Source organism: Podarcis tiliguerta (assembly GCF_965153285.1).
Source record: "Podarcis tiliguerta genome assembly, chromosome: 2".
NCBI lineage: Eukaryota > Metazoa > Chordata > Lepidosauria > Squamata > Lacertidae > Podarcis > Podarcis tiliguerta.
Window position 1 is genome coordinate 29337253 of NC_139535.1, and position 72089 is coordinate 29409341.

A 72089-nucleotide genomic window follows, 5' to 3' on the forward strand; every position below is an offset into this window, starting at 1 on the left:
AACAGGACTGCTGAATGGCCATTGTTTCCCCCATCTGCTGCTGAGAAACCCCCCCCCCCCGCTCCGCCGGCAAGCAGGCGCCGATGCCTCTGAGCGCTTTCGCTGGTCCTTAGAGGGAGAGGCAGAGGAGCGGCAGCTGCCGTCGCCTGCGGCTTGCCTCTGCCTCTGCGCTTCCCTCCACCTCTCCTTCCCCGCCCCTCCCTCTCTCTGCCTTCCTCTTTGCGCAGGCTCAGCCTGCGCCCCCTACTACCCCACCCCACCCCTGAACCTGATCTCCGGCAGCAGCAGCAGCAGCCGCAGCCGCCTCCCCGCCGGAAGCGCGGCCCCAGCCAATACCTGCCCTCGATCGCGAGCCGCGGCCCCCTGCGCGCGTCGTGGCGGCGCGCTCGCCCTTCCCCTCGGCGCTGCCGCTGGCTGGGAAGACGGCGGCGGCGGTGATGGCGCGGAGGAGAAAGTGGCCGAGGGAAGCCCGGCCTCCGCTGCGAAAGCCGTGCGGTAGGAGTCGGTAGAGAGCGAGCGAGCGAGAGACGAGGAAGCAGACAATAGGAGAAGGGCGGCGGGCAACAAAAGGCGCGATGCTGGCAGGGCGGCAGCGGCAGCGCGCCCCAGGCCGGGGAAAGGGGACCCTCGTCGGTGCCAGCCTTTCCTCCTCCTCCTGCTGCTGCTGCTTCCTGCCGGGGTCGCCCGCTGCATCCCTCCCGGGAGCCTTTTAAAGTTGGATGGCGACGGCGATGGCCGCCCCCTAACGAGCCAGGAGCCGATCGCGATGCTGGCGGAGACGGAGGCGGCGTCGGCTCGGCGGAGCTGAGCGCAGCGGCGCGCGGGAATGGGCTGCGCCCGGCGGCGCCCGCACAGCTCGAGGTGGCCGCTGCTGGGGGGCGAGGCGCGGGGGAGCGAGCGGGGAGGAGGAGGACGATGCCGCCCTCGCGGAGAGGAGCAGATCGGGCGGCGGTAGGCGAAGAAGGCAGCTGGTCTCGGAGGCGGGAGAGCCCGGCGGGGCGAGGCGCCGCTGCCGCTAGCTGCTGTTGAGGAGAAGCCCCGTCTGCTCGCTCCTTCCGCAGCGTTTGTGCCTCAGGGTCGGCGGGGAGGTGGGCGATCCTCAGCCTCGCTCCATGGCGAACGCCAGCGAGTTTGCAAGCAGCAGCAGCAGCAGCCCGCACTTGCCCGGCCCCGGCGGCCTACTCAGCGCCTCGGGCCTCAAGCTGACCACGCTGGGCTTGATCCTGTGCCTCAGCCTGGCCGGCAACGGGCTCTTCGCGTGGCTCATCCTCAAGGAGCGGCCCCTGCACCGCGCGCCCTACTACCTGCTGCTGGACCTGTGCCTGGCCGACGGGCTGCGCTCGCTGGCCTGCTTCCCCTTCGTCATGCTGTCGGTGCACAGCGGCGCGGGCGCCTGGCCTCATGGCGCGCTCAGCTGCAAGGTGCTGGCCTTCCTGGCCGTGCTCTTCTGCTTCCACGCCGCCTTCCTGCTCTTCTGCGTGGGCGTGACGCGCTACATGGCCATCGCGCACCACCGCTTCTACGCCAAGCGCATGACGGGCTGGACCTGCCTGGCGGTGGTGTGCATGGTGTGGACCCTTTCCATGGCCATGGCCTTCCCGCCCGTCTTTGACGTGGGCACCTACAAGTTCATCCGCGAAGAAGAGCAGTGCATCTTCGAGCACCGCTACGTCAAGGCCAACGACACGCTGGGCTTCATGCTCATGCTCGCCACCGTCGTCGCCGCCACCCACCTGGTGTACGTCAAGCTCCTCTTCTTCATCCACAGCCACCGCAAGATGAAGCCCGCTCAGTTGGTGCCAGCCATTAGCCAGAACTGGACTTTCCACGGGCCCGGGGCCACTGGCCAGGCGGCCGCGAACTGGACCGCTGGCTTTGGCCGGGGTCCCACTCCTCCCACTTTGGTGGGCATCCGGCAGAACACCACCCATAGCCAGATCAAGAGGCTGCTGGTCTTGGAGGAGTTCAAAACGGAGAAGAGGATCTGCAAGATGTTCTACATGATCACCCTTCTCTTCCTGCTTCTCTGGTCCCCCTACATTGTGGCCTGTTACCTGCGGGTCTTCATCAAGGCTAGCGCCATCCCCCAAGTCTACTTGACCACTTCTGTCTGGATGACCTTTGCCCAGGCAGGGGTCAACCCCATCCTGTGCTTCATTTTCAACAAGGAGCTCAGAGTCTGTTTCAGAGCTCATTTCCTCTGCTGCCAAAGCATACAAAATACTCAAGGCACCATTCTGTGTGATCTGAAGAATTTTGGGATGTAGTTTTATCTTTCCAGTTGAAAATAGTACTCTATGCGCTTTTTTTTTTTTGGTATATGCACTTGAGAAATTGTTATCTAAGGAGACACCTTGACTTTCCCCCACACCCTTAGGTTTTAAGATATTTATTTATTTATGTGTTAGGGGGATTTGGGGGAGGGGAGGGGAGGGGAGGGGAGGAAATTGGGGAAGTAACACAGGGCTCCAACTTTCTTGGCTGCTTCTAACATTTCTACAAATGATTCTGACATGGATAAAAAGGCCATAATTTTGTGTTGTTTTTTTTAAGACCCTACTGGTTTTGATAAAGGCTAAGCGATTTTATTCATGTAAGATTTGATAAAAGGCCAAGATGAAATTTTATACTAAAGTGTTATTTTTGATGACCTCAAAATATTGTATTACAGTGTTTGTTTTTAAAGGGTGACCAAGAAGGAGAAACTGTACTGTGTTTAGAAGTCGTTTCTTGCTGGGGAGCTTTTGGATTAATTTTTATTTCCGTACTTAAAGCAGTGAATTTCTAACTTTGCCTGAAATAGAGAAACGTGAGATGCTACCCTAACGTACATCTTAACCTTACTCAAGTTATTAGGTCGTTTCCTATTGACCTGAAGAGAATTAGGTTCACTTGCTTTGACGTAGACTAACTTACATTTTCTTGTTGCACTGTTCCTTTCATAGTATTTCAGAACCCCTTTGGTGGGGCGGGGGGAGAGGAAATGATAATTTTAAAAAGCAAATTGATTACATATCAACTTTAAAAATACTGTCAATATCAGGTTTTTAAAATCACACTGACTTTCATACTTTATTGGCTTTTTAAAATGTTATCTACAAATACTGGACAATACTTGTACATCTTGACTGTTTTAATAAAAACACTGTTCAATTCTCGTACAGCAAATGTTTATGCTTTGCTTTCTACTCTTGTTTTGGCATGGCTTGCCTACAACCTATGCTGCAGGAAGAAAATAATAATTATATGTGGGTGCATTCCTGTGGTTCCTGGCAGGGTTGTCCCAGGACTATAGGACAGGTTGGATCAATTACTCTGATTCGGAAGACAACATGGAAGAGGGAGGTCTGCTGTGGTGCATCCCTCTCCCTCAACTGAAGCTCTGACTTAACTGAGGTTGGCGTTGTGGCACTAGTATGTCCAGTGAGGGAAAATTTCAGGGCCATTCTGCACAGCAGTTTGGCTCCAAAGCCCTTCCGGATCCTCAGCATCCCCAAGTGTGTGTGGGGGGATTTGAGCATTTTTCTGTGTGTGTAAATTTCTCTGTCCATTGTTTCCAATGGGAACAAAAACCTGGGAAATGGGCAGGTTTTTTTAATAAGGCGGCAGAAGCAGATCCCTACCCTCGACTTTGCACTGTGATTTGTTCTTAGAGCCTGGTTTCGCGGGTAGCGCTGTGGTCTAAACCACTGAGCCTTGGGCTTGCCAATCGGAAGGTTGGCGGTTCGAATCCCCACAACGGGGTGAGCTCCTGTTGTTCGGTCCCTGCTCCTGCCAACCTAGCAGTTCGAAAGCACATCAAAGTGCAAGTAGATAAATAGGTACCGCTCCGGCGGGAAGGTAAATGACGTTTCCGTGTGTTGCTCTGGTTTCACTGGAAGCGGCTTAGTCATGCTGGCCACGTGAACTGGAAAAACGGCTCCCTTGGCCAATAAAGCGAGATGAGCGCCACAACCCCAGAGTTGTTTGTGACTGGGCTTAATTGTCAGGGGTCCTTTACCTTTTACCTACTTTCAATCCAGAGGAAGTTCACATCCTTGGGAACACGGTAGGACTTGCTTACGCGTAAAGTCATATTGCATCCCAGTTCTATGCATCCTAAAAAAGGACTGCACATTTCTAAGTAATAATAATAATAATAATTCCAAGTTCATGCTAATTTATAGGCCTAAATAGAACAACTCTTCCCCTCCCCCACGTCTGTTAAAACAAATGTCTATTTCTAAATGGCTCCTCATCTGTTAATGTCAGAAGAGTCTCTAGATAATTTGTGTACCACTAATTTTAGTAGACAAAGCAGTTCCTGCACATAATTGCTTATCTGCCTTGCACGGTAATACCAGATATCATTTTTAAATTATTAATGTTCTAGGGTTTTTTTAAAACTGCAGATTATGTGGTAAACAGTTTCTAAAAATATCACTAAGCTAACTGTTAACTACTGTAACTACTTTTGCTGAGCTTACTTTTTGGAAATACAGGAACAGTGTGCACCATCAGATTCGTTTTTTAAAAAAACAAATGAGCTTTAGTGGTATAGCAGAAGTTAACATTTTAATGTACTTCAATAAGAAGGCGAGCGAAGAAGAACTGAATGCTATCTAAGCAGCCGTCGTATTAATTGTAGAGAAAGAACTTGACATGAAGGTGTGGAAAGTTCACTCTCTTCAGGGCAACCCATCAGAGAGGGAAAGATGCTTTGGTCAGATTTTGACAGTTGTGGGAAAGAGGAACTTTGGGAGGTGTGGATATCTAGGCAGCTTGTGGGGCCCTAGTCATCTGACCCTGTGGGGAGAGAGGGGAAGGAAAGTACACTAGTGGCCAAAATTGTGGAAAGCTGCATATCAACCTAAGCAAGTTGTGTTTCCTTTTTCTGGTTATTTGGCTATAACTCTTGATAGAATACAGATAATTGAACAAACTTCATTGCAATACATTCTTCACTAAATTATCTTTCCATTGATATATAATTTTATGGTATTATTCCAAAAAAAGGTGATGTTATGAGCCATCAAACCTCAGAAATACACTTTCCCCAAAAGGTTTCCACAATTTTGGCCACTAGTGTATACACCCAGAAGATAAAGAGGAACATAGACATCCAGAAGGAGCTGACAGGAGAGAGAGAGAAAGAGAAGGAGTGGAACAGCGATTTATTGTTCTAGCAATCTGTTTTGATGTATTGGGTTGTCTGCATATTTGTATCTACAGTACTATTATACAGTTGTGTTATTGAACTGGTTTACAGCCTCGTGGGAAATCTACTGCCTCATGAAATGATTAAAAGGTGGGATATTATTATTTATTAAATTCCTACACTGCCTTTCATCTGAAAAATACAGTCATACCCCGGGTTGAATATGCTTCATGTTGAGCGTGTTCTAGTTGCGCTCTGCGGCAACCTGGAAGTAACGGAGCGTGTTACTTACGGGTTTCACCACTCGCGCATGCACACACGCTCAAAATGACGTCATGCGCAGAAGTGGTGAAAAGCGATGCGCGCGCAGATGTGCCATCACTAGTTATGTTGGCTTCTGGATGTGAAAGGGGTTCCGGAACGGATCCCGTTCGCATCCCGAGGTACCACTGTACAGGATAGTTCCCCACATAGAAATCAAAATGATAACACAAAATACATGATAAAAACCAATAATATCCCCCAAAACATATTTAAAAGCCCATAGATTGATTGTTTAATCAGCCAAAGGCTTGATTATAGAGAAATAGGGATGCGGGAGGCGCTGTGGGTTAAACCACAGAGCCTAGGGCCTGCCGATCAGAAGGTCAGTGGCTTGAATCCCCGCGACGGGGTTAACCCCCCTTTGCTTGGTCCCAGCTCCTGCCAACCTAGCAGTTCGAAAGCACAAAAGCGCAAGTAGATAAATAGGTACTGCTCCGGTGGGAAGGTAAACTTTGTTTCCGTGTGCTGCTTTGGTTTGCCAGAAGCTGCTTAGTCATGCTGGCCACATGACCCGGAAGCTGTATGCCGGCTCCCTTGGCCAATAAACGAGATGAGCGCCGCAACCCCAGAGTCGGCCACGACTGGACCTAATGGTCAGGGGTCCCTTTACCTTTTTAAAGATATGTAAGGAAGGTGCCAGGTGGGTGCCCCTGGGGAGAGGATTCCACAAATGGGTAGCTGCTGCAGAAAAGGCCTGTTCCTGTGTTGCCTCCAGACTTCTTGTGGAAGGGGCACATGAAGAAGGGCCTCAGATAACGATTGCAGCATCCGGGATGATTCATCTAGGGAGCGGTATAGCCGCCCTTAGCCAATACAAATAAAACTGTCTTTTGTTTAGTTATGACCTTCAATATTTGGGATTTGGTTGTGGGATTTGCAATTTTGTTTCCTCCTCACCTTGCAACTGTGTGCACTACATTTGATGCTGAACTTCTAATTTTTGGGAAAGGGTACCTCTTCCTTGGACAATATTAACCGTGGCCACAGAAAAGAGGGTTTGTCACTTCAGCAAAAGCTTATCATTTGTGAGAGAAAGGGTGGAAATCACGATCCTTCCTAGCTAGAAAAAGAAAGAAAGATTTGAGGCTTGGAGGCATGATTCTTTGTGACAGTCAGAGAAAGTGGAGTGATTTAGTAGAGTATTACTTCGCTCCATCAAAATGTTGAGTTTGTTCCTGCCTGTCACCCAAGCTCTAGAAGAAGGATGATGGGAAGGAAGTTGCTGAGCAGTACCATTGGCGCAAGTAAATCAAAGGAACAGTTTGCTGGTATTAGGTTTTGCAGTCTACTACAATAGTTTCCAAGCTAGGTGTGGTGGTTGCCGTTCTTATAGCCCCCTTGTAAGCAATTAGTTGTTGTGTTGTTGTTTTTTTTTTGGGGGGGTCATTTTTAAGCAGGCGTGAGGGAAGATGTGCCAGCACTTCTTCCTTGTGAACATGGTCTTGGCAGATGATGTCGCCTCCACTTTCTGGTCCCCCTTATCTGCACCTCTGTTATAGATTGCAACCTATGGCCAACAAATCCAGTATTGTCTATAGGCAGCAGCTGTTCAGGGTCTTTGGCTCAGGTTTTCCATCACCTGCTATCTGACAGCACTTTTAATTAGGGCAGGTTGGCCAAGGGGCCTCCAGGTAAATCAGGTTTGTTTCCCTTACTCCCTCTCAGACTGTGAGTAGGTGGGCATTGTTAAAATAGAAAAAAAGGAATGCAGAATAATGAAGTACTTGCTTCCATTAAAACAATGTTTCTGCCAATACATCCATGAAATGTAAATTGCTCCATAAAGAACGTCCTGTCACACCTCCTAAACAGATCACCTGCATACATCCATACAAAATATAGTCCCTGTGTGTGCTTTCATAGGTTGAAGTTGAACCTTTGCTTCTTGTCAACCCAGCCAGATAGGTGGGGTATTATTATTATTATTATTATTATTATTATTATTATTATTATTATTATTTATTACAAGCGAAACAACTTCTCAAAAACAGACACCGCTAGCTGCTGGCCTCTGTAGTTCATAAGAATCAGAATATAGAATATAAAATCTTCTCATGTCCTTTTCATTGTCCTGCCAATTTTTGTGATACTAACAACACCTCCTGGGAAACATGTTCCTTTTTGTCAAGGCCGCTTACTTTATACTAGAGACGTCTTGTTTAAAAGATAGTTTAAGTGAAGGTATTCTTGGCTGTTACTTCTGGGGTTTCCCCCCAAAGCACTCACCTGTGCAGCATGCACATATTTAAAAATGTGCATACAGTAGTACCTTGGGTTACATACGCTTCAGGTTACATAAGCTTCAGGTTACAGACTCTGCTAACCCAGAAATAGTGCTTCAGGTTAAGCACTTTGCTTCAGGATGAGAACAGCAGTAGGAGGCCCCATTAGCTAAAGTGGTGCTTCAGGTTAAGAACAGTTTCAGGTTAAGAACGGACCTCCGGAACGAATTAAGTACTTAACCTGAGGTACCACTGTATGTGTGTGTGTGCAAGAAAGCAAGCTACAGGCATTTGAATGTGGTCCTATTTGGAACAATATACACATCACTATGTCTTACTATGCTGAGACGGCTAATTAGTCAGCTGTCCCTTGATGAGGCACACTGGGGACGTATCCTACAATGAAGAATTCCATCTTTCTAGCCAAGCTGAGAGGATGATTGAATAGCCAAACCTGATTGTTATATACCTGCTGCTTCTGTAAGGACACACTCCGGTGAAAACATTGGTAAGCTAGAAAGGTATGTCAGCTGAGCATTTGTCACAGCAGGTGCAAGATTTAAAAGGAATTAATGGGGCCGCTTCCTATGTGCAACTTCATTCCGTCGAAGCCCCATTTTAAAGCTCATGTATGTGATAGGAAATAAACAAGGAAAGTTACCAAGACAAATGCCTTACATTATTCAGCCATCAAAGTTGCAAAAGATGGAAATTTAAAATAAACACTAACCCAGTTCACATTTGATAACTCTGGGGTTCTCAACATGGTGCCCATGGGCTCTACAGTGTCCTCAGTTACCCCCTTGGCTCCTTGCCAAGGGCCCTACCTAATCCACCTCTCCCATATGAGGGTTTGGGGCTTTTAGGGGGATGGTTCAGTTACAGAGTTCGCTTGGGTTTTCGGGCGGGAAAAAGTGCCTACTTTTTTGTCTGCTTTGGTTTTGGGGGAGATGTTCTGCCTGTTTTTGGAGGTGGGGTTTGACTGTGAAATTGGTTTTTGTGGGGCCCACAGCAGTTTCTTAGATTTCCAGATGTGTCACCAGGCAACAAAATGGTTGAGGACCGCTACGTAAACTATTTAGCTGCAAGGAGAAAAGGAAAATGTTTCAAAATGGCATTGTAGTATGAATCAAAACATCATGGCTTTAAAATGGGAAAATGCAGTCCACGTTCTTTCCAAGCATCCTATACAGTGGTACCTCGGGTTACAGATGCTTCAGGTTACAGACTCTGCTAACCCAGAAATAGTACCTCGGGTTAAGAACTTTGCTTCAAGATGAGAACAGAAATTGCGTGCTGGTGGCACGGTGGCAGCGGGAGGACCCATTAGCTAAAGTGGTACCTCAGGTTAAGAATGGTTTCAGGTTAAGAATGGACCTCCAGAACGAATTAAGTTCTTAACCCGAGGTACCACTGTATAATGAATATATGCCCACATTATGGACTGTGCTTGATTCATTAGCAAATCTCACTGCCACCCATTGTTTGAACGATTTACCTTGAGCTAGGGGCAGAGAGAAAAGCCTAGCTATTGTGTATCTTCTGCTAATGCTGGGCGTTACTCAAAAGGGACAAAGGCTAATACACCCTTGTGAAGGTAATGGAGGTGTAAAGATGTCATGGAAGAATTCTAATTAGTGGTGATTCCCCACACTGATGCATCTTTGAGCAGATTTCTAGACAGCAGATCTAGGTTTCCTAAAGTTATAGGAGAGCAAAGATTAGGATTGCAGCTTTGATGTTTTGTTGGCCCCAACTATAGAATTTAATGAAGATTGGGAGTTCTTCTTTCTTCTAGATCTGGCTCGCCATAAGTATATACTGCTGTAAAGGTTGTTTCATTATTATTTTTTAATGTTGTCTGGGTTTATGTTTTACGTGAACTTACATACGTGTGTGCAGCAAATGTATGTTTTTAATTGTGAGTCTGCAAATGTGTTTTCCACAGCTGAGGAGCCACACATGAAGCGGCCTCATTTTGTGATGCTGTTTTCTCATTTGCTCCTAATTAGCAGGGAGTTCTGGCAGCAAGGTCAATACATTCTTTTTGATACTTTCAGTTGATGAGTTCTATGGGTCAATGAAGACCTGATAGTCAAGTGCCAATGGCTGTGTGAAAAATAGCTTGCTGGTTAATGAAAGGCAGCTTTAGTTCTGACAAAATTTGATCCATGTGAAATAATGCACATGGCTAAACTCTTCTCATAGCTCCATGAATCGAAAACAAATTTATTGCTGTTCCACTTTAGAAGGTTTATTGTAGACTGGTGCTTCTGGGTTTCTTCACATAATATTGAAAACAACATACATCTCAGAAGCTGAAGAAAGACCTCACTGGGTTGCATTACATTATTACATAACTCTACACATTTTGGCGAGGGGAGGGGGAAGTTAAGCAGAGAACTAAATAAGGATCTACTAAATGGGTATATTTGGGGAACACATTTCCAGGGTGACTCATATAGACAATACATGGGAACATGAACAATTGATCTTGATGTGCTATAGCAAAATTACTTTGGGAGTGTTTCCTAATGGAAGAAAAAGCTATGGAGTGCAAGGTTATGAGTCGCCACCCAACACAACTATGGTTGGTTATCCTGCACAGCTTCTGGAATCATCAGTCTTTCTACTATACTTGGTCTAAAGCTGACTTCTGATACCCAAGGATTTTCAAACATTCTTTTATTAGAAATACACCGAAGATGCATGACATGTTGTGCTTCGTCTACCTTCAAAAATACTGGGATGAGAAGTCAGAGCCAAGTTGTGATGAATTTCCTACTCATCTCAGTCAGTTTATGCAGTCAGCAGAATCTAATGTTAAAACTTTTATGGACTTTTCTCACAACGAATGCAGTCCTACACAAAGAAAGGTATCTTGGAAAAGCTCAATCTAGACTTTTCTCATGTGTTTCTCACTCTACATACCAGTTTTGTTTTTCAAAGGAAGCATTTAAATATGCAGCCATCCACCAGCAGCATAACATGGTGTATAGCTCAGGGAATGCTGCTTCCCTTCATGGTTATGCTGATGGTATAAACTGGTCCTTACTGACATCAGCTAAAGAGAATGTGCTTGATGTGATTGGCCTTAGCTACTTAACACTGTGGACTCGGGAAAATAAATGCATGTCAATTGTCTAGATACACTTGGCACCAGCTTTCCACACATAGAATCGCTATGAATATAGGAAATGTATAATACTATACTGCAGTCCTATGCACATGAAGATAAGCCTCAATTCACTAAATGGGGCTTACTTCATAATAAACATGCATAGGATTACTTTGTTACTTTTTTGTGTGCGTTATATTTACCAAGGATAAGTAAAAAGAAAAGTAAGACTGAAGACAGCTTCTATGGCATTTTATAATTTTTCATGGAACACTGAATTGTATAGGAGGTTCTTATGTCAAATTTAATGGTAACGTTCACAGAAATCTTGAGTGATGCATACTTTCGTACATAAGTTCTCAATTTAGTGTTGATAGATAACAATAACTCACTGGAAAAAATCAAAGACCAGAGTGCAAAAGTAAATATATAATTTTAAATAAATAAATATACTGCCATTATTCTGATACAGAATTATTACATAGTGGTATTGTTATATTTACATAACAAGTCATGTACTTTAATTAAATAGACTTTTCCAATTTTTAAAAAATGTATAAAGTACACTTCAAATATCTGACAAGCTGCTAGTTTATGCCAAATAAAACGAAAATAATTCTTTCTCTTCTCATACTCAGAGTGTATTAATTTTAAACAGTATTTTTACTACTTAAATGCTTTGGTGCTGGTTGTCATTTTTAAATAACATAAAGAACACAGTTGAAGTGTTTAAAATAATGTTATTTCTAATCTAAAATAGTATAATTATTACAATAAATATGTACCTGGATTATCATAGTATAACAAATTGTCTTGTTCTTAGCCCTATATTGCAATGCAAAATACTTTAATTCAATCTTAGTAGATTCAGAAAAATCTTGAGCAAATTTATGTAAACTGACTTGGTAATTATGGGCATCCGTTTTCTAGATGGCTAACCTGATCATCCTTAAGCAGGCCAGATTTTAGGAGAGAGGAGCTATCTGTACTAATCCTTCAGTATAAGTCTGCACAGTTTGTGATCTAAGCCAAATGCAACACAGCAATGATGCATTGGGGCCTGCCAGTTTCTTCTTGTTACCTGTTTGTGTAGCCTCAGGTAGTCTGCCACACATGACTGATGTGCTATGTTTGAACTGGCAAGTCTCAAGTTGTACAGGTCTACTTCAGCACATATTAGCTTGTTAAGAATATGAAGAACTCCCTGAAATTGTCCAGCTGAAAACATCTTGGCTGCCATGAACTATGGTATCATAAAAATGATAATGGTTACAATGCAAGAAAGTATATTGGAAAATCTCCAGTGACAAATGACTTCATCACAATAACAAGTAAGGATCTTAATACACGGAATACAGTAATGGCACAGAATCCTTCCCCATGCTTTCGCTAGAAAAAGATATCTTCGTTTTTGAACTCCGGTAAACATTTGTATTTGCTAGGAGAAATCCAGACACAAGCCAAATTAGGTAGGCATGGACAGCTGTGATGAATTCTCTTCCCCCAAAATGGAATCTGAAAACAAATAGTTAATGTTAAAGAAATGAAGGCAAGAAGACAACTCAGCAGTAGGTGCCTGCCATTAACACTAAAGTTTCCACACTAGTATATTAAACTAGTTCAAAGGGATCCCCAAAAACATATCCCATCTTCCTTACAGGTGTACTGACCTGTCTTCCTCTCTTGGTGTTTATTCTTAACTATATAATGTGAAACTGATCCTCTGTGTACACAACCATCATTTCAAAAGAGCAGTAAGTCTGGTGTAGATTATTATGGTGTACCAATGGGAGTATCACTTTTGGCAAAGACCTAATCCAAAATTTTACAGCGTTGGTATTTGCTATCCCACATATGCTACCTTGCTTCAGATTGGGCCTTCCAATAGGATCATCCAACAACATATACCTATGTCGTACCTGTGGGAGAATAAATATTTCTAGTGCTTTCCTGGAAACAGCACTCAATATTTGCCTGTAAAAAAAGGAAATGGGTTCAACAGGAGCAGCATAGGACTTGTAATAGGGCATGAGACTTGTAAGATTGCACAGAGCCTCAAAAATCTTCTTACCTACCAGCTGCACAGGCAGGTTTCACTTTATTTTTGCCCAATGTTTCTGTTAAGCACCTCAGAATTTTTTTCTCAATGGCGCAGATAAATCTGTTCATCTTTAGAATACCTTGCTTTTACAAAATGGAACCAAATGGATTCCTTTCAGTCAGAAGTTTAGGAGTTGATTATGTGCAGATCAGTGCAATGCCACACTTTCAGCCAATGAGAAACACAAGTCAAAATCAAATTTTATTATGATGTAAGCAGGACAAATACATATGAAGACACTTGAGCTAACACTTCAAAAATTATTTCAGAATTACTCAGAATCTGCTTCATATTGATGAGACTGGGAAGGGAATGGAAGCAGGCAGTTGAACTGTATATGCAGTATATACAATTTATCTGTATATATAGTAGCCAAAATATTTTGCATGTGACAAAATAGGATGGTGCTATTTACTGCAGCGTACCCCTTCCCAATGCCTTATTATTGTTTCTCCTCTTGTACAACTGAGCTGGGAAGCAGTACAGTTTTGGAGGAGCGTATAACTGTAAATGCCAAAATCTATGCCTTGTCAGGTGTGTGAACTCCCTTACTCTCCTGTTCCTGTTTGCTTTGCTATAAACCTCTACAGTCTGTTTGATATCTGTGGCAGGGATAGGAGTAGCCAATGTGGTGCCCACAAAATGTTGTGGACTACAACTCTCATTATCTCTGACCACTGACAATGTTGTCTGAGGCTGACGGGAGTTGTAGTCCAACAATGTTTGAAGGGTGCCATGTTAGCTACATGGTTTACAAGTATGGTTTACCTACTTTTTGCTAAAAACCATGGGCTTGGAGGTATTATGCATTTCTTCAAATCATACACCCACAGCAAAATTTTCCTCTAAAAACAAAACTGTTGCCAATAATGCTGTTTCATAGTGTTACTGCAAATAATTGGTTGGGATTAATTATGTATCTAGTCCCATCAGAATAACACAATTCACTGGGGTCAACAAGACCTTTTTTTGTGTCAGATTTTCTTCTCAAAGACCAATGCATTTTGTTCTTGCATTACAGTATTATTGTCAAAGCATCAGGTTGTGTATTTTTTTCTTTATAAAATGTTGCACAAATAATATTTTATTCACCTTAATCGAAAGGAAAAAAATCTATAGAAGTGGTAGCAGGGCTAAATGAATTGCAACTCAATCTTATCTGAAAGACTAACATTTAATCTGTGTTCTGATTTAAGCAGTATGCCTTTACTGATCTCTGATCAGCTTATATCAGTTGGTGGTCCACTTTACAAGCTCTCCATGTGTGATTTAACAAAGGGCACTCAAGGCTAATCTAGTATGAAGACAAAATTGCCTTTCAATTTAGGCTTGTCCTTGCAGATCAAGTTTAAACTCAGTGGTGTGGTAGTGAGGGAAAATAGAAATTGAATATGTCTGCTTTGTACCTGACCAGCAGACAAATGGGGAATGTCAGTATTTTGACACTTTGAATGGTCTTCTGTAACCCCTATGGATAATATGAGCTTTTTTGCAAATAAATTGGATGATTTTGAGCTATTTCTGAGGAACATGGGCTGCAGTATTCTGGATATGACGTATGGCAGCCCTAGCTTCAAGGCTAAATTGCAAGGACTAATTTTACTGAACAGTAAATACTTTGAGAACCAGTGCTAGAAACAATACAAAACAAGACCAAGATTTTCAAGAATATGCAGTCAGTGACATTCTTCCCTGCTTCTTCTTTAACAGCAGACCAAGAAAAAAATGGGAAGAAAGGTCATGGCTCCACCCCTCATTGCATGGAATGAGCATGAATGTATTTAGGGAAGAAAAAGGATGGCAGTGCCTTCTTGCAGCTTTATGGACTATCCCGTCCATTGTCTGCCCAGATACAACAATATGAAGAAAAACCAATGATTTGTACATAGGGTACTAGCAAGCAACTGAGTGTCAGACTGTCAGTTTGGTCTTGCCAATGCTACTTAAAGGTTGAAGAGAGCTCCATTGTTAGGTTACAAGCTGAGACTGAGCTATATCCTTAACAAGAAAAAGCAATGGTAAGAGATACAACCATAAGCTATGAACCTTAATATTTTCAAAACATTTTGGACTATATTCTCAGACTCCTATCAAAAGGGGGGGGGGGCGGGGGGCGGCGGGCAGACCAGGCATAATTTCCAAAAGAAGAGGTGGTTCAAAATGCAGCAGCCAGATTACTGGCTGGAGTTCCATTTAGATCTCACATAACTGCTCTTTTAAAACAGCTGCACTGGTTGCCTGTTTGTTTCTGGGCCCAATTTAAGATGCTCATGTTAGTGTTTAAAGGGCTAAACAACACAGGCCCCAAATACCTGAACAGCAGTGCCAGCTCCTGGGGCTGAGCACTTTTGGCCTCCCTGAATATTTCTGGGGTGTTTGGCCACCTTGAATATTTTTGGGGTGTTCAAAAAGCATGAAGGCAAAGCATGGAGCCCAGCATAGTGTGGCTCCAGTGGCCAGCTCCTTCTTCTCCTGCCGCTGAGGGGAAGGAAGTTTGAAGCAACTTCCTGCAGGTGGCAGCACCAGGAGGTGGTGGAGGAGGAGCAACCGGCCATTGATGCCACGACTGCCATGTTCGGATCTGCCCCAGGCTCCTTCTGACTCCTGCTGTAAGGTTACCAGATGTCCCTGTTTCCCAGGGATAGTCCCCAGATTTACAGCTTTCTCAGCATTCACATGTATGTAGCGAACAATAAGTGCCCCCAGATTCATTGAAAAACATCTGGTAACCTTATCCTGACATCACATGTGCAATGCCCCACCCCAAATTGCCCTTGTGTACCCTTAAAATCTACCCTAGAGGGTTGAGGAGAGCTGCAGAGGAGATGAGAGAAAGGCACGTGATCAGAAGACTACTCAAAACAATGTTGGATTCCAACCTCTGGAAGGAAGCAATGAGGTACTTTGATTACCTGAACAATTTGCCTACTCAAATGATTAATAGCTCTGGAAATCAGCAGGGTTTGAATGATCACTTATAAGAAACAAAAGTATAAGGATAGTTTTAAGATGCTTATATTCTGTAATGTGAAAGAAAAGCATTGGACTTTATTTTTTTTACCTTAAGACCTCTTACAGAATAACACTGACAGTAATATATTTATTTGCGTATGTTCTTATGATGCTGTTTCCATAAAAAGAAAACTTCCTCTGTAAAGTATATGTTCTTGCACTTTTGCAATGGATAATATTTTATGCAATTTGACTCACAACAAAATATATTCATATTTCCTTCTACCCTGTCAGTTACGGTATCACACAAGGTACCAGAAAAAAATACTAACTTTATGACTCAAAGGATGACAGTCTTCTCCCAAGGTTCCCATTGGTGTGCACATCCGCAGGCTCCGAATCCAGAGGCTAACAGCACAACACATGCCTCCACCACACTGTAGATCTCTGTCACAAGCCTTAAACATAATAAACAGACACACAGTATTAGATAAGTAAAATTACTAAAAACAAACTGGACTACTACCCCATTATCTTATTGTACATCTAAAAGCCTATATTTTCAAGAGGCTTTGCTAACACAAGGAAATTGTGGGGTTCGGGATTCACATGGTCATATAGCCCATTAGAAGCTGAAGCAAGTTTGTTTGTTTCTTTAAATTAAAAATCCTTAGATTTAGTAATTGGAAATCTTTTAATCTTAACAGGTGGAACCTACATATCAAATGTCACATGCTGTTTTTCCTCCAACCACCATCGTCAGTTCAAGTAAAGATAACCCGGGGTGTGGATCCATCAGCTAAAGTCAGCCACAAAGGCCCCACTGAAACCAGTGGGGATTATTTAGTCGGATCCAGGCCACTAAATTATTTTATACCATGAATGGTGCCAGACAGAATGAGATGATGGGTTAAATGATTATTTGTTGCCAAAAGAAACATGCGTAGCAAGAGGTTCTATATTAGCTTTTATGCCACAGAATAGCAGAGCAAATATTTGGGATATTTAACAATACAAATGTCTCAATGTTCAGGCAGAGGTAAGATCTGTCTCCATCAGATGCCTACAATCACTTCTGAAACACAAAAACAATATTAATCTGGTCCAACAAAAGCAGAAGCCCTCTTTTCTTTCTATTAGAATACTTTTAATGTTTTGATTTATTTATAGCAGGCATAACTCTGTGGCTAAAAATGGAACAAGTCATTGGAGCTTGTTTCTCTGGATATTAACTGAAGCTCTTCTAAATCAAGCTTGCTCACGCAAGTATATAGTGGTTTACTCATGCAAGTATATAGTGGTTTACAAAAATCTAAGAATGCTACGAACAAAATTACACAAAACCACAAGAAATTTAAGAAAATAAATTACAACTTCCATAAAAACAACATGTGCAACACTATCCCAGTCATTCCTGTTCAGAAGTACCATTGAATTTAATGGATTTCACTCTCATGTAAGTGACAATAGGATTGCAGCCTAAAGCTTTTCTGTTATTGATTGTCTATCTTATAATTTCTGGTAAAAGTCGATTTGAAAAGAAGATTCTTAGAGTATTTATTCATTTGTGACACACATAGGCCACAATTTATCAGGGAATAATCTGAGGCATTCATGCTGACCATAGTTATACTAAATACCATGACATGTCAGCTATAAAAGACTGGCAGGCATCAAATGTTAAATATATTGAACATCCTATCCCAAAATATTTGGTTAACACTTTATATAAAAATTTATTCAGGAGAACCTTCAGACAAAATGAGGATTCATTCAAGCTCTAAAGTATCCTGCGTGTTCATTTCCCACCCTTGCCTCTTCCATACTGAACAGGCCAAAACTCCTTGCCCATCAAGTCAGTTTCCTTTTAATTTGTAAATAAAAAGTCTTTGTACTGTTTTATTATGTTAAAATCAGCAGGAATCCTAGACTGGTAGAATGAATGGTTGCTTAAGGACTGGTGATTTAATGCCTGTTAGACAAATCCATGCTAATGTGTGGCAGGTGAGTTGTAGTATACTACTCCTGTGCTGCTTGATTACAGACACCTTGTTCTCCTCAGAGGTCACTTTCCCTGGACAAATCCTCATACATAGTTGTGCATGAGCAGCCAGTTTCTGTATACAAAGATCCGTGAAGTTGGAGAGCATGACAACGAAACCAAAAAGGAGAACGTGATATTGCTAGCCACCTACAGATACCACGTGCCACCTAAAACCACCATAAGAATGAACTTCGGAGTCTTAAAAGGGCCAGCACTTCTTCTGCATCCCACAGCTTCCCTCCAAGTGTTCTTCCTGTACTGCAGGATCAGTTAAGTGCAGTGATAGGCATCAGGTTCTTCAGGGAAGGCACTTGTGAGGGTCCTGACTTGAGTCCTACAGCTATGGGAGTTCCTTCTGTGGGTTTCTGACAGGTGCCATGGCCTTCTGAAAATGAGAAGGAAGCTTGGAACCCTCAACTCGGCTCCTTAGCTGATGCATCTGCGGCCTCCAGCTCTGTATCTGGAGTGCTGATGAACTCCGTGGTCATGACAATAGCATGAAAGTACTACAGCTGAGACAAGGCACCTGCTTCTGTATCTGTAAGATGCTGACAGGCTGAGTATAGACTGTCTATATTTTTTATCTTATATTATTTTAAAATAAAAAACAACTTCATAGTAGAAACTTCACTTGAAAACAAAGGTGATGAGTCAGCTAAGACTGGACCAAAGGTAAAGGGACCCCTGACCATTAGGTCCAGTTGTGGCCGACTCTGGGGTTGTGGCGCTCATCTCGCTTTATTGGCCAAGGGAGCCGGCGTACAGCTTCCGGGTCATGTGGCCAGCATGACTAAGCCGCTTCTGGCGAACCAGAGCAGTGCAAGGAAACGCCGTTTACCTTCCCGCTGGAGCGGTACCTATTTATCTACTTGCACTTTTGTGCTTTCAAACTGCTAGGTTGGCAGGAGCAGGGACTGAGCAACGGGAGCTCACCCCGTCAAGGTGATTCGAATCGCCGACCTTCTTATTGGCAAGCCCTAGGCTCTGTGGTTTAACCCACAGCGCCACCCGTGTCCCCAAGATTGGACTAAGATCAGTTTAATGCCAAAGTGGATTTGAAAATGCCCTAAGTGCAGATGTGGGGAACCGTTGGCTCTTTACATGATGAGGAACTACAATTCCGATCAGCCACAGCAAACATGTCCAATGGTTAGCAATGGTGCATGTTGGAGGTCAGCTACATCTGAAGGACCAAAGGTTTCCCACACCCGCCTTAGTGAAATCATGGAATACATTCTGGCTTTAATTCTAACCCCATTTACCTGGCAGCAAATCCCACTGAATTTAGTTGGTCATGTTTCTGAGAAGACATGGTTAGGACTGCACTGCAAAAATAACTTTGCTTTTATTTCATTTCAAATACTTGGACTGTGAAGCTCTATAAGATTCTGCTGAGCAATGGCATCATAAATAAGCAGATTCACAGGAAAGTGTTTATGAACAGATAATGGCTCTGAGGGAAACATTACTGTCCACTGAAACAAATGCTCACTTTAGAATATTTCATTATGGATATAATTATACTCTACTCTACTGCATAAATATTATGTAATTTTAATAAGAAAATTGATATCAGAGCACATATTTACATAATAGATGGTAGCTTAAAAAAACTGGTTGTATGGTAATATTCAAAGTCATTACTACAATTTTATTTTGAATTCAGAGATGAGGCACAAGGTTATGTTAGTTTACATGTCAATAGGGAAGGAAATGCAAAACCAATTCCTAAGATATGTATAAAATATTAATTGCTAAATACTGAAATATTAACTGGATTTTAGCTGGTATCATTCTATTTTCATATTTTAATGTTTCATATATATTCTTAACATTGTAGAAATTTCAGTTCTATTCACTAGTTCATTTTGTAGGGAAGAGTTAAATCCTAGATACGTTCCTATGTGTGCAAGAATTGCTGCACTTTTACTTTATTTTTTGTTTTTTTAAAAACACTCAATATAAACTACCAGACAGAGCTCTTCACTGTAGATTGCTGCCACAGAAATTCTCTGCTTTCAGATAGAGACCAGGCGGGTAATTTGAAAAGGCTAAAAGCAGTAGATGAAAAGTCCTTTTTTTGACCTTGTCACTTTTTCATCTTGCTCTTTCTACTTAGTCCAGGCAGGGCTTTTATTCAGCCAGAACTTGGCAGAACTCATTTCTAGCACCTCTCAGTTGGCTACCAGCACCTCTCAGGTGGATGCCATTGCCATTTTAAGAGGAGGTTGGCATTCATGGTGGGTTCTGGCATCTCTTTTTCTAGAAGAATAGCTCTAACTCCAGGTGTCTCTTCCTTTCCTAGGATGCCTTGGGTAGGTTGCTCTGTTTACTTTCTCCCCTCCCTCAGTCTCAAGGCCACTGAGGAGCCTCCTCACACATCTTAAGATGTTCTCAGAGGTCTGGTCCCTACACACCTCCTCTCAGGATAATTCCCAGGGTGTGGAGGGCTTATGCTACCTAAGTGCTTCGAGTTGAAGGACAAGAAGGTAAGCTTCAAATAATTTCATTATGAAAAATAACAGATTTAAAAGAGGGGCTTTCTTTGGAATTTATTTATTTATTTACCCCTGAAGTACCAGTGTCTCTAAGCAGCATGTAGGCTGCAGGCTGAATGAGTAAGCATTAAGAACATGATAGGTGCAGAAATCAGCATATCTGTATTGACTGCCCTCAAGCATTAAGCAGATTGTGTATATTTAACAGGGAGAAAGAAAAGAGATTTATCCCAAACACAAATATTACTCTAAATTACAGTTGTTCCTTTTATTATTTCATTAATACAAATGGAGAAGTCAGGGGGACCTGACTTCTAGGATACAATTCAGTTTCTTGTCAAATTATTCCTGCACACGCTGCTGTCATATGCAAGATTCGCTCTCTGCTTCTACCACTGGATTACCTCGTTCACAAGCCAGCATAGGCTGGATCATATGCCACCCGAATATAGAAGTGGTTATTTAGCTAATTTCTTTGAAATTGTATTTACACCTGTAAAAATAAAGTATCATGCAATGGTAAAATAAAATAGAAAGTATTAGAGGAACTGGACATGAGGTTGTTCCTGTACTCCTTTACTGAGTTCCAGCCAAGTGCCAAATTGCAGAGGAGAATAAAAATGCCACATTAAGCGCCTTTGAAGAGACCCGCTATTAAGTGTAGTATTTTGTACTGAATGAAGGAATCTGTGCAGCATTTAGTTTAAGAGCCTAATTTCCTTCATGGTGCTAGAAATCTATCAGCACTGCCAGTAGTATGTCATATAAGTCTTGCAACTTGTTAGCTTCCATCCTGCCCCTCCTGCTCCTCTCTTTCCTTCTGTCACCCGGACCTTAACAGTGAGCACCTAAGTAAACAATGGAATAAAACTGCAGGAGGAAAACAGATTCAACAAAACAGGTTCAAGATCAAAGGCACAATGGATCCAATCTAAAGCAGGAGGAAAATAGAGCAGTTAAAGTAGAGAGTCAAGACAATTGTTAAATAAAGCAGTTTTTAAAAATGCGATTAGAGAACTTCGGTCAATAACAACACTTTGTAAGGATTAGCCAAGCCCTTAGCAGAGGAATAAGTAGGGAAATTCTTAAAAAGCTAAAAGTATTGCAACCGATCCACCCTCCAGCCACAGAAAAATGTGGCTATTATAAAATCACTTTGATTTCAAAGTCTTTCTGTAAGCTGAAATACCTGGTTGGAGCTTTTAAGAGAAAATGAACCTTTCAAAGTGTTGCTCAGGCTCTTGTTGTCGTCCTTCCCCACAATCGATTATATAAAAAGTTTCTTGGCAAGACAACAGGGAGCTGCGAATCGTTTAAAACGCCTCTTTGAAAGGGGGAGAGGGGTGGACGTAGGTGAGAATCTCTCCCGGACTCTGGAGCTGAGTGAACATCTCCCCTGCCTTGAGAAATTAAATGTGACAGAGGAAGGAAGATTCTGAGGAACTCAGCACAGGAGTATCGAATCCAGGGGAAAAAACCGCTTCTCCACATTGCCTCAACTTCCCAACTGAGCGCAGCTGGGGGAAGCTTTTGGAGTTACAGGTTGCGACGGCGCAAGGGCAGCTGGCTCCCAACTCCCGCCCAGGGACAACCCCAGCCTTAAATTAGACAACAAGCCAGTTAAAGCAGATAGTCAGTGCGGGAGGCGACTCAAGTGCGGGAGGCGACTGTCATGAGCGCGCCTTTGTCTCCCGTCCCAACCCTCTTTCCCCAGAATAGCCACAATCCTCCAGGGGACAAGCTCCAGCCACCCCACAACAGCCGGATACCGCCAGGCACGCACACAAAGCCTCAGGATCAGGCACGCCTCACCCCATAAACTTCAGCAACTCGTTTCAGGCGAACGCCTCCCCAAAAGCGCGCCTCGTCGGTCCACAGAAAACCCCCCACAGCACACTTAAAAGCCATTCTTGCCTCTCGCACTCGAAAGCACTCGCCTACCCGCCACCCCGTCTCGGCTGGTGCTGCTGCTTTCAGCCAATCCCGGATTTCCCGCCAAAATAGCCACCAGGCTCAGACGGCAGAAAGGGCGCACAGGCGCGCACTTGTCTCGCCTGCTCCAGCCCTCGGGGTTAACTCGTGTCTCGCCATTCCTTCCTTTCTCGTGCAAGGTGTCACCCCCAGCCACCCCTCCACTCCCTTTGCCAAGTCTATTTGGTGGCGATAATCCCTCGCCCCAGAGGCTGCCCCTCTCACCCCAGTGATAACTGCAGAATCCCCCGTGGAGAGCAGCAGGAAGAGGAGCGGGACGCAGCTCAGGCTCCTCATGGCTCCCTCTGTTCTCTCTCCCCGGGGCTGCGTGTGCGGCTCTCCGCGCGCTTAAGCCTCGCTCAGGGCTCCCCTCAGGGCAGCAGCAACCGTGAGGAGGAGGAGGAGTGGAGCCGGGGCCGCTCCAGCCCGTTATAAAGCTTAGGGCTGCCATTCAAAAGCGGGATGAGTCACTCACCCACCTACCCAGCAACGCTGCCGTCGGGGGAGAGGGACGGGGGGGGGCACGCGCAGGAGCAGCCACATAAACGCACAACACAAAACAAGCGCGCACCTCCTCCCCTCACGCTCTCAAGAAGTAGTTGCGCGGCGATTCCCTCGCGCAGAAAAGTGCACAGATACGAGGAAGGGGGGCGCTCCAGGCTGGGTTGCGTTCATTTGCCACACATGGGTGGGGTGGGCAATAGGTTTGTCAGCTTTATATACTTGCCTTGAGAAGGGCAAATGGGCGGGGGTGGGGAAGCAGGCAAGGCCATCATGGGGATGCTGAGGAAATAAAACTTGCAAGAAGAGCACTGATTCCACAGTAAACACGCGTCTGGAAGCAAGAGCCGATGCAGTCCTACCAAAGAAACCCAAGTAGATGTACGTTCTAACATGGAAATATATGCACACAGGCAGTGCCAGATTTACGTCTAAGCTAAACAAGCTATAGCTTAGGGCCCCACACCCTTGGGGCCCCCAAAAAATTAAAGGAAAAAAACCACTGGATGTACATTTCCAAAATATAAGATAAAAAAACAAATAAAATAAAACCTACATAAAGCAACATTGTTTTGTGTTGTGTAGGCTCCTATGATGTACATACTTTTTTATGTGAAATGGATTTAGATACCTATTAGGCCCGTAAATCACCATATACAGTAGCATATATTCAACACAATAACAGTGACAATTTGTTGTTGACAAAGGACAGCTGGACAAATAAATAAAGGGCCCCATTACAAATGGCGGAGGCACTGGGGGCAGAGAGCAGGTGGGAGCATGGCTGGCGCACATCCCAGGGGCGTGGTACGTGTCCCAGGGGTGTGGCGCATGTCCTGGGGGTGTGGCACCCAGTGCATGGGTGGGCAGCTGTGATGGCATCCCACCAGGATTGTGGTGCTGGGGACAGTGCGATCCCGCTGACCCCCTCTTCCTCCGCCAGTGCCCATTACCTTCAGTAGCTTAGGGCCTCATCAAACCTAAATCCAGCCCTGCACACAGGTGCAAACACACTCATGACAGATTGTGTCCCCAAAGAGACACAGTAACAAAGTATCCACCAAAGCACAGGCTGCCATAGGCAGGTTGCAAGAGAAACACAAAAGGACAAATGAATGGAAGAGTCAGGTATCCACACATACACTTGTGCAGCGTACCCAGAAAGATACACACACTGGAACACAACAGGGTGATGCTATTGGGTTTGGGTGTAGGAGAGGCAATTTCAAATCCCCTCCCAAGCTGTGAGACTTTCTGGAGTATAACAGAAGGAGCATCTCCACTCCCATTGTTAAGCTCAGACACTTCTGGTGGTTCCCTTACTGTGAGAAGTGAAGTTACAGGGAACCTGGCAGAGGGCCTTCTCGGTAGTGGCGCCTGCCCTGTGGAACACCCATCAGATGTCAAACTGATAAACAACTATCTGAAGGCAGCCCTGCATAGGGAAGTTTTGTAATGTTTGATGTTGTATGGTATTTTTATATTTTTTGGAAGCCTCTCAGAACTGCCCAGTCAGATAGGTGGCATATAAATAATAAAATGATTATTTCCAAACTTGTATTTCAGTGTACTGGTTGTGTGGCTGAATGAGCTTGACTGTGGACACAGTTTGAGTTTACTGTGGAAAACCCGTCTATAAATAAACTACAGTGGTACCTCGGGTTAAGTACTTAATTCGTTCCTGAAGTCCGTTCTTAACCTGAAACTGTTCTTAACCTGAAGCACCACTTTAGCTAATGGGGCCTCCTGCTGCTGTTGTGCCACCAGAGCATGATTTCTGTTCTTATCCTGAAGCACTATTTTTGGGTTAGCGGACTGTGTAACCTGAAGTGTATGTAACCTGAAGCGTATGTAACCCGAGGTACCACTGTACTTTGTGGTGAAAAGTATCAAAATGACATATCCAAGGATTTTCACACACAGGATATGCTTCTGAGATGATACCACACAACTAAGTTTTGTAACACATACCTCATCCCTGTTCACTACTCATTTGTCAATCCCTGACCTTTCTGGACCTGAGTAATGTGCATTTTAAACTTTCTAGGCCAGGGATTGGGAAGGTTTACCTTGCCTGGGCTGGTTCACTCCTGCGGAGATCGCTCCATGGGCCGGATCGTGTCTGCACAGACACGATTTCCGGCATATGCATCTGCGCAGATACAATTTCTGGTGCCGCAGAAGCGAGTCCCCACTCCGTGCTGCGCTGGTTTAGCTCAGTGTGCGGGGACTCACTGAGCAGGCGGCTCGGTTCAGGGGCGGCTCGTGGGCCATTTAAACGATCCCTGTGGGCTGCTTGTGGCCCATGGGCTGCAGGTTGCCGACCCGTGTTCTAGGCAGACAGTTCAATCTACTTAACCTTTTTTACTCCATCTCTGTCATACACTCGCCGTTTTTTCCTTTAAGATTATTTCAAATTTTGATTTTGCAAAGTTGAAGGTAAACTTGATTTTTAAAGTAACCTAATTGTTCATACAAATTAACTTTAAAGGTCTCTGAGTGAAACATTTAACTATCTTGAGTATGAAATCTGTTTTTTGTTCATTTCTAGCCAGAAATTGTCAAACTTGTTGGCTGGGCTATCCCATTTAAGGGGAGCATTTTGACATCATTTTCATTACAAAAATAGCTATATATAGTATTTATAATTTGGCCATAAACAAACAATCCATTCATGGAGGTCATTTCAAAGCAAGGAAATAAAGGTATCTAGATAAACAATTCGTGAAAATCTACATAAACTCACTGAAACCATCAGCTTTCAATACTCGCTGAAAATCTTAATCTTTAACTTTATTCAGAACATTGATAACAGCCACAATCTAGGCAAAACTCAGCAATTTTAAGCACAATTGAGAATATAAGAATATCCTTATATGTATATCCTTATGTCTCTCTCACAGAAATTAAATCTAAATGGAAAAATCTCTCTTTAGGATTAATTTTTTTTTGGAAACCAAAACATATTGTCCATTGTTGGTTTTTAACAGAACAACAGAAATGAAACTAAACTCAAAGATACAATTGTCCCATATAATATCACTCAAACTTTCTATTTTTTAAAAAATTATTTCTACAATTAAATTTCAGTTTATAAACATAAGCTATTCCAGACTCTCAAGCCGAAAGCAGAATATTATATAGTGAAACAAGCATGGAATTTTCCTGCAAGTATTTTTGCATTTCACTGCAAATTTCTTTGGTCAAGATCTAGAAGTAGTAGGGCAGTCTATGCGAATCGCTTTTCAAGATGAGAGTGGTCATGAATGGCAAAGCATGACATCTCTGAAATGAAGATGAATTCCTGGGGGAAACTGGAGCAAAAGGACAATTGCATGACTCTGACATTCAGTCCCTGCCATCTTGAGATAGATCTAAAATGGGGCCATGGGCTTGATTGCCCATTGTAAAATGCCCTGTGGCAGACTTGCTTGAAAGTATAAATGTCAATTTGTTTTTTTAAAAAAATAAAAAAAATAAGTGCATACCAAAGTTGCATGTGTTCTTGAACAAAACATAGTTTGAAAATAAAATTTAAATTAAACTTTATTGCTTTTGTGGTTGTTGTTGTTTAGTAGTTTAGTCGTGTCCGACTCTTCATGACCCCATGGACCAGAGCACGCCAGGCACTCCTGTCTTCCACTGCTTCCCGCAGTTTGGTCAAACTCATGTTTGTAGCTTTGAGAACACTGTCCAACCATCTCGTCTTCTGCCGTCCCCTTCTCCTTGTGCCCTCAATCTTTCCCAGCATCAGGGTCTTTTCCAGGGAGTCTTCTCTTCTCATGAGGTGGCCAAAGTATTCAGCTTCAGGATCTGTCCTTCCAGTGAGCTTTTAGATTCAGTAATTCCTCTTCTTTCATTGAGTGTGGGGCCAGACCTATAAGCTGCTTGCGTGGTCACTGGCAAAAGTGAGCTTATTCCCTCCTTTGGGATTCTAGATTAGATTGAGCAGGACTGGGGTGCCAACTTGAATAAAATATTGGGGAGGAGGGGAGTAAGCTCTACCCTGCATAATCGATCACAGGACACGGTGCATGCACACCATTTAAATGGCAATTCCCAGCAACTTTGTGGAGTCCTGCTCTCTCAAATATTTGATTGAGGGGAGTGAAGAGACCTTGGCACCAGGAGTCGGCTCCTATGAGGAGGACTCAAATGCACACATTCTCCACTTAGGTTAACAATAATGTGTGAAGCAGTCCCAACAATATTAATAATATAGATATATAAAGATAAAAACAGGGAGAGGTGAGAGAGCCCTTTGAAATGGCATCTGATGAAATGACCTTGAGTCCACAAAAGCATAGGAATAATAAATGTGTTAGTCTTTCAGGTGACAGAAGATCCTGACTGCTTTTGCTGCAAAAGTAACCGTGAACTAGAAAATTTGAAACTGTCTTAGTCGTACAGAATATTTCCCTTGTAAATGGCCATCTCTTGTTTCTGGCACGCACTTCCATCCATTAATTGAAAACTCCCAGACTTTCGAAAGGAATCTACTCCAACCCACTGCTGATCCAGGAAATAGTATAGCATTCCTCAAATGTTAAGCCTCTACTTAAAAACCTCAACTGTAAAACCTTAATGAAGGACAGCCCACCACCTTCTGAGGCAGGGGTGTAGTGTAGTGTGTGGGGGTGGGGACTGCTGGGGCATCATGAGCCCTTTGATTCCAGCCTCTCCCCCTAGGGGCTGGGATCAACATGAGGGCAACATGAGGAGGACACAATAGCCATGCGCCCTTTGATCCCAGCCCCTCAGATCAAAGGGTACATGGCCGTTGTGTCCTTCTCATGTTGCCCTAACTGGATCCCAACCTCACAAAGTGGGGCTGGCTCAGGGAGAGCTGTGTGACAAGGACGTGGGTTGATGACTCTGGGACACGCAGTTTAAGGCGATTCTCTAAACGACAAAGTAGGACAGAATGAAGTCAAATAATTTAGTGATTCACAAGTGGATGATTAATTTCTTAGACCCATTTCTGGCCACCCATTCCTGCACTGAGATGCAGTTGTAGGCCTTAGGTTCCCATGGCTGTTCTCCTGCTGCTGGACCAGTACCAAGTATATCACTGTTTCTACTGCCCCACCCATTCTCTGCAATCTCCTCTGTACCATATCTGAATCTCTTCAAAGTACTCCCCTTCAGAACTACAGTCGTTCCTGGGAAGTCAAACGCCTTGTGAGAGGAACATTTTGGCTCCCAAACGCCGCAAGCCCAGAAGTGATTGTTCTGGTTTGCGAACATTCTTTGGAACCTGAACTTCCATCACGGCTTCAGCAGCTTCCGAGTGGCTGCAGGAGCTTCCTGCAGCCAATCAGAAGCCAGACCTTGGTTCCTGAACATTTTGGAAGTTGAATGGACTTCCAGAACGGATTCCATTCCACTTCTGAGGTATGACTGTGTCTCCTAATCTCCTCAGACCAACCCTCAGTTCTCTACAGTAGCTCAAAAGGAGATTGTGTTCTATGCCTGGGGGTAGCCAGGATTTTTGTTGGGGGGGGAGGAGTTTTTTTAGGGGGGACAGAACCTATGTGATTGGTCAGTTAGTTAAGTATTTCTATTGTTTTACTTGATCTAGGGGTGGAGCAGCTGCCCATGATTCCATGTATCCCACAGGGGGCAACACTGCATGAAGTTACATTAAACTGGAATGGTGTCTTCAAGATGATTTCTAGCATTCAGCGTATTTGATGTGTTGTTGTTGTTTAGTCATTTAGTCATGTCCGACTCTTCGTGACCCCATGGACCAGAGCACACCAGGCACTCCTGTCTTCCACTGCCTCCCGTAGTTTGGTCAAACTCCTGCTGGTAGCTTCAAGAACACAGTCCAACCATCTCATCCTCTGTTGTCCCCTTCTCCTTGTGCCCTCCATCTTTCCCAACATCAGGGTGTTTCCCAGGGAGTCCTCTCTTCTCATGAGGTGGCCAAAGTATTGGAGCCTCAGCTTCACGATCTGTCCTTCCAGTGAGCACTCAGGGCTGATTTCCTTAAGAATGGATAGGTTTGATCTTCTTGCAGTCCATGGGACTCTCAAGAGTCTCCTCCAACACTCTAATTCAAAAGCATCAATTCTTCGGCGATCAGTCTTCTTTATCGTCCAGCTCTCACTTCCATACATCACTACTGGGAAAACCATAGCTTTAACTATACAGACCTTTGTTGGCAAGATGATGTCTCTGCTTTTTAAGATGCTGTCTAGGTTTGTCATTGCTTTTCTCCCAAGAAGCAGGTGTCTTTTAATTTCGTGACTGCTGTCACCATCTGCAGTGATCATGGAGCCCAAGAAAGTAAAATCTCTCACTGCCTCCATTTCTTCCCCTTCTATTTGCCAGGAGGTGATGGGACCAGTGGCCATGATCTTGGTTTTTTTGATGTTGAGCTTCTGACCATATTTTGCGCTTTCCTCTTTCACCCTCATTAAAGGGTTCTTTAATTCCTCCTCACTTTCTGCCATCAAGGTTGTGTCATCTGCATATCTGAGGTTGTTGATATTTATTCCGGCAATCTTAATTCCGGTTTGGGATTCATCCAGCCCAGCCTTTCGCAGTATTTGATGTACTTGAGGTTTTAAAATATGCCTCATAAATATATTTGGCTAGGATCCTTCTGTAACCTTCTAAGGTTTTCCCACCTTGTTGGTAAAAGCCAGAAATTCATGTGGGGTAGATTTTTTCTCCCTGGGAAAAATAAATATTAGAAACTGAAGTACTATCCTAAATAATAGTGCTTTTACATGTAAAACAAAAAAGATATGGATAGCTTTTAAACCCTCAGCTTCTTTCATATGAATGTGACTATTTTTAGCTTTTCTGTACAGCTGGTTGCTCGATATACATTAAAAATCCACCCTAACTTTCAATTTTATTGAAAGTTAATTGTGTGTGAGTAGGCAGTTAAAAAATAATTGGCCTATTCAAGTGGTAATGCACAACAATGGTTATAGATTATTGAAGAACAGTTATATGAGTACATCAGCTTGCTAAAGGGATAGTTTTCTTACAAAAGAAATGACTAAGTGCATTTGCTAACTATATTTATGAAGCTTTTTTCTTCTTCTTGCTTATTAAGTGAAGATTTAATTTGTTTTCCAGGTCATTAAAAAGGATAGGCTTAAATTTGGTTGATCTATACCAGGCTGCAATCAGTGGGAATAATACTTTCCTAAACCAGCTCCCTAAAATAGAACATTAGTGGCTGAGCAACATGAGTCCCTTGGTTTGGGCCTAGACTTGGGCTCTGCCCTGCACCACAGAGAACTAGCAGGCTTCTTACTGACCACTGCATGATTAGCGATAGCTCAACAATGGAAGAACCCGACTAAAATACCTCTGAACCCATGAGAAAATAATATATGGGCTACAACGATTGAGCATCTCACCAGATATAAGAAGACAATTAAAGGCATAACGAATAGAGACACCTTCCAAGAAACATGGACCCCTTTCTTGAACTATGCTAATGACCAAAATCAAGACCTTGTTATACCAACCACTCAATATTCTCAGTTGAAAGGTTACATTAAGTAATATGTTTGAACATTGAATGTGCAAGTTGATGTCTAAAGTCAATGAAAAGAACAAACACCGTTAGATGTACTGCTGGATAAGTGTTTAATGGTTCTTGTCTTTGCTTTTGTATTTGTATAAAAATTGGTTTAAAAAGAGATATACCACAAGGCAGCTGAGGTTTAGGATCAGAGTTTTCACTTCTGTTAGCATGTTGATTACAGGAAATATAAGAAACATGATACTAGCATTACCAGTGTATAGCATCTTCAATATTCACTGAGAACTGCCTCAGACTTTTACATTGATGACATCGTTGCCATCCACATGGGCACACTGGTGTACTTTTTGTGTAGGAAGCCATTTATGTGTAACAACTCCCATATGGGTTGATTGATTTTGATGACACCATTAAAACTTTTTCTTGGCATTGTTAAAATTAGTTTGAACCAAAGGAAAACCATTTCACACGCAGATGGCTTCCCATTTAGTTATCCTTCTCAATAGCAACTATGGTAGCCAACAGTATAACTTGTGAAGGGGCCCTAATGGGGTGGAGATAGCTGACTGAATCATTACTTGTCTCTTTCGTCAAACCTTTTGCAGTTTTGCAAGCAACAGAACTCTCTGTATGTATACCATAACCTTCTTCTCATAGAAATAATAACAGTTACTATGAAGAAGCAAGGGACGTGGGTGGCGCTGTGGGTTAAACCACAGAGCCTAGGACTTGCTGATCAGAAGATTGGTGGTTTGAATCCCTGCGACGGGGTGAGCTCCCGTTGCTCAGTCCCTGCTCCTGCCAACCTGGCAATTCGAAAGCACGTCAAAGTAAATAGGTACCGCTCCGGCGGGAAGGTAAATGGTGTTTCCATGTGCTGCTCCGGTTTGCCAGAAGCAGCTTAGTCATGCTGGCCACATGACCCGGAAGCTGTACGCCGGCTCCCTCGGCCAATAAAGCGAGATGAGCACCGCAACCCCAGAGTTGGTCACGACTGGACCTAATGGTCAGGGGTTCCTTTACCTTTACTATGAAGAAAAGTAATCTCCATTTGTAATCTCTGCTGTAGTTTAAGAAAGACCTTGTTGTGTCTTGATGCCTGCAATGATAATTAGCGATGAACAAAATATTGCAAGCCATTCTCTAATTCAGATAAAGGTATTAAAGAAGAAAAACTTCAAAGCCTCATGAAAATGAGAATAGGAAAAAGTTTTGCAGAAGGACTGTGATTAGAGTTTCTTGATTTTTTCTTTACCTTTGAAGTAGCTATGGGGACAGAGCTTGATATTAACTGGGATGACAGTTCTGGTGTGTGTGTGTGTTCACCCCCTTCCCCCCAATTTTCACATATTAATTGTCCCTCTACAGCTGCTAACGGCTTGCACTGGTGCCATCTATGAAACTTAAAAAAAGAAAGAAAAATGTTGGGGAATCCAATCATTGCACTCTAGTGTTGTGTATAGTTAGGTTTTAAGTGGTTTCGTTTTATTGTAATTTTCCTTTGCAGCTGTAAATGACCATGAGCTTTCCCATCAACTTGTGTTCATTTTAAAACAAAGCCACAATCAAAGAACTACAATAAAGCCTTTTCTCTCTCCTCACCGAAAATAAATTGGAACATATCCTCACCTTTTCTTTGTATGCACCAGTTGATCAAGGCTAGAGTAGAAAAAATACTAACATTCCAGCAAGAAATATAGCAGAGATTAATAGGTTAAATTGTGAAGCAATGCCCTAAAGGGTAACAGCTATACACATCATGAATATCATTTACATTTACTCACAATGCACAACACTGTGTCCTTGAGTCCATCTGAATGACATTTATCAATAACACAAAATGTATCCTATGTTCTTAAAACAGGTGGGGATCAAAAGTATACATTTGTTACAGTGGTGAACAAAACCAATATTTTTAATTTAGCTTGTAACTGTTTGCTGGCTTTTGTGCTTAAGCGTGTAATAGAAGCAGAATGCATGTTGATTTCCCCCCCTTCAGATTCAAAGATATTGTTATGAGTTTCTGGGTGCCAGACTCCCTCAGATTCCTGGGTCCAGTAGGTAATAATCTCTGTTCATGTGCAGAATTCATCAAACCAGACTAATCATAATACTCCCCGCCCCCTGGAAAAGGAGGGCCACTTTTCAGAATTTTCCTTGAATATTCTCCTTTTTTTCTTGTCATGGGCACCATTCACCCATTCCTTGCTGTTCCACTATTGATGCGAATTTAGGGCAGTGTGACCAGTTTGACCACACTGGGTGCTAAGTCTAGGGGTCACTACAAGGCGTCACAACTATGATACACTCATGTTTTTGTCCGTCGGAAATAGCGTCTGGGTGGAATTTCAGAAAATCGTGAAAATGTCCTGGAAAGCGTGGACGTATGGCAAGCAATGTGGGAAATTTTGTATTTTTGGCAATATGGTGAATTGAGCAGAATAGAAGGCAAGAGGTGGGGAGGGAGCAGCCGAATTTTGGAGAAATAGGAGAGCCAGTGTGGTGTAGTGGCTAAGAGCGGTAGATTCGTAATCTGGTGAACCGGGTTCGCATCCCCGCTCCTCCACATGCAGCTGCTGGGTGACCTTGGGCCAGTCACGCTTCTCTGAAGTCTCTCAGCCCCACTCACCTCACAGAGTGTTTGTTGTGGGGGAGGAAGGGAAAGGAGAATGCTAGCCGCTTTGAGACTCCTAAAGGGGAGTGATAAAGCGGGATATCAAATCCAAACTCTTCTTTACTTCTTCTTCACACAGGGTGCTGCTGAAATATGAAAGACCAAAATCTGCCTCTGCCCACAATGTCCTAGAATGATGCCAATCTGGAGATTTGTGTAGGATGTTAAATTATGACCAAGCTACCAACACACACACACACACACACACACACACCCTCCCTGCTCCCAGCGTAAAAGTCTTAGGGAAAAAAAGAAAAGATATGCACTACTGTCACTGTTAATGGTAAACCCTGCTCAAAGTAGCAGTTGGAGAATTTTTCCGCCACCTGGAAAAAATAAGCGAAATGGTCCCCTCTACACTCCAGCTGCCATTTTTCTGCTCACAAATAGGATAGAGAATTTCAAGAAGCCATTTGCAAACAACCATTCCTTAAACCAGGGATCCCCAAACTCGGCCCTCCAGCTATTTTAGGACTACAATTCCCATCATCCCTGACCACTGACTGGTCCTGTTAGCTAGGGATGATGGGAGTTGTGGTCCCAAAACAGCTGGAGGGCCAAGTTTGGGGATGCCTGTCTTAAACTAATTTTACTACTTTGCGGGAACCTGAAATTAAATAAAACTACATGGCACTTTCTGGTCTATTTACCATTCCTGTACCTTACGTTGTTGATCTTTATTTATCCCTTACATTTTATGTTATTTCAATGAATTTTTCTCTGGAAGTCAAAGCATTCTCTTTGTGCTCTTTTGTAATCCCTGCATGTGCAGGATAAAGAGAATTGGACTTTTCCATTGTTGTGAGCACATCATTCGAAAACCTTGAGTGTAATTTAACAGCTACTACTGATGTGAAACCTCTATGAAAAACAATCTCCACTGAAATGATTGAAAGTTGGTTTGGAAATTGGGAAGTCATACCTGATGGATTGAACTCCAATAAACATGTTGATCGAATTCTTTTCTGCTTATGTTCAGATACTCTTTCAATTAGTTTGGCATCAAAAGTACACAAATTATTCCTACTTTGCCAGCTCAGCAGTAGTTAAATTTCCAGTCCAAAAATTTCACCCACTTGCTGGTAACAATATGTGCTTGGCGTTTTGCTAACCTAATGTCAAGTGACTATTACCTCTGAAAGCTAATGGAGCTTAGCATGTCCATCTAATCAGTGTTCTGATAAAGAGCTTGTCTATATAATTAAGATAATTACCCAGACATGGATATAGGGATGAGATTCACCATCTAAACTGTACGCCTGGGGTTGTCCTCCTCCCAGCGCTTCACAGACATGAATTGATGTTGATTAGCTGAAACTGCCCCTTTATTCTTCTCTGGCTGATTAATGTTCAGAATGACATGTACAGGAGACCCAACAAATAATTTTGTACATCTGGAAAATGATAGGCAGATGCATGCATTCAGATTTTGCAATTTTCCTGTGGAATAGTTTGTCGATTTGCTGCCAAAAAAAGCTTATGTAATATGTACAGAAGATGATGAACTGTGATTTAGATTCATGGCTAATTATTAAAAAATATGCAGTGTGATTCAAAAGGATAAAAGAATAAGGCATATGGAAAAACAGAGTTAAAGACAGCACATTGACCGTTTTTGACAAAATGTTTAACAGTGCTGTTGCTTAACACTGCAGATACACAATTTATAGGGAATCAAGTTGGGCGTAATGCTCATTCATGACTTTTCATGGATATTTCAGCCTGGGAATCCCCACTGAAGAGATCCTCTGGGTGGGTAGAAGTTGTAAAATATGATTCAGTCTTCTCTGTGAATGGGAACTGTTCATAGCTCCTCGGAGTTCCAGGTGTTATAATTAACAATTTCTATAAAACAAAAAATGAGCTAAAGCTTTTCCTGCTATTTCAGTGGCAAGGCATGTCAATGAAGGGCAGAATAGTGATACTCAATTTGGTCAATGGTGGACATTGGGCTTTCGGATTTCAGTGGTGCCCTGTGCGATGCTAAAGTTTGGAGCCCTCCTGCCTCTCTCACTCTGTTCTACAGCATTGTTGTGGCGCCCCCACCAGTGTGGCACCCAGTGCTGCCAAACCAGTCATGCTACTCTAAAACCGCCTCTGCTCTGGTTAACAACAGCTGAATCTATCTCCATCTCTTTATTCCCCTCTCTTCAAATGGCAGCTGCAGAGTCATCTCAGTGCCTCCTCTGCATCCGAACTGGCCATAGTGCAGGGTGAGAGAGGTTTTGATTTTTTTCTAATTATTATTTCTTCAGGGAACCCCCACCGGAAGCTTCTATTTGTGCCATTTAAAAAATATTCGCACAAAAGCAAGGTGGCAGCCCTAGCGAGGAGTAATGTTAAGAATTTGAAGGGGGCGGTTAAGCGATATGCCAAGCAAAGCCTATAGCTATTATTCTTTGCTTTAGTCTAGGGCTCTCATTGTTTCTAAGCCATGAACTTGGCCTGGATAATCAATGAAGTCTGCAGCCTTCTGCTAATAATAACTGGATCTACAGTGTCCCCTCTGTTGCTGGTGGTTTGCCGTAGGGTTTAATCCCTCTGGAGGAAAGGAATCTATCCAGCGAGTGTGCCATGTTCTTTCTGAGTGACAGCTGTGATCAAACATATAGGAAGGCACTGAATGTCCTTGAATTCTAAGAAATCTCATGTACTAACACTGAAGCAGGCAACTTCAGTTTCACGGATTGTACAATGTGAACACTTTGAAGATGTAAGCCAAGTTGGCTTGGAGTTGTTTTGAAGTGAGTGTAATGCTCATTCATAAAAGCATGCTATTTTCAGTCTGATTTTGCAAAATGAAATGGTAGTAAAAGCGTGCATTTAAAGCTAGCTTGGGCTTGCTCTTATCTCATCTGCTTTTAGAAGAGGTAGCAACAACAACAAACATCACTAAAGCAGTAACCAAGGCCCAGGGGTTTTGTTTTGTTTTTTAAAAAAATTAAAAACTCAACTCAAGCTAGCACACCTTCTAAAGGGTCTTGCATCAGAATTCCAGTTTGAACCGAAGTCAAGCTAATTTTAAGTAGGACATATAGAAGGATTTCCAGTCCTATAGCAATTAATGCTTTCAGAGCTTTAAATTATTCCCTTCTAAGTTGCTTCCCAAGCTCCCCACTTCCCTTAGTGAACAAAGAACGCATACATTTGGTAGGTTAAATATGACTTACTTACAAACCCTTCAAAGGTCAGATTCATGTGCTTTTCCATACAGCAGCAAGAAAAGACAGGAAGTGTAACTTAGTTTCAAAATGGTAAAATGTTTCTAAATTATTTGTATAATGGCTTGCTAAAGATGGCTTGTTAAAGATGGCTTGCTAAAGCCATGGGGTCTAAACTTGGAGCATCTGACTTAGGCATCCTTACTGGTCAGGTTCACATGGTGGAAAATAGGGGGAACAAAGAGTTTGGTAACCTTTCCTCCCAATGTGAGGGAGTATAGCTTAGCTAAGCCTAGCAGGATAGCTTACTCTGTGGTCTTAACCCCTTCATGCATTCATTAGAGTTAAGCATATCGGTTATATGAAGCTGATTTTCCCACATTTGAAAAGAATTCAGAACTCAAGGGCCTGATGAGCTGCACCCAAGGGTATTCAAGGAGCTTGTAGATCTAATCTTAGAGCCTCTGTCTATAATTTTTGGAGAACAGGTGAGGTAGACAAATCTTCCCATCTTCAAATTGGGGAAGAAGAAGATCCAGTCAGCTTGACATTAATACTAGGAAAGGCCCTTAAACAGATAATTAAACAGTTGGTCTATAAGAAAACGCTTCTGTGATTACTAAGACCCTGCATGGGTTTCTCAAAAACAAATCATGCCAGATGAATTTCATTTCTTTTTTTAATGGAGTTACAAGCTTGATGGATCAGGGGAATTTCAGAAAGACTTTTGACAAGGCTGCCCATGATATCATTGTGGAGAAGTTGGCAAAATGTGGGCTGGACGAAGTAACTGTCAGGCGAATTTGTAGCTGGTTGACTGACTAACAAGCCTTTCTTGTGCTCCTATATCAAAAATTTAGGAACGTTCAAGTTTTACTGTCTGTATTTTTGAATGCTAAAAGAAAAAGCATATGAACCTGAGAAGAGTTTGTAAGCAAACCATTTTTAGCGTATGGTCTTTCTCATCACTAGGAGAAGTGGGAAACTTTGGAAGGAACATAGAAAGGCCTATTTTTAAGATCTAATAGCCTATATTTTGACACTTTGCTCATATTTTGTGATTTTGAATCTCTGCTGGGGTTTTCTCACCAAAGAGTACTTGTCCTAAACCTGGATCTTGCTATCCAGGGAATTCTCCTTGTATTCTTTCTTGCTACCAACATCAGCTTGTGTTTTTTAAATATTTTAGTTGCAACAAATTCTACAACTATTGAATTAAATCTAAAAGTTCCCTTCTCTGAATATAAGGCAGCTAAGGCTGAATAAAGGGGTCCATTGGAGGAAGACTCATTTATAGTAGGGAACTTGTATTTATTTTTATTTTTAAGGATTTAGATAATCCTTTTTAAAAAATCTCATGTTGGCTTTTGATCAAAATCAGTGAGTTAAAGCTGAAATGCATGTATTCAAAGCAGTTGTCCTGCTCATCACAATGAGTTCTAGTTAACCGAGCTTGTTGTGATCTAGGTGCGTGCGTACGCTATTCCAAGGGCAGGAACAGTCCTAGTCCTATAGCTGACTTGCCGTGGTTTGTCCTTGACTCCTTCACTTAACATCTCGCTGCGTCATTCCTTGCAGGGTTCCAGCAATGTTTCAGGCAGCTTTCCAGATCGCTTGTTTAAACAAGCAGCGACCTTAGGAGTATATACAACAGATATACTTCACCTAGGCAAATCAGTCTCCTTTTATTTTATCTTCCCTTCTCTTTGTATGTAGAAGAATTAAAGATTATGTGCAGGGATTCAAAGCAGGATCCATTAAATGGGTTATGAATATGTGATATGCTAAATGTACCCAGGATTAAGATACATAGGGTGCCACATTCCGACAAAAACATTAATAAATACCTTTGCATTTATTTATTTATATTAATATCCATATTTATATTCTGCTTAAATTTCAAGATAAACTCAAGGTTGGCTAACAAACAAAGGCATCAAAGCAATATTAAAACATGTAACAATCCTTATTCCATCCCGCCAATCAAGTTCAGAAACACCTTGCACACAGTTCATCTTCCAGGAAGCACAATCCCACCAGTGTTATGTGCACTTTAAGGGGTGAGACATTTCAGGAGTGCCATTGCATACCTCAGGTTTGATTTCCTTAAAGAAGGAGACTGTGGTGGAGAGGCAGATAGATTTGCAGCCAACAACCTCTTACTGGAATCGGCTGGCAGTGGGAGTGCAGTTCTTGTCTCTGGAAATTTGAAATCTATTTTTGTGAGCCTGACTGCTTCCTACAAGTTCTGCTTGTATATTTGTAAACAAAGCGATTATTCCAAAAACAGCGTAAGTCTTCAGTGCTCTCTTATCCAAAGGAAAGTAAATCCATAAAGCATGAGCTACGAAACGTCTCACCTCTTGGAAGTGGGGAGCATGTAACAGTACCTTATATGCAGCTTAAGGAATTTCTTTTCATGCTTTACACATTTGATGATTACATATAATTGGGGAAGGGTGATATGGCAGACTGGGAATGCATAAAGTCTTATGTACCCTATTCTGACTTCCTTGTCAGGTCTGCTCAGCCTGTTAACAGAAAACATACACTTTGTGCACTCTTTATTTCACAATGAATCTGTTTCATGAGACTCACACACACTGCATTCCTTGCATTTGGTAGATTATCATTTGGTACCAATCGTTCTGCAGTATAAACTTCTTTTCCAGTATCTAGTCAGTGATGATAAGTCTGCACTGATAAAACAGGGAAAGAGAAGAAGAGCATGTTAGTGTCATCTCATGCTTATCCTACCGTATTTGAGAACCAAGACTGGTGTAAGCTAAACAAAGCTCTCTTGGGTGAAAATCAAATAATCTTTCTCAGGGGTTCAGCAGAACTCTCACAACATCTAATGAGTCTCTAGATTGGGGTAGTTCACATGGTGCCCACCGAATGTTGTTGGATTGGATTATCATTTTTGTCAGCCCCAGCCATCATGGAGTTAAAATCCAGCAAAATCAGGAGTGCACTGCATGGCAGATGGAGGCTGAAATCCAGGGTGTGTGCATACCCATCTGGATTTTTTTAGTGGTTCCTCCTCTAAAGCCAACCCCATTGAACTCTCCAATTGCTCTCCAAACTCTTCCAAGTTAATAAAGCATTGTGGGTATTTGACACAAGAGCTGCTTCAATGAAAATGTTGTTGCTCTGTATATGCTGTTCTTTTCCACTTCCACTTTTTATTTTAAACAGCTCTTGGGTTCTGCAGCAGCAGGCTTTGAGAAGGAAATTCAAAACAATTCAGGTTTGCATGTGGATTGTACATGTGTCTCGCTAGCTTACAAACATAGACTTAAGTTTGGATTTGGATTTGATATCCCGCTTTATCACTACCCTCAGGAGTCTCAAAGCGGCTAACAATCTACTTTTCCCTTCCTCCCCCACAACAAACACTCTGTGAGGTGAGTGGGTCTGAGAGACTTCAGAGAAGTGTGACTAGCCCAAGGTCACCCAGCAGCTGCATGTGGAGGAGCGGAGACGCGAACCCGGTTCACCAGATTATGAGTCCACCGCTCTTAACCACTACACCACACTGGCTCTCAAATGTGCTCTAAAATGACAGTAACACAGTGGGAAACTCCTCTCCCCCATAGACCACTTGATAATTGCTGAGGGTCTGGGTGGACCCCTTAATTCCCCCCCCCGCCTTTTGTAGCAAGTGTAATGCACTATGACAGATGCTGTGTGATTTTTAATTGTATTTTTATTGCTTCTTTTATATTTTTATATAGTCATTTTTATTGTATTACAATTTGAATTCCACAGAATGAAGGGACGTAAGGAGGGACATGAAACACACATACACGGACACCCACCCACACCTTGTTCTTCTCCAAGAAACATCATTAATCAGGCCAATCAAGGCCAGTTCAATTCAGTGCTGAAGCCCACATGAAGCAAGGTTGAAGTGGGTTTAGATCATCAGTTTCATTCAGGTGCACCAGAAGCTGACTGGTCACCACACTCTCAGTCATCTTGCCCGGAAAAGGGACATTTGCGATGGGAAGTAGTTGTTTACTATATCAGGGTCCAAGGTGGGCCTCTTAAGGGGCCTTATCACCAACTTATTCAATGAAGCAGGCATCACCCACTCTTTCAGTAAGGCATTAACCAGCACTCCTTCAACTAGTTTTTATTAGCTGTGACAGACAAGGGTCAAAGGAGCACAAAGGACTGATGGACCTTGGGGTCTTATGTTTCAGCAGTGCCCTGTGTGATACCTAAATTCAGGGGCCCCTGCCTCTCACAGGCCATTCTAAATACAGTGGTACCTCAGGTTAAGTACTTAATTCATTCCGGAGGTCTGTTCTTAACCTGAAACTGTTCTTTACCTGAGGTACCACTTTAGCTAATATGGCCTCCTGCTGCCGCCGCGCCGCTGGAGCACAATTTCTGTTCTCATCCTGAAGCAAAGTTCTTAACCCGAGGATATTTCTGGGTTAGCGGAGTCTGTAACCTGAAGCGTATGTAACCTGAGGTACCACTGTAATAGTTGTGGCACTCCCAAGGCTCCTTACCCTGTGCGATTGAATCATTCATGCTGCTCTAAATCCGCCTCAGAGTAAGCATGTTGAAAGCTGGTCTCCCTGCATGCAACCTGTCTGCATCCCCAGGCTTCAAAACAGAAACGGATCCCAAGGACTAAGATTAGAGTGCTCTGGACACTTCTACTTGACCTGAATTGTGACATCAGGGTCAGAGCAAATGTGAGTGACTTTGCCCTTATAGGGTCTTATAGGAACAGTCCTGGTCCTTCAACCAGATCATTTACTACCCTACAAAGTGCTTCTGGAAGAGACAATGGTGGTGACAAAGTTAGAATTCTTTGCTGCCATTGCCACCACATGGGAGAGACACACTTACACACTCTGACCTGTGCTCAGTCATATTTGCTGTGAAATTTGCACGCCAATCATCATCTGACTTGTTTCCTTGCCCAGAGCTCTTTAAAGAGCCAACGAGCACTTCAGGTTCTATAGTGCCATAGACCGCGCTTAGGAGTGATTCTGTCAATAGTCCTCTCCATCTTGCCATTCCATAGCAAGTCTAGGGCTTTAACAAATTGCCAGCAGGAATATCCTGCCAGAACATTCAAGAATTCCTCAGATAAATCTCCAGGGGCTGACTTCCACCATTAGCCTCTTGTCCCTGCAGGGAGGGAATCTGCTGCCAACAATCAAAATCTCATCAAGGAGTGATCTATCCATGACAGCATCCATGTTACCCTTCCCACCTACTCACTAGAAGCCAAGCATTCATTCATTCATACATTTTCTGTCTTTCTGTAAAATGCTCAAGGTGGTTTACAACAACATCATTAAAATAAAATAAAATAAAATATGAGAGCATAGTAACAAAAGCAGCCACATCAGCAAATAGTAATTTCTTTAGACCTTCCTCCCACCACCAGAAAAAAAATAGGTCTCTCTCTCTCTCTCTGTGCATGTGTGTACTTTGAATCAGCCCAAGAGTTTTTGTGTGCCACCATCCCCCAGGTGAAAGCATGCCCACATTGCACAGCATGCGCATGAGATGTGAGCACATCCCATGCGCCTGCGCCTGTCCCCTCAATCACAGAGACAAGCTGGCGTGCCTGACACACAGTAAGATGTGGCGAACCAACACTCCACCAAACAGGAATGAGCTCCTTAAGAGTGAAAGTAGGAGCATAAAATTGGGTTTTTCGCATATTGGTTTCTGTTTTGCAGTTTTTCAACAGTGTCGTTTTGACTGAAAAAGATAAAAATAACCATAAGCTCTGCATTTACTCAGAATTATTATGTGGCAGGAACTATTGGAAGAAAACAGATTCAGAAGGAATTTATCATGTCATGCTTCTCATACGCAGTTAGAGAGATACAAAACGGAGGCTACGGACAGGATGTGTATAATGGCTTAATGTGTCTTCCCTTTAGAAGGCTGCCTGATCAAGAGCAGAGACGGGAGCAAGACACTGTTTCATTAGCATCAAGGAGGCATAAATCTAATAACAAATAATGGGCTTTTATCTGACCGAAATACAAAAACCCATTCCCAAAATCATTAGCTCCAATCGCAAATGAATTTTGCAGGGTTGCAAGATAGTTTGCACCTTTGTAACGAACTCTAATAAATTCATTGGACAACATGTTAAATAAAGAGATAGAAGGGTCTAATTTACTGGTTCATTACACCAGCTGATTTCTAGGGCGCCTGGCATAATACTTTGAATTTCATATCTCGGAAACGTGAAGAAAGTCGAAGCATCTGGCTCTAATGTAGTGTGGCGCTCAATTAAGAGCTCAAAAGCCTTGAATCTGTTTTCGTCGCAGATATACAACGCTATTATTATTTCATTACCAAAAGCTGTCAAATATTACATATCTCCAATACTTACTGTGACACCTGATTTGAATGTTTAAGCATATGTTGCCCGTTGCAAACTCAGGAATTTGAAAATGCCCAAGCTATTCCCTCAGAGAGTTTTCCCATGCATTTCGATGTCTTTTGCTCCATGGTATTAAATTCCCCTGGGGAAGTTGGCACTAAGGGCAAGCTGTTATTACCTCCTGGAAAATCCTCATGTAATTCTAATCAGCTAGCCGCTGCTTAGGCATGGTCAATCATTTATCAAGAGGAAAACACAGCAGATATCTGAGCTACTATTGTGTACAGCAGCTAAGGGCCTTCGCAGGGAATCTTGTAAAATAAATGCTTTGCCATTGTGGGGATCCAGACAACTTTTCCCAAGATAGTGAGCTTGTTCTAGGAAAAATCACATTTGCTGCACACTGCAATCTTTGGGCCCTCTAGTAACTGGTCAATTACAGAAGTTGGTGGAGGGTAGTTATATATGTTTGTCTTAAGGCAAATTTTTAAAAATGTAGTATAAACACTAACAATGGGGAAACACTTGCCTGCGAGCACTCCAGTTGGAGAACAGCCTTTACCAAAGGTGTCATGGCTTTGAAGACACTCGAACTCAGGACGCAAGGGAGAAACGTGCTAAGAGGAAGGCACGCTTGACAAATCCACACTGTGATCAACTCCCACCCGGAAACCAATGTCCCCACTGTAGAAGGACCTGTGAATCCAGAATTGGCCTCCACATTCACTTACGGACTCATTGTGTTTATGGAAGACAATCTTACTCAGCTACGAGTGATCAACAAAGAAGATGTTTGTGACTACCTAAGGAATAATGCTGATCAGAATGATTGCAGAGTTGCAAACCTCAACAACAAAAACCCACTCGAAAAGATAGTGTACCAAGTCTTTAAAAAGTAAGTTTATCCACATTGCAATGTTTAAAAAACCCAATAATGAACATACATTGGTCTCTTTCAGGTTTTCAATGACTTACCCTTGATAATATGATTGGCTGTGCTTTTTAATTATTCTTAGGCTCTTTTGGGCATCCTCCATTCTTGACTGCCTTTGCAACAGCTGAATACATGAGCCACTGGGGAATGCTGCATGTCTTCTCTCTGTCTTGGATGGAAATTAGTATCCTTCACACAGTAAATCTGAACATGAATTAATGCCTCATTAATCATTTGTATTTAATAAAAATGTATGTGTTAATGTCAAGGATGTGCATAGCATTAGGCTCTCTGTTCTTATAAGCTGAAACATGTGAGCAATAGCAACACAAGTTTTAAATTACATAGCGTATGAAATGAATTGTTACTTAAGAAGCCGGGAACAAGTGTTGACCCTACACATTCCTTCCTTGCCTCTTCATATGATAGTTTCATCTCAGAGATCCTTGTTTGTTTAAACCAGTGCTCCTTGTTATGCCTGAAACAGGGACTTTTGGTTTAGTATCAGCCTACTAACCAGGAAATTAAGCCAGGGATATAAAGGTAAAGGTAAAGGGACCCTGACCATTAGGTCCAGTCGTGACCGACTCTCGCTTTATTGGCTGAAGAAGCCGGGGTACAGCTTCCGGGTCACGTAGCCAGCATCACTAAGCCACTTCTGGCAAACCAGAGCAGCGCACGGAAACACCATTTACCTTCCCGCCGGAGCAGTACCTATTTATCTACTTGCACTTTGACGTGCTTTCGAACTGCTAGGTTGGCAGGAGCAGGGACTGAGCAATGGGAGCTCACCCCGTCGCAGGGATTCAAACCACCGACCTTCTGATCAGCAAGTCCTAGGCTCTGTGGTTTAACCCACAGCGCCACCCACGTCCCTTGCTTCTTCATAGTAACTGTTATTATTTCTATGAGAAAAAGATTATGGTATACATACAGAGAAAAAGATTATGGTATACATACATATATACCTTCCCGCCGGAGCAGTACCTATTTATCTACTTGCACTTTGATGTGCTTTCGAACTGCTAGGTGGGCAGGAGCTGGGACCGAGCAACAGGAGCTCACCCTGTTGCAGGGATTCAAACCGCCAACCTTCTGATCAGCAAGTCCCACAGCGCCACCCACATCCCTAGCCAGGTATATACTGGTTAGTAGATTGACATAATTAGATGCTGTGGAGAACTCTGCTTTAAACAAACCAGATTCTCTGAATTTTGTAATACAGTTTTCAGCTTAGAAAATGTAATAAGATGCTGCATATCTTAGGGTAAGTATGTTTATAAATAAGTGTGTTAGGATAAAATATGTATATAGACAGTATTTAGTGATAAAATACATAACGGTAAATATATAAATACTAATTTTCATACAGACCTGCAGAGTCACATGGAAACAGGATGGTACAGATTTATGAATAAACATATGTGATATTGACACAGACCAGAAATAGAGTGACCTCTCCATCCTCATTCAGCCACAGCATAGAAACTCAGGTCCCTTTTTGAATGGAGCATACAGCATGCCTGACTTGTGAAACCAAGGTTCCCAGTCAGTCCAATGACATGTCTTGCACCCAGGGGCAGAGGAAGGGAGGGTGCAGTAGGGGCGGGCCGCCCCGGGTGTCACCACTGGGTGTGTGTGACAAAATGCCGGGTGACACTCACCCCGGCGGCAGTCTCTCCTGGGAGTGGCGCGGTGGCTTGGGCACCCACAGGCCCCCCCCCCAGGGGCGGCTGAGTGGGAGGAGGCAGGCAGACTCCTCGGAGGCCCCCCGAGTGGCTGGTCCCACCTCTGGGTGCAGGGCACATGTGCCGCCCCAGATGTCCGATCGGCTTGCTCCACCGCTGCGCACACCAGATCCTGGGCACTATTCAGGATCAAGTCTAAGGCTTCTTTAGCCAGTAATGGAAATGTATACAGCTGACAGAATCATACAGACCAAAAATATATTTTCAAATAAGTGATAATGCTATTTCAAGGGCAGTTTAAAGCCTCTTCACATCCCATATTCTCATTATCATTCTAAGCAATAAACTGAAGCCCCTCGATTCTGGCATAGTTCTGTTAATCTCTGTTCACAATATTCAATTTCCCTACAATGATTTGGCTGATTTATTGGCTCTCTTTTATATTTTAATGGCAGGAGCTGCCAAATAACCCCATAAATTTGTTTCACTCCCTCAGCTTTGATATTCAAGGTCGTTAAAACCCCTAAAAGATTCTCTGCTTGTATCACAACTAGAAATGTTCTCCAGGTTACCCAGTGGCTTGTTTTATAATTACTGGAGGCAATACCATTGTGTGTGTGTGTGTGTGTGTGTGTATAAGTAAGAGATGGAGAGAGATTTATGATTAACAGGGAAGAGAGGAAATGAAAATTGAATAAAATGTTTAATATAGATAAAATATAGTAACCATCACGGCTGCAATCTCACATATAGTGCTAACGGAAGTTATAGATGAGCAGCTATGCATGGGGAAAGCTCAGAATTGTGCATTGCGTTGCAATTGTACATTCATAACACCCAAAACACTTTCTATATCCCCCAACCCCAACATTCCTTCACTTGCATGCTGTCATCATTTACTCTGCCATAGTCTGTCCTGCACAGAGTTCTGAAGTCAGTTATGGTCATCACATCCCCCTGTCCCTTATTTCACTTAAGAACATTTAATAGAACATCGATTTGCAGTGCAATCCTATCCATGCCTACTGAGAAATACGCACCCCACCAATTGTGTCTCTCTCTGTGGGTTGATCTTCCTGGAGAGTGCAGCTAGGGATCAAGCATTCATCTTTTCCCCTGCCCCTGCCACCAGCTGCATCTCCAGTATTAGTATGATCACCTATAACAATTAGGTTTGAAAGGAATATTCTATTGGAGGCAACAGAAAGCTTTCCCAAGTCTAACTGTAGCAAGGAGGGACATTTTCAGAGGGTTACAGATGGGTGTCTTCCAAGCCTAATTTCAGAGCGGGGCAGGAGTGGGGAGACACTGTGGGTTTCTGCCAGAGGTCCACTTAGACAACCCATGGCTTTAAAGGGCTGAAGTCAAGGTATCTTAAACTCCTGAACTGCATGGCCCTTTTATCGCTTCCTGACAAGTCATTCAGAAAACGATTAAGGCAAGCACTTGGCCACCATCTGCCTGATGACGAATCGAAAGATAATGTAAGTGACTCTTTAGGCACGGCGCTAATTAATAAGGAGTTTGTCCAAGAGCACAGCAGGAATAGGTTGCCGCAGCAGTTCGGAGTAAGCAGACACCGATGTTGCCGAAGGGAAAGAACAAAGCACGCTGCAAGCACAGTGTACATTGCAAAGCTGGGACTCGGGAGGTATGAAGAGCTAATCAGCACAATTAAACAGATATCTCAGTGCCACTAATGGTTTTGCGATTAATTCATAATCTGTTTCTACAACTCTGCTGGAACAATTTAATGACATAGTTTCATGTGCCTATAAATGCACCGGTCAGATTACAGGCCTTCTATGGGTAGTGAAAGTGAGTGTCGAATCCCAGGCAGAGACGTAGGTTGTCTAGGTGATCTTGGAGAGAGGAGAAAGGGAGTGTTGACACTCAGAAAGCTCTCAACAGGCTGCAGATGGGCAGGCAAAGCTTGCTGCTTGCATATAGCAAGTTATTGTTATTTGAAGACTGTCCGTCCTGTTTCCAAAACTTATCTTTTCTAGGCAAGGACTGTCATGGACTGGCTGGATGCAGAAGAGTGGTAGGAGGCACCAGCTGGGGAACCCCCAAGGGAAGAAGGCTCAGAGCCAGGGATTGGTGGTGGGACAATGAGTGACAATGAGTCAGAGGCAGAAGAAAGAGTAGACTAGGGGGAGGAGGTGTTGGAAGCTGAAGAGGCAACAGGGTTTAGTGAGCAGGAGGAGGCTGTGGCAGAGAGAAGTCCGGGATCAGAGGCAGAAGCAGAGGCTGATGAAGAGCAGGGCAGGGTTGCCATATTTCAAAAAGTAGCCAGGGAGTCTCCCCCTCCTGCTGTGACCAGCTCACCTCCTTCCTGGTCTTCCAGAACCCGAAGAGGAACGAAGAGGACGGAGCGAAGAGAGACAAGATGAAAGAGCTTCAAGTTGCTAGGGAAGGACCCGGGGTGGGGAGGAGCCTTAGAGAGTGGTGGAAGGCTCACAGTCCTCGCAACTGGGGCAAGACCCACTGGGAAGTGTTGCTGTAATCACTAGGCCTGAGCTGTTTTGTTTCTTTGAATAAATAGTCGACTTCACTGACACCTTGTAAGTTATTGCTGACTTGCTCCCATCTCCCACCTTGACAAAGACAATGGAAACTCACCTTCTGGGGCTCATCCAGACTTGCCCCTGTCCCTTCCCGAGGAAACCTGATCTTCACTGCTGAACTGTAGAAAACACCACTTGGATTTTCTAGAATTGACGTTCCAATTTATTGCTAAAGAGTGGGTTTCCAGGGAAGCGTTGGGGGCAAGGGCAAAACTGCTTGGATCTCTGCTTTCTAGGCATGGGCCAAGCACAAGGCTGGATGAGCCTTTTTTAAACACGTATTCAAAGCCTGTATAATCTGCCTGTGGGCATAGTGAAGGCAGCTCCTTTCTAAGTGATGCTTCAAAAAGCAGGAACATGAATAATTTGCACCATGCTGGCTTTTTTGCTGGAGGCTGTAATGTCCAGAGCTGCCCTAAGCAAAGCCTTTCCAGCAGAGAGTGACCAATGGAAAAGCTCTTCGCGGGCTGCACCTTTAAAGAAATGCTGGAGCTAAGTCGGATTTACAGGTCAAACTCTGCACCTTGGATTGTGGAAGGCCCATAGCTCAGCATGCAGGAGAAGCCAACTTCAGCACCTGACACCTCCAATTACAAGAGTCTCAGGCAGCAGGTGTTGGAGGCCCTGGAGAGCCACTGCCAGTCAGAGCTAACCAGTGATTTTTACCATATAGAAGTTAGCTTTCTATGTTCCAGTGCAGTGCTGACGTTATTGCAACTTAGTCCCCACGGAAGAGGTTCTTCTTAGAAGCTGCTCTGCAAACATAGGAGCCAACTCCTAGGGGCTGAGGTCCCATTGCCCCCCCCCAATAAAATATTTGAGAGCCCAGTCCCCCCCCCCCAAGTTGATGGGCATTGCTATTCAAATGGTGTGTGTGCACTGCATCATGTGATTGATTATGTGGGGTGGGGCTTACCTGGGCCCCCCAATATTTTATTCAAGTTGGCACCTGCATCTGCAAACAAATATATTCTCTCTCTCCCCCTGCTCTCACTCCAAACCTGTATCTTTGAGGAGCACCGTAAAAGGAATGCTGGCATGACAATGCTTCTGGCTTTTAAAACTCCATGCTTTAGTTATTATTAGGGTTTTTTATATTATCAGTACAATTGTGTCTTTTTTATTAAAAAAGTAGTATTAGTTTTTTCTAGCAGTTTTCTTTGGCATACTGTGCTTTTTGAAATATTTTTGCACTTGCTTTTTGACAGTGTGTGGGAAAATGTGTGTGCGTGTCTCTGTGTGTGTTTGTGTGTAAATGCCAAACAAATGAATAAACAGCACCAAAATGTACAAAAACCAGACAAGTGATCTAAAGTCGTGCAGTCTCCTGCTAAAACAGCTCAGAAAACTCTGATCTATGTGTGCACCTTTCCCCTCCTGCATTAGGGTTTTCATTCCTTCTGTAAGGAGAGACCTTGAATATCCATTTTAAAGAGGTTTATCATTGTAGTTGAAACCCCCAAATAGCTCCTGGAGCAGGTGTGTTGGGAACGCAGAGTATCTCCAAATGATCACTGTTGACAAGGCATGTTCAGTTTGGACTTGAAGCACAACGTTTTGGAGACTGTGAGATTTCTTTCGGTCCCTGGCGTGTTTGTCCAATGCCTCTGACCGTCTGCTTTAGCCATGGATCTTATCTGCAAATGCTTTTCGTATCTAGGGCAGGCCGAAAGTGACTGGCAGTTTCACCATTTGCTTCACTTGGAATTGGATTAAGCCCCGTAAACATTAGTGAAGTGTGTTTACTTCCCTAACCTGAAAGAGCCTGGCGGAAAACAATTGTCAGGTTGCAGTTCTCTTACGCTCATTATGCTCCTCTGCATCTTCACATTCACATCTGTGCTTTCCCCCCTTTTCCTTTGAACTCCCTCCTCTCGTGACCAAATTCTACAGAGATCACTGTACTTAGATGCCCTCCCTGGCATTGTGTTGCTGCTGTCCTAAATGTAGTGTCAGTGTGTGTGGATAGCATTGCAGCCTTACGTGCGTACCATGCAAATGGATCCCTTGCTGTTAACGCTACCTCCTCCACAATGGCGCTTTTTACCACTTAATCCTTCCTCCCCAAGAATGGAGCTGCTTCACTCTACAATGGCACATAAATAAAGACAAGATTAAACCTTACTGGATGCTGAGAGGCAAAGTGCTGCTCTCTGATGTTCAAAAAGCCAGAATAATGTGATGCTTATAGAGACAGACAGCTCAGGCAAGGACTGCCTGGAGCACGGAATGATTGTCAGGATGGGCAAAAATATAAAAAATCATGTGAGTGTATAAGCTGCCAAGGCCAATTAATCCAAAGAACATTTTGCAACCATTAGGGTATTTTTACCATGCAGACAACATAATTGCTATGGGCCCATGTGTATAAGATGGCAAACCTTTCAATGATATTGAATTTTCGTTTGACCTATAATTTATGCTCATTGTGTTTGTCTCCATCTGGATGACATTAGTATTGGACATCTGAATTGCTGACTCGTTTCTAAACCATCATACAAACCATACTGGGAGAGAAGCCTAGGAAGTGCCTATTAAGTAGAAGGACTGTAGCTCAGTGGCCAGGCACCTGCTTTGCATGCAGAAGATCTCAGGTTTGGTTCTAGACTTCCAGGTAGGACTAAGAAAGAGCCCTCTCTGAAAAAACCTTGGGCAACCACTGGCTATCAGGGGAGACAATACTGAGCTAGTCTGGCTTAGCCTAAGGCATCTTCTTGGGTTCCGACAGAAACTGTCACATATACTAGCTTAGGTTTCCCCAGCAGGATGCCCTTCAGATGTTTTGGACAACTCCTCCCTTCAGCCACAGTCAGAATGACCAGTGATCAGGGATGATGGGAGTCATTATCCAAAATATCTGGAGAATATCTGGTTAAGGAATGCAGTGCTATGTTTTGGATGATGATGCAGGCACTGGCGGAGGAAGAGGAGTGCGACAGCGCGACCCCCAGGGTGCCATCTTGCCTGCCCCCCCCCCAGCCCGCGCTGGGTGCCCCGCCTCCAGGGCGTGCGCTAGCCCTGTCCCCACTTGCTCTCCACCCCGGTGCCAGAGCATGAAGCTCCGCCACTGGATGCAGGTGTTTATGAAAGGGACTTTGCTTCCTAGATATAACAGACTGATGAATCTCCCTCCCTCCTTCCCTCATGCTTATGTTATCTGAAACCATCAACTCTGCTAATTTAGGGCTAAATAATAATACTAATACTAATACTAATAATAATAATAATAATTTATTATTTATACCCTGCCCATCTGGCTGGGCTTCCCCAGCCACTCTGGGCGGCTTCCAAAAAAATATTAAAATACTGTAATACATCAAACATTAAAAGCTTCCCTAAACAGGGCTGCCTTCAGATGTCTTCCAAAAGTCTGGTAGTTGTTGTTCTCTTTGACATCTGGTAGGAGGGCGTTCCACAGGGCAGAAGCTTCCACAATTACATTACTGGTAATTGTGTGGCTTTTCAGCCATGTCAAGAGAGACACATCCCCCCATATGTATAGGGTCCCCAATTTTTACTGGAACCACAGGAAGTGGAGAGGGGAGATTTAACCCTTCTTTTCTATGCTTTACTTTGCTGCAGGGACACAAGTGGCGCTGTGGTCTAAACCACTGAGCCTCTTGGAGTTGCTGATCAGAAGGTCGGCGGTTCGAATCCCTGCAACGGGGTGAGCTTCCGTTGCTCTGTCCCAGCTCCTGCCAACCTAGCAGTTCGAAAGCATACCAGTGCAAGTAGATAAATAGATACCGCTGCAGTGGGAAGGTAAATGGCGTTTCTGTGAGCTCTGGCACTCGTCATGGTATCCCGTTATACCAGAAGCGGTTTAGTCATGCTGGCCACATGACCTGGAAAGCTGTCTGTGGACAAACACCGGCTCCCTTGGCCTGAAAGCGAGATGCACCTCCTAGTCTCCTTTGATTGGGCTTAACTGTCCAGGGTCCTTTACCTTTTTAATTTGCTGCATTTTTTAATTTTATTTTTCATCTCTGCTGGGGTTCTCTCACCAAACAGTGCTTGCCTGAATCCTGGATTCTGGCATCCAGGGAATTCTCCTTTTATATCCCATTTTTCCCCCTTGCCACCAACAGCAAATGGATTGCATTATTCAAGATTTTAAACACCAAACTGTTTTCTTTGTTTGGGTATGGGCTGTGAACTGCGAGTTATATTTTTGTTTGGTGGATGTTCTTTTAAGTGTCTGTTCTGTTACTATACAGTGCTCTGGGCAACTCAGCTGGAAACGTAAGGAATACATATCTTCACCCCCCTGTGTTACTACCAGCATTAGCCAATCCCCTTTCTTCTCCCAATGCAAAGAATTGTAAAAGAGTCCAGAGGAAAATCATTTGCCTCTTATCTCAAGGGACCCATAACATAGTACTGCTGAGTATTATAAAGGGAGCCAAATGCCCTCCTGCCTTCTCATCACTTGTAAGTGGAACGTGAACAGCAAACAGAAAAACAGTCTCATCACAGCCAAGAGGGTGAACATTATTTTTCTTTTCAAAAGATATGAATACTGCCTCTCCAGAAAACTTTGGGTGCAATTTGCTAGATGCGGGTTTTAAATCTGAAACAAAGAAAGCAAGTTAAGATAGGAAACAAGCGCTTCTCTGTTTAGCGCTGCTGAATCCTGCCCCACCCATAGCACACTTTTGGGGTGTATGTGTTCGTGCGTGTGTGAAAATATGGTCCATGTTCTCACTGTGGACAACAGATTTTGAAAAGCTGAAGCAAGTTACTTCAAAGAATCTGTTTTTATGAGAAATCCGCTGTTATGTGTGTGAGCTATTGAACCAAAGACACACAATAAGATTCAACATGAATTCTGCCACCCGATATTTTCCAGAATGGCAAGGTAGAGTTCAGTTTATGAGAACTGCAGTAAAGCCTTAGCTGCCATGCTTGCTGTCATTAGGCGAGGATGGGGAAAACACCAATTCCCATCCTTGGTTCCCCAACTGGGAAATGAGACTGTAAACTGTAATATCTATGGGTTTATAGCAAGATTACTTATTCATCTATTTACAAAATTTTAATCCCACCTTTAATAATGATATTCAGGTGTGGGGGGAATAACATGAAAAGGTTACCAAATAAAAATTAAACTTAAACCACCAAAACATCCAGAACCAGCACAAAAACGGCCACAGTCATCGTATTAGTGTGCTGAATCATCCAGCATTATAGGGGTTTTCTGGAAACCATGTGAAGTAAGATGGGAGGGGAAGTCTCAAGGCACAAAAAGCCCCCAGAAACAGTACATGGTCCAGTGCTCCATTTGCTTCTATGTTTCCAGACTGCCTCCATTATGTACCCATGCCTCCATTTTGTCTCAGTCTCCATCTTCTCTGCTGCTGCCCAACTGTGCTTGAATGGGTTGCCACCCTCTGTTGCCACGATGAAAGACATATCCGAACCTTAATTGCCTTGGAATTCTTATATGCACAAAAGTCAAAATTCCCTGCGTCCTAAAGCAAAGAGAACACCCTGTCACCCATTAAGTGCCTATACGAAAAGCCTTGTGTTCGTTCGTGTGGCTTTCCACCGATGTCCAAGTCTGCCAAAGGCCATCTTTTCAGGAAATAGCTTGGGCACCTCCACCATTTTTGTTCCCCTGGGAAACACCCTTCAGAAGACACCTGTGTTTTCCTTTTTCTAATATCAGATCAGGGATGCGGGTGGCGCTGTGGCTAAAACCTCAGCGCCTAGGACTTGCCAATCGCATGGTCGGCGGTTCGAATTTCCGCGGCAGGGTGCGCTCCCGTCTTTCGGTCCCTGCTCCTGCCAACCTAGCAGTTCGAAAGCACCTCCGGGTGCAAGTAGATAAATAGGGACTGCTTACCAGCGGGAAGGTAAACGGCGTTCCGTGTGCTGCGCTGGCTCGCCAGATGCAGCTTGTCACGCTGGCCACGTGACCCGGAAGTGTCTGCGGACAGCGCTGGCTCCTGGCCTATAGAGTGAGATGAGCGCACAACCCTAGAGTCTGGCAAGACTGGCCTGTACGGGCAGGGGTACCTTTACCTTTACCTTTAATATCAGATGCTTCTGAACCCCTGAAGAAAATGTGCTCTTTGGAGAGTGGTCTTGTCAGTATCCATATTCTCCAAGATTTTCACCCAAAAGTACCAGAGCTGTTATTGCTCTTGCCCCTCTGCCTCCTGTGACGCTGCCTGAGAAAAGCTCTATCATGACCTGGAAGTGCCGGCTATGCCTCCCTTTGGATTTACACTGCTGTTGGGGATCATTCTACCTTCCATTTCTCCATGCATCTCAGCAGACACAATGACAGGTAAAACCCCTTTCCTTCCTCCTTCCCACATTCTCTCCCCGCCTCCTCATCCACGCTCTGCCTCTTTTCTCTCTTTTTCTGCCTGGATGCTGCTGCTGCTGCTGCTGCTACACAGCCTTAGGCTCATTGTGGCTTCACTTCTTCTCCCATATCCCCTCTGGGATAGCTTTCAGCAACCTGACTGCAATTTTGCCAGTTACTGCCTTGTAATAAAAGTACTCCTTTTCTGGGGTTGGTGTCTAAATTGTGGCCACTAGCTTTAGATGGCTTTAGAAAAGGGGCATCTAGATAAAAAAAAAAATCCTGAGAGATCTATCAGTGCTTCTGAGTTATGAGGCTATATGCAATATCTGGGTCCAGAGGTAATAACTGGTCACTGAATGCTGGTTTCTGGAAAGCTATGTAGAGAGAAGCTATTGCTTTCAAGATCTGCTTTCAAGATCGGCCTTGGTCCAGTATATCTGAAGGAGCGTCTCCACCCCCATCGTTCTGCCCGGACACTGAGGTCCAGCGCCGAGGGCCTTCTGGTGGTTCCCTCACTGCGAGAAGCAAAGCTACAGGGAACCAGGCAGAGGGCTTTCTTGGTAGTGGTGCCAGCCCTGTGGAACGCCCTCCCATCAGATGTCAAAGAGAACAACAACTACCAGACTTTTAGAAGACATCTGAAGGCAGCCCTGTTTAGGGAAGCTTTTAATGTTTGATGCATTACTGTATTTTAATATTTTGTTGGAAGCCACCCAGAGTGGCTGGGGAAGGCCAGCCAGATGGGCGGGGTATTATTAATTTATTATTATTATTATTATTATTATTATTATTATTATTATTAGACTTGCTGGAGGCACCTGGTTGGCCACTGTGTGGTATCATTGGGTGGGACAGGGCAAACTGCCTCTCAACATTGGAGTGGCTGCTGGTTATCAAGAGGGTCCAGTCCCACCTATCCCACCCTGTGGGTCACTGCTGCTGCTATGGAAAGCAGAATGCTGAACTAGATGGCACTTTCCTTTGATCTGCCAGGGGTCTGCTTGTGTTCCTGAACTGCCTTGTGGAATTGTTCTTCAGGACAGAAGAGGAGGAAAGCAAGCGGCAAATGTTATACATATTTAATAAAAATAAATCACGACTAGAAGCATATTTCCTGAGCTACGAAAGAAGGGCTCCGGAAACTAAAGTGGGGAGGGGGACTGGCTCAACACACAATGGTCTTTCAGATCCCCAAACAGCAAAAGGTTGCTTATTCTGCAGGACGAAATTGTGAAACCTTCCTTGGAGGTTTTTAAGCAGAGGTTGGATGGCCATCTGTCGTGGATGCTTCAGCTGAGATCTCTGCAGGGGGTTGGACTAGATGACCCTCGGGGCCCCTTCCAACTCTGCAATTCTATGGTTCTATGTTTGCATTTTACAGTAGATGCAAAGAGTCCCCGGTTTGTAAATCCAGCTTCAGGTTGCCTTCCTGAGTATTGGTGTTACACACCAACTGGGTCCCTCTTGAAATGCGCCATTCATTCTGCCATTGTGCTTATAATAAAGCCCAAGTACATTTCAGAGCCATATGGTGTCATGAATATTTGAGTGTTTCATAAAATCAATGGGAAATTCTGCTGAAAAATGGATGTCCTAGCATGGCCTCTTTTTCTTACCAGCAGTGGCGAAGTTTAGCAATGTATAAATATACACATAAAGCTTTAGCTGATTATTATTATTATTCACAGCATCACATCTGCTCCCTTTCTTCATTTTCAGTTTCAGGAGCTTTTGCCCCATGGAGCTCAAAGCCCCATCGGGTTGGCAGCATCAAACTTACAGGGACAAGCCTTGGACAAAACTAGTCACAATACACTAGCAAACAAAGTCTGTGCGGCTAAATGGGATTTAAAAATTGATATGGCAGTGGTTTGTTTTACAACAAGGGCGTGCATCCCACTAAGGCAGGCAGGGAACTTTTTTGGCCTGAAAGCCACATTCCCTCATGGGCAATCTTCTGGAAGCCATAAACCGGAGCGGGATGGGGGACAAAGTCACATCCACATGTCCACACCCTTTCCACACATATCTGTCTATCTATGCATCCAGGCCTCATTCACAAACACATCCATGCACACATGTTTTCATATACACTCTTTCATCACTTTGGTTCCTTTAAATAAGCAAGGGAGGAAAAGCCAGGAAATGTGTGTGTGTGTGTGTGTGTGTGTGTGTGTGTAGAACCCCTCCTCACAGTTTAGAAGGAATTGCAAGGGAGGATTTGTATTAACTAAAGTGGCACATTTAAAAGTGCAAGATTGTGGTTCACATTTATTATTAAAAATAACTCAGGGTAGCTGAAAGGAAATGTGTATTATAACGACTCATTAAGTGAATTAAACTAGACACTTCAACATAGGTTATAAAAAGCGAACTTTGTTTGAATCTGGGAGGAGGAGGTTATGCTGCAAGCAAGGAGGCAGATGTGCCTCTCACATCTCAGACACATGTCTGAAGCTAACTTTGCTGAATTTCTACTAAGAATATTTTACCTGTATTATTTTATTGCTGCTGCATAAAGGAAAGTTCATGCCTGAGACTTAGAAACTGTAAGTAAAGCATTTAAACTTACTCTGCAGTCTGTGGTCTGATTGATTGAAAAAGGGGTAAAAGGAATAAATAAGATTTAATAGCGTCCCTTAATCTGCCTAATAATGGGACTCAATGCTCTGCTACTGGGGCTCTCTGTGTGCCAGCCCTATTTTTTTAAACTAGGCACCAGCTGTTTTCCTTTGTTGTTAACCCCCACATATGGGTCTTTAGAGGATTAAATATGATTAATATATCCTCTTACCAATTCCCATCATTTCTCACCTCCTCAAAGCTTTGACAGGCTCAAGCTAGATGGCAAGTTACACCCATGGCGGTGATGACCCTGCCATGAGCGTGCTGTTGCCATGACAAGGGCTCCCTGGTTCCCCTCTTCCCAGCTGCAATATGTGGAATAAGTCGAATGAAATGAATATTAGGCCTTAAGAAGAAGAAAAAGGTGTGATAAATAAATATAAATAATAAATAATTTTTTATTTATACCCCGCCCTTCCCGGTTCAGAAAACTGGGCTCAGGGTGGCTAACAATAATTTTAAAGCACTTAATTGATGCAACAAAAAACAACATAAAATACAGTATAAACAATAAATTCAGAATTCAAAAATCAATTTAGGGGGAAAATGCAATAAACATTAGATGGTCACCTGGGCTAGCTGGCTAAATTAGTCCTATTTGGGCCAGTGAGGAGAGCAGGGGAGAATTAGCTGTGAGATCCAGAGAGGGTAATCTTCATAAAAAGGGAAGGGGGAGGGAAGGAAGGGGAATAAAAGATCAGGCTAAGTTCAAATTGAAAGCCAGGCGGAATAGCTCTGTCTTACAGGCCCTGCGGAAGGAAGTTAAATCCTGCAGGGCTCTGGTCTCATGGGACAGAGCATTCCACCAGGTCGGAGCCATCACTGAGAAGGCTCTGGCCCTGGTGATAAGGGGCCTACAGATGTCTGGGGTAGTGGTGCTGGTGGTGCAGAATAAGCAAGGCCATAGCTCAGTGGTAGAGCACCTGCCTTGCAAGGAGAAGCTCCCAGGCCCAAACCCAGGCATCTCCAGAGAGACTCCTGCCTGAAATCCTGGTCAACTGCTGCCAGTTGGTGTAAACAATGCTAAGCTAGATGGACATATGGCCCGGCTCCATATAAGGCAGCTTCCTATTTTCCTGTGGAAGATCCGAAATATGGGAGCCTAATAATAATAATAATAATAATAATAATAATAATAATAATAAATAATTTTATTTATATCCCGCCCTCCCCAGCCGAAGCCGGGCTCAGGGCGGCTAACAACAATAAAATAGTACAACATTCTAAAATCATTTCATTATAAAATTAACTCAACTCAAATTGATGGCAACCATTAGGCTAAAGTTCTGTGAAGATTGCCAAAGGAGGGAGTCAGGCTGTGCCCTGGCCAAAGGCCTGGTGGAACAGCTCTGTCTTGCAGGCCCTGCGGAAAGATGTCAAGTCCTGCATGGCCCAAGTCTCTTGTGACAGAGCGTTCCACCAGATTGGAGCCACAGCCGAAAAAGCCCTGGCTCTAGTTGAGGCCAGCCTAACCTCTCTGTGGCCTGGGACCTTCAGGATGTTTTTGTTTGAAGACCGTAAGTTCCTCTGTGGGACATACCATTGCTATTAACTGTGAAGTTTATTGATTGTTTGTTATCCCAGTGCCACTGCCCTAAAATGGCCAGAGCAGAGAAAGCTTACCTTCTTACTTATTAATTGGGCGGAACACTGCTTTGTACCCATTTCCAAATAAAACGACTAGCGTGTTACTTTTCTGTGATAATTAGAACTGAAATTCAGGAGAGGGCCTGAAATTGCCCTGAGGCTACTAGGGGCCTGCTTGTGACTTTGGTCCTTTTGTGATACTGTTCTGCATGGCGCACAGCATCTGAAAGCTCTGAGTTGCTATTGGTTTTCTGCCTGCCAGCAGCAAGGGGCAACTCACTGTGCAACGACACCGACAGTTTTGTGAGTGCTCCATCTAGACACCACAACACAAAAGGGTGGGTTCTCTACTGGGAAGCTGAGTTCAGCAGTAAACCCGTGGTGGGCATTTCCAGATGGATACTCAGAACACAGTGTTCTAGGATTGGGAAAAGTGTGTTATCACACCTGGATCAGATTCTTCATGTTGCATTCAAGTTGCTTTTGGCCTGTGGAATTTATGTGAAACTTCCAGGTCAGTGGCCAGGACCTGATGATTTGGCAGCCTTGACTTCCTTCCTTCCTTCCTTCCTTCCTTCCTTCCTTCCTTCCTTCCTTCCTTCCTTCCTTCCTTCCTTCGACAGCCAGTGTGGTGTAGTGGTTAAGAGTGGTAGTCTCGTAATCTGGTGAACCGGGTTCGCGTCTCCGCTCCTCCACATGCAGCTGCTGGGTGACCTTGGGCCAGTCACACTTCTCTGAAGTCTCTCAGCCTCACTCACCTCACAGAGTGTTTGTTGTGGGGGAGGGAGGGAGGGAAAGGAGAATGTTAGCCGCTTTGAGACTCCTTAAAGGAAGTGAAAGGCGGGATATCAAATCCAAACTCTTCTTCTTCTTCTTCTTCCTTCCTTTTTACAGTCAGTCAGTTTATAATGGCATTGCTAAATTCAATTACTGCACATTACTGTAATCCACAGCACAACCTTGGGAATACAGAGACGAAACCCAGCTGGGTCATTAAGCACACCTTTGCAGCCCATGCACTAACAGAAACATTTGTTCACGCTTGTTATGACTGACAGGGTCCTCTTAGTCAGCAAATGCTGACCGCAGAGCAAATTGGTTTGTGCAGCAGCTCCACATGAGTTACTAAATGAAAGGGGGCATTGAGGGAGGTTCAGAAAGTGTTCCCACTAACGCCCACCAGGTGGCAGCAGGAAGAGATGTGATTTAGACCAACAGGTATACATAACCGTAAGAAATATTGGAGATTGCTTTATACAGGGAGGGAACGAAAACACTATTGCAGTGGTACCTCGGGTTACATACGCTTCAGGTTACAGACTCCGCTAACCCAGAAATAGTATCTCGGGTTAAGAACTTTGCTTCGGGATGAGAACAGAAATCGTGCTCTGGTGGTGCGGCAGCAGCAGGAGGCCCTATTGGCTAAAGTGGTGCTTCAGGTTAAGAACAGTTTCAGGTTAAGTACGGACCTCCGAAAAGAATTAAGTACTTAACCCGAGGTACCACTGGTATTGGGAACTGTTAGCCAAACAAAAATCTGGAGTGGGAAGAGCACCACCAACACTGTATTCAAGTTACATCTTCACCAGGCTACTCTGAATTCCAAAGTTTTCATTTCCTCATACGGTGGTACCTTGGGTTAAGTACTTAATTCGTTCCGGAGGTCCATTCTTAACCTGAAACTGTTCTTAACCTGAAGTACCACTTTAGCTAATGGGGCCTCCCACTGCCGCCGCACTGTGGTGGCGCAATTTCTGTTCTCATCCTGAAGCAAAGTTCTTAACCCAAGGTACTATTTCTGGGTTAGCGGAGTCTGTAATCTGAAGTGTATGTAACCCGCGGTACCACTGTATAGCAAAAGAACATGATGCTTTAGTTATCAAATTAGCTGCAACATTATGCTAGATTAACTGCACATTTGCATCATGAAGTTCTGGGGATTACATTTTTAAAATCATGGTACATTCAGTCAGCTCCTCTTTCTTTAGAAATATTTTAATTTGTAAATCATAGTGTTGACTAGGATTTCCCACTTTTTTGTAGTTGGGTTCTGTGCCGTCTAGCTGCCTGTAACTCCTTATGGGCTCTGCTAATCCTGTTCCTGTCAGTTTTCCTTTGCTCTCTGTGAGGACCCAGTCATACTTATCATTATTATTATTTTATTGTAGTGGCATTCATAAAGCAATTTGTTTATCCAACTATTGATTGACTAGAATATCTGTTGTGAATATTTTACACATTCACAACAGAAAGATGCAATGAACTGGAGTTATCCTTAAAAATGGGAGTGCAGGTGGTGCTGTGGTCTAAACCACTGAGCCTAGGGCTTGCCGATCGGAAGGTTGGAGGTTCAAATCCCCGCGACAGGGTGAGCTCCTGTTGCTTGGTCCCAGCTTCTGCCCACCCAGCAGTTCTAAAGTATGCCAAAAAGTGCAAGTAGATAAATAGGTACCACTCTGGTGGGAAGGTAAACAGCATTTCTGTGCGCTGCTCTGGTTTCGCCAGAAGCAGCTTAGTCATGCTGGCCACATGACGTGGAAAAACTGTCTGCAGACAAACACGGCTCCCTCGGCCAGTAAACCGAGATGAGCCCACAACCCCAGAGTCGTTCACAAATGGATTCAACTGTCAGAGGTCCTTTACCTTTTTATCCTTAAAAATCCAAAAACTGTGCAATCCTATATCTACTCACAGCAAGCCCCACAGAACCTCTACACTTTCTTAGATGTCCAAATCATTCAAAATGCCCTAGCTCCATTTTTTATGCCAAGAGGACTTTGCAGCTGTTCAATTTTTTTATTTTGATTAGCGAGTTGCCTTCATGTGCATTTGCATTGTAATTTTTTTAAACTGTGTCTTCTGTTTTAGTATTGGAAACTGCCCTGATATTTTATGATACAGATATAGCAAAAAAGCTTTACAGTGGAACCAGAGCAGCACACGGAAACGCCGTTTACCTTCCCACTGGAGCGGTACCTATTTATCTACTTGCACTTTGTCGTGCTTTCGAACTGCTAGGTGGGCAGGAGCAGGGACTGAGCAACGGGAGCTCACCCCATCACGGGGATTCGAACCGCCGACCTTTTGATCGGCAAGTCCTAGGCTCTGTGGTTTAACCTACAGCACCACCCACGTCCCTAACCCGAGGTACCACTGTATAAAAAAATATATAATAAGCAATGGGAGCAGTACCACTGAGCACTGATTCACGTGCCACTTGAAAATACAGCTTCTGCTAGCTGAAGGTTCATGCCCATCTCATCGAATACAACAACCACTGCATCCAGGAGCAAGCATTTGGCCTGAATACCCCAAACATAGTTTTAAGGACATTGGGTTGTATAGGTTTATCTGCAAGAGGTTGTTGGCCCATTGATCCCGACCTGCCTTTTTGGTTTTCTGCTTTTCACTTGAATTAAATGGAGTGAACTCGATATTTCCAGAGGCCAAGTATCCTCAAGTGGAATTCCTCCCTCCCACTCCTGAATCAACTACTTTTAGAAAACATAAAGGTTTAGCACTTGTCAACTGCATTTGAATTGCTTTTGCAACAAGTCCCTGTCATATTGCTATCTACTCTTGCAGCCCTCTATCAAAATGGATTTGACAATCCAGCTATGCCTAAGAGGAAGAAAGCACCCCATACATTTCTATCAAGCAATCTCAGAAGCCAAGGGTGATGGCTACACTTAGTAACTGTGCCTGATAAAGGCTCTGTAGGGACGAGGAGACAAAATGCATCTGAATCCTGTCAGATTGTGTTCCAGGAAAACATGTTTTTCCCCCAGCCCTCATCAGGTGACTGCAGGGTCAACAAACTGGCTTGACAATCTGACCTCTGAGTAGTTTAGGGTAAAGCTCATGATCATCCTATAGGAGCGAGGAGTTGAGCATTCAGCAGGATCCATTTTGGGAACAAATCCTTGCTCATGCCAATGGGAACCTTTATAGGAGTGAGGGACTTGTTACCCGACAGAAGCTGGAGAGAATGATGTATATAATCTCACCACTTGCTTCACACAACAAATGGAGGATTTAGACCTAATCTGGGCAAACAGAGGCTGCAAAATTGAGGAGATAAGACTTGATAAGTCTGCATCATATGCCTTGAGGAGACACTTCCAGAATTGCAATTCCAGCCTTACACCTTCAGTATCTAACTGAATTAGACAACACCGTCTTGAAAAACATTGTGCAGTCTGCTCCAAATATTAATTTTTGCTGGATCAATCTCAATTACAAATCTAGAGAAAGAGTCCATATGGATCATAAATCTATTTCCCATTGTTTAGGTTAAACAGTGCATTCTGACTCCGTTCTTCCCCGAGTTGCTATTCTTCTACTTTACAGGCTGCCAATAAATATTTTTAAAAATTAGTTGTGGATTTAGTTTTCTTTGTTGATCAAGCTTTTATTCATTTCAACACAATAATTTAAGATGTGAGGCAGGGATGTTGCTTAGCGCCTTAAACAACTCAGGCACAGGTCATGGCACATATTTGCATGGAATTTGCATATGATAATGTACACGTGCCTCTGGGCAAAGTAAGATGGGAAGCTGTTGATGTCTCACCAAAACTGTACTTTGTGAGATGCCTGGCTCCTCTAGGAGTTAAAAAAAAAGATTTTTTAAAAGAAGATAAGGGACAGGAGATCTAGTGCCCAGTAGGAAAGATCTAGAGCTTTGGCCTCTTGGGCCACCCCCTAACAAATACCTCTGATAGGGGGTCGTTTTGTTGATGTTATTGTCATTTTGTTGATGTTATTGTTGATGTTATTGGCCAGCCCAGGAGGCAGAATCAAGTAGCCACCTTGGGTGGTGAAATCCCACAGGGAGATGCCCCTTTGGGCACCCTGCCCCTGCCACCACCAGGGTTATGCGGCTGCAGCAGTGGCTTCCAGCGAGATCTTGTGACCCTCGCATGAGATCTCATTAGAGGCCCGAAGTTCTCTCTGGGAGCTGACATGTGACCCTGGTAAGCAAGGCTTCGGGGAGGGGGCAGCTTTTCTCTTTTGCCTCAGGTGGTGAAACGGGATGGGCTTCCTCTGCTTATTGTTACACAATTGAGAATCAGAGATCCTTGGAGATCAGCCCTGTTTAGGGAAGTTTTTAATGTTTGATGCTTTATCGTCTTTTTAATATTCTGTTGGGAGCCGCCGAGAGTGGCTGGGGAAACTCAGCCAGATGGGTGGGGTCTGTCTGTCTGTCTGTCTAAATAAATAAATAAATAAATAAATAAATAAATAAAGTTTATCATCTAACAACAGGTTCTGCTCTTCTTTCTGTCCGTTCCCGATTTAAATGATACAGGTTGACTGAAATCCTACAAGACACTCTTCTGCTTTGATTTCCTGACCCTTCATTATGAACTCAGATCAGCATCTTTCTGCTCTGTTTGCATCAGCTTGATTACAAGCAACATTATAAATATGATTTAAATAATGCTCATCTCCGTACATAACAGTACTCAGCAGCTCTCTGAAATAGGAATGTTTACCATTGGGAAAATATATTTATCATGTCAGTATCAAACTGTTAGGGGTTGGCTCATGCCTCTGGGAAAATCAATTGTGCTACAGCTGTGGTTCTCACCTTCCCATATATAATGCAATCTGCCAGATTTAATCCAACTTTGCATTTGATGCCCCCCAGTAGGATGAAAAGGTGAAGCTAGTGTCTGATAAACAATGCTGGGCATCATCCTCCATGAAATTTTATGTGACAGTTGAAAGGTGCTGAATTATCTCCAGATAGTCTGGGGACTTCGCAGCTCATACATCTAGGCAGTTTAGAACAATGCAAATATCCTTCTGCTCACTTTGCCCCTATCCCACTCCTTTTAATTGCAAATTGGATCCCAGTCAATGCAAGGATACATTCTTGCAGTAACAGATGGAAGCAAATATTTGTAAGGGTCTCATTTTCTCATTCTGGGGCAAGGTTCCCACCGGCACTAGGTGTGAGCATCTCAGCAAACTGAAACAGCGAGAATACACAAAAGAATTCCAGTGAAATTTACGTTAAGACAGAACAATCAGCCTGGGGAGATAATGACTTGAATGCAAAATGTTTCACAGCCTGATCCTCAAAAACATCAACTCAAATGTAAACCCTACTGACACCAATGGAACTTTCTTCCAGGTAAGCATGCTGGGAACCTTGGTCTAAGTCTCTTTAACTACCATATTTTCCGCTCTACAAGATGCACTTTTCCCCTCCTAAAAAGTAAGGGGAAATGTGTGTGCATCTTATGGAGCGAATGCAGGCTGCGCAGCTTTCGCTGAAGCTAGGAGAGCAAGAGGGATCGGTGTGCGCAGCTTTCCCTCTCTGCGCAGCACCCCTTCAGCGAAGCGGGAGGAGAAATGGAAGTGGCTCTGCTTCTCCTGCCGCTTTGCTGAAGGGGCGCTGCGCAGAGAGGGAGAGAATATTTTTTTTCTTGTTCTCCTCCTCTAAAACTAGGTGCGTCTTATAGAATCATAGAATCATAGAATCGTAGAATTGGAAGAGACCACAAGGGCCATCGAGTCCAACCCCCTGCCAAGCAGGAAACACCATCAGAGCACTCCTGACATATGGTTGTCAAGCCTCTGCTTAAAGACCTCCAAAGAAGGAGACTCCACCACACTCCTTGGCAGCAAATTCCACTGTCGAACAGCTCTTACTGTCAGGAAGTTCTTCCTAATGTTTATGGTCGGGTGCTTCTTATAGAGCGAAAAATACGGTACTTTGGCTTCATTGATCAGGCTAAATGAAATCCCTCAATGTATGGCTGTTGCAGTGTGTCCTGCCAAATATAGCAGTTCTTTCCAAGGATATCAGGACAAAAGGAATGAGGAGGTGGAAGGGGAACCAAAACAGTTTTATTAAAAAATAAACAGCAGGCATACAAAGCATAACATAAAACATACCCGACAGGGGCTTCCCAATCTCCCCTTCAGCTGCCCGGAGCCCCAGGTAGAGCAGCAGGAGAAAGACCCCAACCGTTAGTCTCCCAGCATCAGGTCCTTTGATCTGGGCAGACGCTCACCCGGGCCCTTCCTACCTATGGCTTTTATAGCCTGCCTTGATGTAATCAAGTGCACCTGGCATTACTCATGATTAGCCCAGGACCCTGAGATGGAACTAATACAGAGCGGCTGAGAGTCTCCCACTACCTGCAGCCGGGCATCCAGCCAGCACTTGCAACACAGAATAACCTAAGAAACTCCCGACAGGTGTGTGAAACACAAGAATCAAACTGGGGATGTTAAAGGGAAAGGGACACGCCACCTAACTCCTCGAAATACAATTGTCTTCCGCATTTCCACTACACAGTGTAGCATCCAATGGTCTAACCCTAGAGCCAGTTTGTAAGGCATTTTTGCTAGAAGGTCCACTCAGCTTCTTCTCTGTCTATGGTGGAAGCCAGGCTGATCTTCTGTTTTGGTGTCCTTCCTGAAAGAGTTAGGTGGGTGCAACCCTCCCAGTGCTCCTTGTTCATTGGGCTGTGAAGGACCAGGATGACCTTATCCTCCTTTTTTTTTAACAGGGTGGGGAGCTTCAGGCACTCCATTAACACATGACCTCAAAATTTTGGATCCTCTCAAAACTGATGCTAAAGTTTTGTGCTAGTTTAGTGCCATTTTGTGCAATTGGACAATGTTGGATTTTTGGCATCAGCCTGAAGTCAACCGGAGAAGGTTGGGTGTTTTGTTTAGCATTAACTTGTGACCCCAATTTGATTGAAATTATGTCTTCCAGAGAACGACTGAACGCCCCTGACCCATGTAAGAGTGGCAGATATTCCTCATGCAATAGATCTCCAAGCAAGCCATGTTTTGCATGGTAGGCACTACCCATCTAACCCCATGTGAAAACTGAAAGGCAGCAGTGTGAGCCATGCAATCAAAACATCCGCCTCCTGCAACACATAAACAACCTAACACTTCCACGAAATATGATGCAGTATTAATCATGAGCAGAAAACCTCTTGGGGACTCTTGGCTGCGTTTCATAAATATTAAAATATGGGGAGGGTGGGGGACGATTTCCTGAATCACTTTACAAGTTTGTTCTCCTGGCAGCAATTAGTGAGAACTATATGCTTTAGGTCTGTTGGTAGTAGTTGGATTACATACATTAATAATTTGAAATGCTTTAAACCAGAGATCATATAATAAAGTAACTCTCTCAGCTTGCGGAAGCCTCACGCTCTGTAAGTTGCTAATTAAGGGCACATTAGAGTGACAGTTCAGTAAATTGTATGGTCTGGTTTCATCGTTCCTTTAAGAAACGGGCGACTTGCAAATGCATGAAAACCTCTAAGAGATCATTGTGAATTCCATGCACATTTGGCATATCGTGCATTTAATCATTTAAGAGAAGCATCGTCATCAGTGCTTTGAAAAACTAGAATGAGAGCAATGTGTGATAATCTGCTAATGATACTTCTTGCTATACGTATGTGATTGTTTTTGGGTTTCATAACTTCTTGGGGGAGTTTGACAACCTTCAAACAGAATGTTTGTGGCAATACATAGTAAGAAAGAGAAAAAAGTGGAATTTGTGTTTATAATACAAATTGAGGAGAATAAGGTGTTGATTTAGGGAAAAAAAATAGAAAGGAGAATTCCTGGATGCCAAGGACCAAGTTTGGGGCAACTACTTTTTGGTACGCCAGCATCTAACTCTACAATTTTATAGTTCTGTGGACTTCTGATCACATCCTTGATATGCTTTTCAAATTGTCACTATAACTATGCAGGCCAAAGATTACAGTCCTTGAAGAATTTCCTGCTGGAAGCCACTCTAGAGGCAGAAAGAATGGAAGGACAGCCTAACAGTTCTATACTGCCTTAAAAAATATTCCTGGGTGAGTATTTAGTGCTGGGCTTGCATGGCAGGGGACAGCCCAAGACATTTTGACATCTGAGGTGGGCCCCAAAATAGCATCTCTCTCTCCCCACCAGTGAAGAAGAGGTGAGGGAAGCCCTACATCAGGAACAAGGTGGGGAAGGAAGATTGAACTGGGATCTGCTGCCCCGGTGAATCCTGCCGCCTGAGGCAGTCACCTCACCTTGCCTCACAGGTGGGCTGGCCCTGCATAAAAAACTACATTGGGAACACAGTACAGGCATGGAGAGAGTCCCTGTTATTCCATGATGTTGCAGCCACTACATTCTAACTATCAGATATAATAGCATTTGATGCAGTCTTTTTGCTGGCTGAGGGGTGAGATTCCAGGTATTAAAAAATGGTACTTTGGGTGCTTGGAAAAGAAGCTCTTTTTCCTGTGTAGTCTTGAGTGAAGACTTATGAACATTGCACAGCAGATGAATAATGGATAGGCATATGTTATGCAAAACACACACACGCATAGAGCCCTAGCTAGTATAGAACAAGTTCTTAGTGAATCAAAGGCCAAATTTGCTCACTCTAATTGGAGTTAGGGCCAATTTGTACCACTGCTGCTTAGGCATGTGTCAAGTCATCAATCCAGGCTGCGGCTCGGAGTGTGGACTGAAACGAGTAGGAATGTCAGGGCAATGCGCTGATGGGCTTTCAGCACTCGCTGGCTTGAATCCACCTAGTGCACACATGTGTCAGTCGCCTTGTGTAAGGCAGAGAGCAGTGGGGATAATTTGCTGTGTTATTCCAACACCCATCTGCTCAGAAACTTGACATTTTCCCGACTGACGAAATAAGGTTTTCTACTACCTGTCTGCAGCATTGCTCTAAATTGGGAGGTGTCAGTGTCAGTTTTAAGTATGCTTAGAAAGTGCAGGCACTCCGCAGCTGCCACTGTGCAGTGATAAATGGAAAGCATCTATTAGATGTTGTCTTCTTGCCTTTCTGACCCTCAGCTTCCAGCCACTTCCACACATGTGCATGTTGTAACTCAGGACAGTGCGAAGCCTTCATGGGTGCACTTTTTCCTAGGGCCTGCCATACCGTGGAAAAGCAAGCAAAACTCCTCCATAAATACTGCTACAGTCTTGCTGTTCTGTTTTTTCTAGGTGAAGAGGAGATCCTGCCTCCAGGAGAGCCACAGGTGCTTGTGCAATGTGAAATGTGGGTTCTTTTTGTTTCAAGTTTCATTGGAATGCACTTTGAGGCAGATCTGCCTACATGGTAGAGGAAGAACAAAAACACATTTGTGTAGTAGAGTGAATGTGCAAAAAAAGTTGAAAGGGGAAGTAGTTTTTGGAGTTGGCTGGAGAGCTGGTTTAAGTTACCGTGGCACTCCATGTAGGGATAAATGAATCTGTTCTTTTTGGTTTGTCTCAGTTTCTCATTTTGCCAACCTTAAATTCAGTTCACCCCCATTTCTGCATCAACTTGCTTATTTTTTTTTGAAAAAAAGTATGCAGATGGTGACAGCAGCCACGAAATTAAAAGATGCCTGCTTCTTGGGAGAAAAGCAATGACAAACCTAGACAGCATCTTAAAAAGTAGAGACATCACCTTGCCAACAAAGGTCCGTATAGTAAAAGCTATGGTTTTCCCAGTAGTGATGTATGGAAGTGAAAGCTGGACCATAAAGAAGGCTGATCGCCGAAGAATTGATGCTTTTGAATTATGGTGCTGGAGAAGACTCTTGAGAGTCCCATGGACTGCAAGAATATCAAACCTCTCCATTCTTAAGGAAATCAGCCCTGAGTGCTCACTGGAAGGACAGATCATGAAGCTGAGGCTCCAATACTTTGGCCACCTCATGAGAAGAGAAGGCTCCCTGGAAAAGACCCTGATGTTGGAAAAGATGGAGGGCACAAGAAGAAGGGGACAACAGAGGACGAGATGGTTGGACAGTGTTCTCGAAGCTACCAGCATGAGTTTGACCAAACTGCAGGAGGCAGTGGAGGACAGAAGTGCCTGGCATGCTCTGGTCCATGGGGTCACGAAGAGTCGGACATGACTAAACGACTAAACAACAACAACAACATGCATGAAACCTCTGAGACTTCCGAACCTCCCTGAGACCTCCAGGTTTAGGGCGGTATATAAATTCAATGAATGAATGAATGAACAGTTTATGCATTTTGTGTGTATTTCTCTTAATATATTGTAATGCACAACCACAATCTCCAAGCAGTGAGAGACTCCAGGGATTCCTGTGTTTGCTTTACCTAGGAATGAAGATCAGTGGAGACTTTTGGATATATGATGTATTTGGGATAGATGATTTTATTTACACATATACAACTTGAGAATAGGATAGAAGAATTCACAGCATTGACACCACAACAGATCTTGCTTCCCCTTTAGGTTTCTTGGGAAGCCCCAAGTCCAGCACAAAGCATGTGTCTCCAGCATCAGCCAAAACTCTCACTCGCTCTCTCCTACAGTCTCTGGCCTGTTGTTCTTCATCCTAGGAGGATGCAGCATCCAGCCTTCTGAGGTTGGAAAAGACCAACCATTTGTCTCTAAGGTGCAGAGCAAATTCTTTGGATATGTTAAATTGCACTACTTAACTGGCCAGCGAAAGCCATTATCTGAACAAAGGAACTGGTATGGAAGGGATGTTGAGCCAGAAATCCAAAGACCAGCTGGTAAAGAATGACTGGCTGAAATAACTTAACCAAAGTACAATTAAGAGAAACTTAATGAAAACCATCAAGGCAATTTACACCAAAGTGAAAAGTCTGCCTGCACTTCAACAGCTGGAGAAGTGGCAGCAGAATGCTAACAGAGAGACAATTTTCTCCTGTCACTAATCACTAAATTGCTCAAATTTAGCTGCAGAAGAGGTCTTATTAGGAACAGATGGAACTTTAGGATTTAATAAACTATCCCTCACATACGTGCTTGGTGAGGGAGGTCATGCATAATTGCCTTATTTTGTGATGATTTGAGAAGCAGGAGAACTTGGTGCTAAGAGACGTGTGGAGACAACTGTTTGCTTCCACAATGCCAAAGTCCATTTCCTCAGACACACCACTAACTGCATATTGCAGAGCTTTCCCACTTTCCCTTTGTAATACACAGAAAGTGTGCCCAGCGGGTCCCAGAGGCCAAAGCTATTATGACAGGGCCAGCCCACCCATGAGGCAAGGTGAGGCGACTGTCTCGGGAGGCGGAATCCAAGCGGAAAGCAGATCTCGATGTAGATATTTCTTTCCCCGCTTGTTCCTGATGTACCACATTTTTCCATGTATAACAGACGCACGTGTAAAAGATGCCCCCTATTTTTTGAGACTCAAAATTAAGAAAATGCACTATGCACTATCAGTGTATAAGACGACCCTTTGTTTTAAATTTCAAAAATTTAGGAAAAAATATAGTCTTATATACGGAAGAATACGTTAGTTCTTCCCTCACTCCTCCTTCCATAGCAGGGAGAAGGATGCCAATTTGGAGTCTGCCTCAGATGCCAAAATGTCTTGGGACGTCCCCGCATTGTGAGCCGTCTTCTTTTTTTCTCATCCTCTGAAGAAGCATGGTGCCTGTGTTGAAGAATTTCTAAAGAGCAACACAACCTTGGCTTTAGGGAGCTCAGTGCTGTTGTAGACCTAACGACAGTTCTAGTTGCGAAAGCAGGAAGGGATGCTTCTAAAGTTTTGCTTTTCATATGGCTAAAGTATCTATCCAATGATCCCTGAAAGGGGAGGCAGTATTCATGGTTGTCCATACCTTCCCCCAAACACATTATGCCTGTTTTATTATTTATAGAATAGAATAGAATAGAATAGAATAGAATAGAATAGAATAGAATCATAGAGTTGGAAGAGACCACAAGGGCCATCGAGTCCAACCCCCTGCAAGCAGGAAACACCATCAGAGCACTCCTGACATATGGTTGTCAAGCCTCTGCTTAAAGACCTCCAAAGAAGGAGACTCCACCACACTCCTTGGCAGCAAATTCCACTGTCGAACGGCTCTTACTGTCAGGAAGTTCTTCCTAATGTTTAGGTGGAATCTTCTTTCTTGTAGTTTGGATCCATTGCTCCGTGTCCGCTTCTCTGGAGCAGCAGAAAACAACCTTTCTCCCTCCTCTATGTGACATCCTTTTATATATTTGAACATGGCTATCATATCACCCCTTAACCTCATCTTCTCCAGGCTAAACATGCCCAGCTCCCTTAGCCGTTCCTCATAAGGCATCGTTTCCAGGCCTTTGACCATTTTGGTTGCCCTCCTCTGGACACGTTCCAGTTTGTCAGTGTCCTTCTTGAACTGCGGTGCCCAGAACTGGACACAGTACTCCAGGTGAGGTCTGACCAGAGCAGAATACAGTGGCACTATTACTTCCCTTGATCTAGATGCTATACTCCTATTGATGCAGCCCAGAATTGCATTGGCTTTTTTAGCTGCCATGTCACACTGTTGGCTCATGTCAAGTTTGTGGTCAACCAAGACTCCTAGATCCTTTTCACATGTACTGCTCTCAAGCCAGGTGTCACCCATCTTGTATTTGTGCCTCTCATTTTTTTTGCCCAAGTGCAAAAATATAGTATAAGATAGTATAAGAATAATATAGTATAAGATTGTCCAACAGTAACAAAGGCAGATAATTGGGCTGCAGCTGACGATGGTAGAAAAATGTGCTCACTGGCATTGGAGGTGCCAGCACCCAGCTGTGTCTGAGATGAGGCAAGGTGGCAGAGTGGTGGGCATTCTTTTTTGGCCCAGTTCCAGGCAGTGGGAAGCATGGAATCTATGACCTACTCTAGTCCTTGATGCTCACTTCAGGTGCTGGAGCAATTCCTCTAACCTCTCTTGCCTATTGAGCCTAGGAACTAGGAAAGAGGGTTAAATGGGAAACAGTGACTTGGGGGCAATTGCTGTGGCCTCCCTGTCCCACAATCC

At 43.6% G+C, this 72089-nt stretch overlaps 2 protein-coding genes across 4 annotated transcripts; one reads left to right on the plus strand and one right to left on the minus strand.

Moving 5' to 3' along the window:
• The first annotated feature begins 331 nt into the window (after positions 1 to 331).
• Positions 332 to 3161, plus strand: GPR27 (G protein-coupled receptor 27). The gene has a single exon (XM_083430396.1). It carries the CDS (start codon positions 1113 to 1115, stop codon positions 2265 to 2267), a length of 1155 nt encoding a protein of 384 aa, XP_083286522.1. The 5' UTR covers positions 332 to 1112; the 3' UTR covers positions 2268 to 3161.
• An 8728-nt stretch (positions 3162 to 11889) lies between these two features.
• Positions 11890 to 22788, minus strand: PROK2 (prokineticin 2). Of its 3 annotated transcripts, none has more exons than XR_014508418.1 (4): positions 21586 to 21792; positions 16187 to 16312; positions 12721 to 12775; positions 12222 to 12316 (listed from the first exon to the last, which is right to left on the minus strand). XR_014508418.1 is itself a non-coding variant. In XM_083428767.1 (4 exons), the coding sequence occupies exons 1-4, from the start codon at positions 22302 to 22304 to the stop codon at positions 12267 to 12269; spliced, it is 327 nt and encodes a 108-aa protein (XP_083284893.1). In that variant the 5' UTR covers positions 22305 to 22334; the 3' UTR covers positions 12222 to 12266. The 3 variants fall into 3 exon arrangements, 2 of the variants coding, with proteins under 2 accessions (XP_083284894.1, XP_083284893.1); XM_083428767.1 differs by lacking the exon at positions 21586 to 21792 and adding an exon at positions 22209 to 22334; XM_083428768.1 differs by lacking the exons at positions 12721 to 12775; positions 21586 to 21792 and adding an exon at positions 22593 to 22788 and having other exon boundaries at positions 11890 to 12316.
• Between the last annotated feature and the right edge of the window lie 49301 nt (positions 22789 to 72089).

Coding starts and splice junctions, on each gene's coding strand:
- GPR27 (XM_083430396.1), top strand. CDS start 1,113: ATGGCGAACGCCAGCGAGTTTGCAAGCAGCAGCAGCAGCAGCCCGCAC.
- PROK2 (XM_083428767.1), bottom strand. CDS start 22,304: ATGGCTTTTAAGTGTGCTGTGGGGGGTTTTCTGTGGACCGACGAGGCG. Junction 12,776..16,186: donor GTCATCCTTTGAGTCATAAA/GTTAGTATTTTT, acceptor CTTTTTTTACAG/GCAAATATTGAGTGCTGTTT. Junction 12,317..12,720: donor AAATATTTATTCTCCCACAG/GTACGACATAGG, acceptor ATTTGTTTTCAG/ATTCCATTTTGGGGGAAGAG.